Source organism: Monodelphis domestica, chromosome 6 (genome assembly GCF_027887165.1).
Source record: "Monodelphis domestica isolate mMonDom1 chromosome 6, mMonDom1.pri, whole genome shotgun sequence".
Lineage (NCBI taxonomy): Eukaryota > Metazoa > Chordata > Mammalia > Didelphimorphia > Didelphidae > Monodelphis > Monodelphis domestica.
In genome coordinates, this window is record NC_077232.1 from 291,300,271 (window position 1) to 291,372,359 (window position 72,089).

General features: G+C 36.2%; 1 protein-coding gene and 1 pseudogene across 1 annotated transcript; one reads left to right on the forward strand and one right to left on the reverse strand.

The window, feature by feature from the left end:
• The first annotated feature begins 7,919 nt into the window (after positions 1 to 7,919).
• LOC100023313 (vitamin D-binding protein-like) lies at positions 7,920 to 60,146 on the forward strand. The gene is made up of 11 exons (XM_056803350.1): positions 7,920 to 8,098; positions 8,758 to 8,890; positions 32,626 to 32,837; positions 35,904 to 36,036; positions 45,846 to 45,940; positions 48,079 to 48,208; positions 49,643 to 49,839; positions 51,919 to 52,048; positions 52,604 to 52,701; positions 56,426 to 56,478; positions 59,848 to 60,146. The coding sequence occupies exons 1-11, from the start codon at positions 7,959 to 7,961 to the stop codon at positions 59,859 to 59,861; spliced, it is 1,335 nt and encodes a 444-aa protein (XP_056659328.1). The 5' UTR covers positions 7,920 to 7,958; the 3' UTR covers positions 59,862 to 60,146.
• A 10,765-nt stretch (positions 60,147 to 70,911) lies between these two features.
• Positions 70,912 to 71,578, reverse strand: LOC100023286 (casein kinase II subunit beta-like; annotated as a pseudogene).
• Positions 71,579 to 72,089: the final 511 nt, after the last annotated feature.

Below are 72,089 nucleotides of genomic sequence, written 5' to 3' on the forward strand. Positions count from 1 at the left end.
AAGTCATTACACCTGGAGACTTCCTCAGCTGCATTGGATGGCCGTGTTGTCTTTTGTGCTCCAACATGCCCTAAGCACTCCACAGTGCTTTGCTGCGTTGCCCTCTCAGCCGTTGAGCCTTCTTATTGGTTTCTTCCGTCTGTTCGGCCGAAGCAGTCTTCACATGCTGGGTGAGCAAAGCCCTGGTTCACCAGGGGATGATGACCCAATGGCTACCCTCACAAGGTTTAGCCAGCCTGTCGAAGCCGTTGCCCGAGGTGTGGCCACTGCTGCATGCTAGCAGCTACTGGGAGCCACAAGTGAGAGCTGGGTGTCAGGTGGGGGTCAGAGGCTGGAGAGCTGCCCTAGGAGGGCACGACAAGCCCTCCATACCAGAGACACTACCCCTTCCTGAGCACCCCATACACCCCTACATCACTAATACTATCTAATCACCTATAATCAGGCATAGAAACACAAGACTAATGAAGCACCTAAAGGCCAGTGCAAGCTCACCTAGATGAACTCAAGGTATTTATTTGAATTTACCCCTTCAGAGAAGATAGGTTATTCCCCGTATTTTAAGAAAAAAAAATTTAGTATAAGAAATAGTCTTTATTCTTTCTCATGAGAAAGGGGCCATTGCCCTAATGGCAATACCCAATGTATGAATGCAAATACAAACATTTTATAGATTCCTGATACAAAACCCCCATCCACCTGTCTGAAACCTCCTGTTCTGGGGGCCAAACTTATAATCTAGGCGAGGAAGTCCACCCAATCAGAAAACAAGAAGTTACATAGCATGAGCTCATCACAAGCTTCCACCAGGGAGGAAAAAGTTTATGTAAAGATAGCCATGTGCTGAGGAATGAGTCCTCTCACTCCTAAAGGTCAGAGGAGATAAGGAGGTAGGATTCCCTAATGGTTTTCTTCCTTGAAATAAGAGACCTCCCTACTCACTGGACCTATGGCAATAATGAAATATCCTTGAGGTCTTAATTCCATATTCCTAAACAGGCTTTCATTCCCTAATAATGTCTAGGATGGGTTTCCACCCTGAGAAGAACAAATGGATTATTTTCACTCTAAACAATTCTTCCTCTTTTCTTTAAAAATGTTGTTCTTCTCACAATATTGCTGGAACATCTCTTCATAACAACCAACTACAGGTTTTCAGTATTTCTTCTAACAATCCCCATTAGGCAAGGAATTAGACAGGATATGATTAGAAGACTGTCTAATTCACAAATCATAAAGAAACCAAGCTATCCCCACCACTTTCTATTTATTGGAGATTGCCATTGCCACTCAATCAAAGATTACTCTTGATCTGGCACATAAGCTGTTTTATAAATACGTTTGCTAATCTCCTTTCCCACCTCCCATTATCATCTTTTTGTGTGCAGCAACCAGTAGCATTAAATTTTACACACATACTTCTCCCCCTGCACACATTTAAGTATTTAGAATGCCATAGTCAGAAGCTTAACCCACTACTGCCTTAACTACAAATTTGAGTCCTTCAATTTTTGGAAAACTGTGTGGAAAACTCTTTCCTCTAGTACTTTTATTCTCAGAGACAAGAATTACATTTCTACTTGTTTACAATACTGATAAAGTGCAATGTTGTTCACTTTCCCATTGGCAACCAGGAGGCTGTCCAGAGCTATGCTATGCAAAAATATATTTTCCCTTATCTGTGTCATTTAGTCAGCTTATAAATTCTAGGAGCTCTAAGTGTTTGATCAGTGATGATCTCTATTACTACTTGTAGCACAATTAATCTATTCAATAAGTATAAGGGGTCCTGTAATGCCATGCCCCATCTTTGGCCCAGGAAGAGATCCATAGAGCTTTACAATTCCCTCAGGCCATTTATCTCCCCAACCATTAGCATTCCCTGTATGAATAACTTTGATGTTTATGATTCCCTTACAACTCCTACCTCCAAATTTATAGAGGTGCTTGCAACCGCTGTCCTTCTTCCTCTATTTTTCAACTGGATTCCTTTCCTTCCATTTATCATAAATTTCTCCTGACTCTGCCTTGTGACCTAAGCCTTAACTTTCAAGATCTAAAGATTTCATTCTTCTTAGGACCACACTCTGATCTCTCTTATTAACTGGTCATTTAGTAATTATTATCTCAAAATTCTCAGCTCCTCTTTGAATAAATTCTACAAAGCAGGATATTTAAGCAAGGAATCACTAACAAAGTCCCAAGGGTGCAGAGCAAGAAAAGATTGACACTGCTGCCCCCAGCTCCCATCAGCTCCTGCCAAACCACACAAGTCAGCGACTGTCTATCTCTGTGCTGATGCCCAGACAGTCATCCTGATGTTGCAAAGTCCTTGATAGAAACAGAAGAAATTAATACAGTAGCAATTGATAACATTAATCTCCCTCATGCTTGGGAAACCTATCCCCACAGCCAACAAACCCCTTCTCAGAGATTATCTTCTAAGTCAGGGGCAGGTTTTCTTAGAAATTTGCTTTGTTCCAAGTTGTCTGTAGAAATTCTAGAGGTGTTCTTGCTAAAACCTTGGCAAAGCACACATTACTTCAGCTTCTCTATACACATAAGTAACAACACTGTACAGAGAGCTTTCTCTACCCCAGATTCTGGGGTAAATACAGAAAGCTCTGGGCCATGTTTCTAAGTTCAAGAGCCAAATGTCAGTCATAGTCAATTTTCTATAAGACTACAATTAATAAAACCCTATTTAGCTAAAACTATCACTTTGATAAATCATAATCTTCAACTATTGACCCATTTGGCTGTTTGGAAAATAGAAACTTTCATTTTACAGTTTGCATCATGTGCTGATTGTGGGACTTTGGCATAAAAGGAAACAGCAGGAAAAGATCATATCTGCCCTCACTGTTTAGGAGGACATACTTGAGGTTGGAGCCTCAAGCAATAGTTCATGCAAGAAATTCTCCATCATCAGACTCAGGTGACTTAGAAAGATCCCACCCCTAAAGACTGTCTTTCTGACCTCTCATAAGGGCATTCACCTGTAACAAGTCATATTCCTTTAAGTGCCTCTTATTTCCTTCTCTTGACAGTTATAGATTGATCCTAAGAATGTTTTCCTCAAATAGCACAGCTCACCATTTGCAGCTTATCCTCAGTAATCCAATTAACCCATATCCATAACCCCAAACAAGCTTTTTTTGTCTTGCCTACTCACTTTAATGACTTCTTATAGACTTACCAGTTCATAAATGAAATGCCTACATTTTAACTTTTTCATATAGTAAATGGCAATTCATTATATTCTTCATTCTCACTATTTTTTTTTCTCACAGACTCCCATTACTCTACAATAGATATTAACTGAAAATATTTTATCTCAAACTAGTACAGTTCATTTGCTTTTCTGAGTGTTCAGGGCCTGGGGCCCTCTTCCCCTTCCTAAAAGTTCTCCTTCTTGTATTAAGGAAAGGAGATAGTTCCAATTAAAAACAATTACAGACATAAGAGATTCTTGTGCTTTTACAGCAAATACAATCCAATGTCTAGATATTCAAATTAAAAATATAACACACCACCTTTTCTTTAAGCCAGGAAAAATGGTTAATGACTCTTGCTAGTAGTAGAACTACCTCAAATCAAATTCTATTATCTATGATGGCTTATTCCTGTTACCTGCTACATTAAGGAGGAACCTTTGCTCTCTTCCTTCAAACTGTGCCACAACTTTTAATTTCTTGCATTTAACTTTCAAATAGGATTCCATTAAAATTCCTTTTTCTTTTCTATTCTAATTCAACACTTTTACCTACTTCATTTTACCATAATTATTTAAATACTATGTACTATTATAATATTATATTATTATAATATAATTATAATAATACCATGTATTATTAATTTTTTGCTAATTAATAACCCAAAGGAATCCAGATTATACTTCTAAAAGATTGCATCATTTAAACACTATATCTTAGCACACTGCTTATCCAATTCACATCAGTTATTAATTTTATTGCACAGTACAAATCAGTAAACTAAAATAACTACTTATGATTGAGTAAAATCTATGATACAGGCAGGTTGCATGAAATCATTCTTATCTTAAAAATACATGTTTTAGTAACAATCCATAACACAGCCATATCTCATAAAGAATTTCATAGCATTCCAAACTACTGACACGTGTTCCATTTCAAATTTATAAATTTGAAACTTTTTCTTTCCCAATGTTTATAATTTGTGAGAACTTCCTAGATAGCACAAATTCTTAGTGTTTCATTACCTCTCTCTTAGAGTATTACTAAGACAGATAATAAGAGTTTTTTTAAAAGGATGATCATAAAGCAATACAAAAAACTAAATATGATTTAATCTTTCACAAGACTAAAGCAAAGTAGGACATGTTACAAAGTGTAGTTTAATGAATAAGATAGACAAATGCTGGTGTGTCAATCAGGACAAATTTAGAGGACAGTCTCTAGGTTCATGTGATATTTGCCCTGATTGTGTCAAAGTCCATAATGCCCACTTCGTAACCAATGATCAGAAAGGGGGATTTTTTTAAAGTTCACTAGCAATTCCTTTAAAATGTACTTTAAAAAATAATATGAATCAGAGAGAATTCAAATGGTGTCAAAGTATTAATCATTAAACACTGCAATTAACATGAATGTTTATTTCCTTTTGTTAAAAAGAGAAAAATACTTAATGCATTTGTCCTTGACCTTAAAACCTGTATTATTTCTTTCATCCAGCAAACTAAATCAAAGATACTTCTTTCTTAAATGGGGTCTTTGGCCAAACCTGAGAGAAAAGTTATGGCAACAATGGTTTCCAGTTTTAATCCTTATCTTCCTTTCCTAGTCTGTGTGTGTGTGTGTGTATGTGTGTGTGTGTATGTGTGTGTGTGTGTCTCTCTCTCTCTCACACACATACACACACAAATATGTACAAATCAATATATAGATACAAAAGGCTAATTGCACTCAGTCACTTTAGAACTTGACACTTAAACTAATTTGCTTCTTCACAATACTCCATCTTCCTACTAGCAGTGAATCACTGTGTCCTTTAGGAAGAAAAAAGATTATATTTAAACCAATAAAGCAAATGTATTAGTAGCTAGACAGAGAATGAATTGCTTGATTCCAAAACAAAGCCATACAACCAGTATCTATCAGAGATGAAACTATCTACTACATGCCACATCTCTTATTTATGTTATTTTTTATTTTATTTAATTAGTAAATTTAGAACGTTATTCCTTGGTTACAAGAATCATATTCTCTGCCTCTCCTCCCCCACCCCTTCTTGTAGCCTACACACAATTCCACTGGGTATTACATTTGACCTTGATCAGAACCTATTTCCATGTTGTTGGTGTTTGCACTAGGGTGATCATTTAGAGTCTACATCCCCAACCATATCCCCTTGACCCATGTATTCAAGCAGTTATTTTTCTTCTGTGTTTCTACTCCCACAGATCTTCCACTGAATGTGGATAGTGTTCTTTCTCATAAGTACTTCAGAACTGTCCTTGATTATTGCATTGCCACTGATGGAGAAGTCTATTACATTCTATTGTACCACAGTGTATCAGTCTCTGTGTACAATGTTCTCCTCGTTCTGCTCCTTTAACTCTACATCAGTTCCTGGAGCTTGTTCCAGTTCCCATGGAATTCCTCCACTTTATTATTCCTTTGAGCACAATAGTATTCCATCACCAACATATACCACAATTTGTTCAGCCATTCCCCAATTGAAGGGCATCCCCTCATTTTCCAATCTTTTGCCACCACAAAGAGCGCAGCTATGAATATTCTTGTACAAGTCTTTTTCCTTATGATCTCTTTGGGGTACAAACCCAGCAGTGCTATGGCTGGGTCAAAGGGCAGACAGTCTTTTAGCACCCTTTGAGCATAGTTCCAGATTGCCCTCCAGAATGGTTGGATCAATTCACAACTCCACCAGCAATGACTTAATGCCCCTACTTGGCCACATCCCCTCCAGCATTCATTACTTTCCATGAATGTTATTTTAAATAATTTTATTTTTATTTTAAGAGGTATTTTAAAAAGAATACATGTGTATATATTTATGTGTGCATATATGTTATATATAATATAAATGCATATTATATAATATATAAATATGTATATATTTGTATGTGTCTATGCTGGATCCCTCTGATAGAATGTAATTTCTTCTCAAATTTTGAATGCACTATGTGTTGAGAGCACATATGTAATAAATATCAATAATTTATACCTTCTCTATGATTCTTTGCTTTCAAACATTAGTAATATTGTGGCTAATGGGATCTATCTGTCCTACATTGGTGAATTTTGTTTTCCTCATGAAGGATAGGGATAGACCTATGATTTCATTACTGTGAGGAACTTTGAGAGTTCTTTATTAAAAAAGGACAGCACCTCTATGAAATTTAGCATCTTATAGAGTTGCCTAGCTTTAAATACGAATAGTTAAGTATTTGGCCATGACCATACAATCAATATCTATCAGAGATGAGATGATCTACTCCAAGCCATCTCTATTATTCATGAATGTGATCATGAAAAATTTTTTTTTTATTTTAAGAGGTTTTCTAGGAAGGAAGGAAGGAAGGAAGGAAGGAAGGAAGGAAGGAAGGAAGGAAGGAAGGAAGGAAGGAAGGAAGGAAGGAAGGAAGGAAGGAAGGAAGGAAGGAAGGAAGGAAGGAAGGAAGGAAGGAAGGAAGGAAGGAAGGAAGGAAGGAAGGAAGGAAATGTTATTAGAAATCCTTAGGTCCAAACTCCTTTTCAATGTAGTAATCCTTTCCTAAGATCCCATATATTTCACCTCTACTGGAACATCCCCAGTGTTAAAACTAATAAATAAACAAATATAAACCATTTCACTATTTCAAGAGAGCTGTTCTATTTTTGGACAACTTTAATTTTTAGAGAATTGTTTCTTACACTGATGTCAAACTTAGTTCCCTCCTCAGCAGGTAGGTGGCTAGTATAAAGAATGCTGGACCTGCCCTGAGTTCAACTCCAGTCTTAGATACTTAATATCTGTGAGATTGGGTAAGTCATTTAACCTCTGTCTTCCTCAGTTTCTTCAACTTTAAAATGGAGATATGTTAGCACCAACCTCTAAGAATTATTATAGTATCAGATGAAGTAATATTTGTAAAAAAAATGCTCAACACCTGTCATAAGTATCTGCTATTCCTTATTCTTTTTTAAGGGAATTTGAAATAAGTCTGCTTCTTCCTCTATATTATCTTCCTATAAATTCTGAATATTGATGTACAATGTTTTACCTCCTATAGAACTTGACTAAGTCCAATTCTATGTCTTATTTTGCCTCTTGGTACTTTAAGGGGGTTTGAAATTTTTTGTGACCCCTTGACTTTTGCTTTCTCAGGATGCAAGATAAAGTAGTGTTTTTATACAACACAATTTGCCATTCTTCTAGTTCATTTAGTCCCTTTCTCATGTTAGAATCTTATCCTCATGCATTTTCCAAAAAGAACCTCCCTTTGCCTTTACACTTTACAATCCAGGCAGTATTTTATGAACCTTGAGGAAATTTAGTCAAGATCTGAAAAGTAGAATAATACCTAGCACAGGTGAATAGGGCTTTGTTGTAGGGTACTGACAGTGAATGGGGGAAAGCCTTCTTCTATATCACTTATGCATGTTTCTATACTTCATGTCAAAGTCCTTCATCTGGGCTCTGTGGTCCAAACGCCCAGTGGGACCAGACTCTCTAGGGAATGGGATAGCTTCTTTCCTAGAGAAACTGCACTGATTGTCATACTGACCTCTATGACTTTCTCATCTTACCCCAATCAACTGAATTCTTTCTCAGAGAGAAAAAAATCCTATTTTTCCTAATCAGAAATCTGAATTCCATTCCAGTGGCACCTTTGAAGAGGTCAAAGCCTTAGTGAATGAAGTTGTTTCCTTGGCAGAAATCCAGAAAATTGCTACTACAAAGTGCCATTTTATATGTCTATATGTTGTACCACAATCATCAAGATGGGGATATGTACAGATTCTCTTGTTTCTGTTTTTGTAGGACGTGATTATGAAAAATCTAAAGTCTGTAAGGATTTCACCAGTTTGGGAAAAGACAACTTCCAATCATTGTACGTATATCAGGTTATACTATTTGCACGCTATACCTGCTCTAACAAGAGTTGGTTGGTCCAGTCAGGGATAGAATCCTAGGCCAATTGAATAGATTAAGTGGTCACATCCAGGAAGTAATCTAGAAACAATAGAAGACCACTGTTTTCCCCAAATTGCTATCTCCATCCTTGGCCAATATGACCTAAAATTCCCACCTTAGATTGGAGAGGCAGAACATTGTTTACAGAAGGTCAAAGGTAAAGTATCTTTGTGGGAATAGGCTCTGGCCCCAAATCAGTTACTGGTTCAAGACTTTGGGACCTGAGGCAAATACTTAGGAAAGGAAATTATATTCAGAATAGATGCCAGGAGGTGAAGGAAGAAGTTGCTATAAACAAAAAGCTTTGGGTTTAGAGTGGAGTAGGAAAAAGAGGATGAGCAAAGAAAGGGGAAAGAAGACCTAAAATGTTTTTTTTTCTAATGTAATTTGACTAAAAACAGGAAGCCATTTGAAGTAGTATCATGTTCCTCACTTAAGCCACAACGCAGGCAGTTTGGGATAAAGGTGTGAAAGATTTTTTGAAGGTTTATTTCAACATGATTTATTAATTATAGGTAAAAGAAAAATGTTTCTTAATAGTGGATAATCTGATATTTCCACATCTTTGTTCCCCAGATCACTTGTTCTATACAGCAGAAAATTTTCCAGTGGCACCTTTGAAGAGGTCAAAGCCTTAGTGAATGAAGTTGTCTCCTTGGCAGAAGAGTGTTGTGATGTGAATGCTGCCCCTGACTGCTATGATAGAAGGGTAGGTCTTGTTGACTGCATGCTACTATAAGATCTTCCATTAAGAACCAAACCATTAGAGCATGAAATGAGCAAACATGAAGGGCCTAATAGGAGATAACAAGCTTTGATCATTGTGTTTATTAAACAGACTAATATGGTCATTTATTCATTCACCATTTTATTTCTTAGCCAGGTTGCTTTGATGATTAATGATTTGTAATAGTTTGAAGTCTGGTATTGTAAGACCAGTTTCCTGTACATTTTTCATTAATTCCCTTGATATACTTGACCTTTTGTTTGTTCTTCTGGATGAATTTTGTTATTTTTTCTAGCTCTAAAAATAATTTTGGTCATTTGATAGTTATGACACTGAATAAATAAATTAATTTAGAAAGAATTGTCATTTTATTATGTTGGTTTAATTGACCCATGAGCAATTTTCCAGTTTTTAAAAATAATTTTCAATTTTTAGATTTGACTTTGTGTGAAAAGTTTTTTGTAATTATGTTCATTTAGTTCCTAGTTTCTTTGCAATTAGATAACCAAATACTTTCTATTAACTATGGTCATATTTTATATGGCATTTCTCTTTCTATTTCTTGCTGCTGGACTTTGGTTTTAATGTAGAAATGCTAATGGTTTATGTGAGTTTATTTTATATCCATAACTTTACTAAAGTTGCTAATTATCTCAACTAACTTTTTAATTGCTTTGTTAGGATTCTCCAAGTATACCATTATGTTATCTGCAAAACATGATAGTTTTGCTCCTTCATTGCCTATTCTAATCCCTTTAATGGCTTTTTCTCCTCTTATTGCTATGGCTAGCATTTCTAGTACAATGTCGAATAAGAGTAGTGATAATGAGCATCCTAACTTTACCCATGATCTTTTTGAGGAGGCTTCTAGCTTATCTGCAATAGAGATAATGATTTCTTATGGCTTTTGATAGATACTACTTATCATTTTAAGGAAAGTTCAATTTATATCTATGCTTTTTATAGTTTTAAATAGGAATAAGCCTTCTATTTAATCAAAAGCTTTTTTGCATCTATTTAGATAATCATATTTTATTGTTTTGCTACTAATATGGTCAATTATCATGATAGTTTTCCTAATATTGAACCATACTTGCATTACTGATTTAAATCCCACCTAGTCATTAAAGCTTTTTATTTTATAGGGTATTGTGAGGAAAATTGATGTTTTTTAAAAATATTAAAGCACTATGGAAATATGAATTATCCTAATGACATGTAATACTAATATATGACTTAGGGCAGTGATGACAAACCTTTTAGAGACCAAATGCAGATACTATACCACAAAACCCATTTATCACAAAGTGCCAATATAGCAATTTAACCTGAATACTGAGGTTTTAATTTAGGGGGGAAAAAACAATTCATACATGAACATGTTTTGTCTTAAAAGAAAAACACAACAGAACTTTCAATGATACAAACAACGTTTTATTGAAGGGTAAAAGTTTGAATTTGGCATACTCTTGAGCAATTAATGTGATTTTTGATGTTGTATGCAATCTGATAATTTGTATAACCTTGGCTCATATTTTGTAATTTTGAGAGGAACACATGAAGCACTCAGTTCATCTGTTAGTATGTTTCTGGTGTCAGAGTTGATAAAATATAAAGATGAAAACAACTGCTCAAAAGTATAAGATGATCCAAACAAAGTAAGGAAAGCAATCCCAAATGCATTCATTGATTTGAAATTATTTGACAAAGAATTTCACACTTTAAGGATTTCATTTTCAGAACCAACCATGCTGACTTTGTCATCCCTTCTATCTTCTCAAGTATTCCACACAAGTCATAGAACTTATTTTTTTCCTTTTTTTATTTAGAAAATTTCTCTATAGTTCATGATTCTTGTAACTAACAAGCATTTCCACTGTATATATACATGTGTCATTGTTCAAAACCTACTTCCATGTTATTCATACCTGCAGTAGAGCTAATCATATCCCCATTGAACCACATGATCTATCATATGGTTTTCTTCTGCATTTCTGCTCCCACAGTTCTCTCTCTGGATGTGGATAGTATTTGTTCTCATAAGTCCCCCTGGATTATCCTGGGTCATTGCATTGTTGCTAGTAGAAAAGACTATTACATTCAATTATGTATTAGGCTCTCTGTACAATGTTCTCCTGGTTCTGCTTCTTTCGCTCTGCATCAATTCCTGGAGGCCTTTCCAGTTCACATAGAATTCCTCTACTTCAATATTCATTTCAGTACCATAGAACTTACTTTTCCTGTTTGAATTTTCCTGAAATTCAATAGCCCCATTTCTATATTTCCTAACCAGTATAAGCAAGAAAGATCAATTTCTTCAAATTACTCTTTATTGGGAGAAGTAAGAAAAGACAGGGTTGTCTACCTCTTAAAGAACTGTAAAAATCTGTTACTAAAATTCATCTTTGCAGCTGCCACACTGCTAGAAAATTCCTTGTAGATTTCCTGGTGGTATTCCTCAATCAAAGAGCATCCCCTCATTTTTCCAATTTTTTCCACCACAAAGCTCATCTAGAAATATTTTTGTTTAAGTATTTTTCCCTATTATCTTCTTGGAGTACAAACCCAGCAGTGGTATGGCTAGATGAAAGGGCAGGTAGCCTTGTGGGCATAGTTTCAAGTTGCCTTCCACAAGGGTTGCATCAATTCATAACTCCACCAGCAATGCTCGAGTGTCCCAGTTTTGCCACATTCCTTCCAACATTTATTATTTTCCTTTTCTGTCATATTGGCCAATCTACTAGGTGTGGGGTAGTACCTCAGTGTTGTTTTGATTAGCATTTCTCTATGAGAAATTGAGAATACTTTTTCATGTGCTCCTTGATATTTTTTTTTTATTTCTTTATCTGAAAACTGCCTATTCATGTCCCTTACCTATTTATCAATTGGGGAATGGCTTGATTTTTTTGTACAATTGATTTACCACCTTAGAAATTATAATTTATCCCCATTGCACATAATACTTGTTTCTGGTCTTAAATACATACTGTTTATTGTTTTTAGTAAAGACCAAACTATTCCTATACATATTTTTCTCATTTTTTTCTTTAGAAAATTTTCCACAGTTACATTATTCAGGATTCCACAACCTCTTCATTCCCCACTACCAGAGTCAATAAGCAGTTCCACTGGGTTATAAATGCATCATTGTTCAAAACCTATTTCCATATTATTCATATTTGCAATAGAGTTATCTTTTAACAATAAAACCTTAATCATATCCATATCAAACTATGAAATCAATCATATGTATTTCTTCTACATTTCTACTCCCACAGTTCTTTCTCTGGATATGGATAGCATATTTTCTCATGAGTCCCTCAGAATTGTCCTGGATCATTGCATTGCTGCTAGTAGAAAAGTCTATTATGTTTGATTGAGTCATAATGCATCAGTCTCTGTGTATAATATTCTCCTGGTTCTTCTCTTTTCACTCTGCATTAATACCTGGAGGTCTTTCCGGTTTACGTGGAATTCCTCCAGTCCTTTATTCCTTTTAGCACAATAATATTCCATCACCATCAGATAATCAGCCATTCCCCAATTGATGGATACTTCATTTTCCATTTTTTGCCACCACAAAGGATGCATCTATAAGTATTTTTGTACAAGTCTTTTTCCTTATTGTCTCTTTGGGGTACAAAATGTAAGGATTAAAAGGGGTTATTTTTAAAAAGGTTGTACATGATTATTTAAGAGTGTGGTCACCAGGAATTTAATTAATTCCAAAGAGATTTTATTTACAATTTATTTGCAAAACATAGAAAGAGTGAAGTAATAAATCAGAGAGAGGATAAAGTAAGATATCTAGCCTAAACACTAAGTAATTTACTCCTGACCCCTGGGCAGGGAGAGTTAATTCTTAACTGATGGGGGCTCGGCCCTTGTAGTCGAGGCTCTGGGGAAACAGGGAATCTTTCTCAAGAGGATATGTCTCTCCTGAGGTTAGTCTTCTGAATACCCAGTAGTTAAGAGTCAGCTTTTCACTCACCACGTCTCAGTCTAAAGTAATAGGGTCTCAGGTCCAGTCAGCAGATCCTTCTGCCCCTCTTCACCAGCCTCAACTTGAAAGCATGATGAATTGAACTCCTTTCAGGAAGTTATCACTTCATTTTAAAGATTTTTTTGTGTGTTACTTCCTGTGTCTTCCCTCAATTTTACGTCTACCAATCACAGTTGACATTCTGTTCTAGGACTGCCCAGAAGGCAGTCAGTTGATTTTGATTAGTCACTCACTATCATGCACGTGGGTCACAGACCTCCCACTCAGTGATTAAGTGGGATGTTTGCACTTTTGGTGATTAGATCTAAAATTGGGCAGATCTCTATACTCAACTTTTAAGTAGTGTTTTCTAAAAATAGTCAGGAGTTACAATTTAATCTTCACAATCGGGGAGAGTTAATTAATTTCATTTTTATAATCAGGGGAGAGTTAAATTTAACCTTAACAAAACTAAAAATGGTATGGCTAGGTCAAAGGTAGGCATTCGTTTAAAGCCCTTTGCGCATAGTTCCAAACTCCTCTCCAGAATGATTGGACCAATTCACAACTCCACCAACAATGTATTAGTGTCCCAATTTTGCCCCATCCCCTCCAACATTTTTTACTTTATTTTGCCACCATATTGGACAGTCTGCTAGGTGTAAGGTGGTACCTCAGAGTTGTTTTAATTTCCATTCATCTAATCAGGAGGAATTTAGAACCCCTTTTCATGTACTTATTGATAATTTTGATTTCATTATGTGAAAACTGCCTATTCATGGCCCTTAAACATTTGTTGACTGGGGAATGACTTTATTCTTTGTAAATTTGACTTAGTTCCTTATATATTTCAGGAAATTAAATCTTTGTCAGAATGTTTTGTTATAAACATATTCTCCAAGTTTATTACTTTCCTTCTAATTTTAGTTGCATTGGTTTTATTTGTACAAAACCTTTTTAATTTGATATAATCAAAATTTTTCATTTTACATTTTGCAATGTTCTCTATCTCTTACTTGGTCTTAAATTCCTCCATTTCTGGGGGCAGCTGGGTAGCTCAGTGGATTGAGAGCTAGCCCTAGAGACAGGAGGTTCTAGGTTCAAATCTGGCCTCAGACACTTCCCAGCTGTGTGACCCTGGGCAAGTCACTTGACCCCCATTGCCTAGCCCTTACCACTCTTCTGCCTTGGAGCCAATACACAGTATTGACTCCAAGATGGAAGGTAAGGGTTTAAAAAAAAATTCCTCCATTTCCCACAGATCTGACAGGAATGCTATTCTATGTTCACCTAATTTATTTGTGATTTCCCTCTTTATATTTAAGTCATTTACCCATTTTGAATTTATCTTGGTATTACAAAATTTAAAAATTATATTTCTACTAATAAAAATATTATATTTTAAGAGGTTCATAAAGGATTATTAGAATTCAAGGAATAAAGAAAATACAAAAATAAGAAACCCCTTGCCTGGGGCTGATTAGCCCATTCAAAGCTTACTTACTACGTCTTGCAAAGGGAGGAGGAGAAGAGCATAGAAGAGGGCGAGGTAGGCATTATTTCTAGTTTAAATACTAATTGTGATCTCACCCAGATGGAGACTCAGGTGAGATTATAGGGAATTCTGGGAAATACCAAGGACTTCTGGGGATTGAAGTCTAGGGTTCAAATCTCCATTTTACATCCGCCCTCCCGCCCCCCCCCCCATGGTGAGCCAGCCAGGACTTCAAGGACTTGGAGAGCCAAGGGAAAGGGGCTCGAGCTCCAGGATTGAACTGGCATCTAGCCCTCTCCACAGGAAGTTCTGAGAATTCCAAAGGCCATTCTCTACCTCACTTCCTGCATTTCACATTTGCCAATGGTGGCTGAAACTTGGCTTAGGACAGCCCAGGGGGCAGTCAGTTGTTTCTGATTTGTCATTTGCTAGCACATGCCAGTGTAATGTGGGTGTATAAATCCCTGGGTGCTAGACTAAACAAGAAGGGGAAAAATCTAAAAATCACAATATACAGTATAAGATGTGATTCTAAACCTCATTTTTCTCAAACTGTTTTCCAATTTTCCCAGAAGTTTTTGTTAAATAGGAAGTTCTTGACCCAAAAGCTGGGGTCTTTGGGTTTATCAAACACTAGCTGACTGAGATCATTTTCCCCTAGTCTATTCCATTGATCCACCCTTCTGTCTCTTAACTAGTACCATATTGTTTTGATTCCCACTACTTTGTAGTACAGATTAAGATCTGGTACTGCTAGGGCCCCATCCTTTTTTTTAGTATTATTTCCCCTTGATATAGTCAAGGATAGTCAAATTTCCAGATGAACTTTGTTACAATTTTTTCTAATTCTCTAAAAAAGTGTTTTGGTAGTTTGATAGGTATTGCACTTATTAAGTGGATTAATTTGGGTAGGATAATCATTTTTATTATATTAGCTCATCCTACCAATGACCAGTTAATGTTTTTTTCCAAATCCTTAGAACTAGTTTTAATTGTATGAAAAGGATTTTGTAGTTATATTCATTTAATTCCTGTGTTTGTCTTGGCAGATAGAACCCTAAATATTTTATATTGCATAGTGTGATTTTTAATGAAATTTCTCCTCCTAACTCCTGCTGCTGAGTTTTTTTTTTTGTAAATATATAGAAATGCTGATGACTTATATGGGTTTATCTTTTATCCTGCAACTTTGCTAAAGTTATTAATTATATCCACTAGTGTTTTAGTTGATTTTCTGGAGTTCTCTAAGTATACCTTCATATGATCTGCAAAGAGTGATAGTTTAGTTTCCTCGCTGTCTATTTTAATACCCTCTATTTCTTTTTCTTCTCTAAATGCTATCACTAGCATTTATATAACAATATTAATGATAATGGGCATCCTTGCCTCACTCCTGATCTTATTGGGAAGGCTTCTAACTTGGCCCCATTGCAGATGATGCTTTCTTGTGGTTTTAAATATATATTGCTTATTATTTTGAGGAATGGCCCTTCTATTCCTATATTTTCAAGTGTTTTCAATAGGAATGGGTGTTGTATTTTGTCAAAGGATTTTTCTGTATCTATTGAGAAAATTATGTGATTTCTGTTGGTTTAATTATTGATATTTATTGATATGGTCAATTATGTGAATGTTTTTCTAATATTAAACCATCCTTGAATTCCTGGATTAATCCCACCTAATCATAGTGAAAAATCCTCATGATAACTTCCTGGAGTCTTTTTGCTAGTATTCTATTTAAGATTTTTGCATCTGTATTCATTAAGGAAATTTGTCTGTAGTTTTCTTTCTGTTTTTTTGTGTACTTGGCGATGGAATCAGTACTATGTCTGTGTCTTAAAAGGAATTTGGTAAAACTCTTTCTTGACTTATTCGGTCAAATAATTTGTATAATATTAGGATTAATTGTTCTTTAAATGCTTGATTGAATTCACTTGTGAATCCATCTCACCCCTGGGATTCTTTTTGTAGGGAGTTCCTTGATGGCTTGTTCAATTTCTTTTTTTCTGAAATGGGATTATTTATATATTCTGTTTCCTCTTTTGTTAATATAGACAATTTATATTTTTGAAAATATTCACCCATTTCACCTAGATTGTGATATTTATTGCCATAATTGGACAAAGTAGTTCTTAGTAATTACCTTAATTTCCTCTTTATTAGAGGTGATATTGCCCTTTTCAACTTTGATATTGTTAATTTGATTTTCTTATTTTTATTATATTAAGCAGTACTTTATTTTATTTGTTATTTCAAAGTGCCAGTTCCTAGTCTTATTTATTAGCTCAATCGATTTTTTACTTTTACTTTTATTAATTTCTCCTTTGGTTTTTAGGATTTCCAACTTAGTTTTATCTGGGGATTTTTAATTTGTTCTCTTTCTACTTTTTTAAGTTGCGTGCCCAATTAATTGACCTCTTTCCTCCCTAATTTGTTTATATACATATACATATACAAACACATATATATACATATACATACACACACACTCACACACACACACACACACACACACACACACACACATATATACTCAGGGATGTAAATTTTTACTTTAGTATTGTTTTGGAGGCATCTCATAGTTTTTGATAAGTTGTTTCCTCATTGTCATTCTCTTCAATGAAATCAGTAATGATTTCTTTGATTTGTTCTTTGATGCACCAGTTTTGAAGAGTTAGATTATTCAGTATCCAATTAGATTTTAATCTGCCTTTCCACAATCTCTTATTGATTAAGATTTTTATTACATTATGGTCTGAAAAAATTACATTTATTATTTCTGCTTTCCTACATTTGCTTGCAATGTTTTTATGACTTAGTACATATTCAATCTTTGTATATGTGTCATGGGCTGCTGAAAAAAACACATATATTCCTTTTATTCCTATTTGTTTTTCTCCAGATATCTATTGGCTCTAATTTTTCTAACTTTTCATTCACTTCCCTTACTTCTTTCTCATTTATTTTTTGGTTCAATTTACCTAGTTCTGATAGAGAAAGTTTGAGGTCCCTCACTAGTATGGCTTTACTATCTATTTCCTCCTTAAGCTCTTAATGTTTCTCCTTTTAAAATATGAATGCTATACCATATGGTACATATATGTTGAATATTGATATTTCTTCATTATCTATACTGCCTTTTATAAGGATGTAATTACCTTCCTTATCTCTTTTAATGAAATCTATTTTTTCTTTAGCTTTGTCTGAGATCACGATTGCTACTCCTGCCTTCTTTTCTCAGTTGCAACCCAGTAAATTCTGCTCTACCCTCTTAACTTTACCCTATATATGTTTACCTACATCAAGTGTGTTTCTTGTAGACAACATATGGTGGGGTTCTGGTTTATAATCCATTCTGCTATCTGTTTCCTTTTAATTGGTGAGTTCATCCCATTCATATTCACACTTATGATTACTGTCTGTGTATCCCCCTCCATTTTGACTTTTCCTTTGATTCTGCCTTTTCTCTTATCCCTCTTACCCTCCCTTCCAACTTTTTGCTTTTAGTCATTCTTTCCCCTTCCCCTCCCAAATATTACTCTCTTCCCAATCCCTCCACTCTTATTTATTCACTTCTTACCATAGTGTCTTTTAAATGAGTCTAACAATCTCTCCATCCCTTTTATTGCTCTCCCTAACAGCTCATCATCTAATTCATCATGATACAATTATACACGATGCAATTCTCTGCCCAATGCATCTGATTGTTCTTCCCTCTCTGAGTGAATTTCAATGAGCATACAATTTAAGCATTATCTGTTGCCAAACGCTTCTACCTTTCCCTTGTACTGGTGTTCTCCCTGACTTCCCCCATGCTCCTCTTTATGAAGTATATATTTACCCCACTTTTACTCTTTTTCCGTTACTCTTAGTATTATTCTCTTTTTTACCTCTAGTATTTTAATATATTTTTTACAATCCTATATTTTTTGTCCCTGTAACCTTCTTCTAGCTACCCAGATGATGACAATTTATTTTTTATTTTATTTGGGCAATTTCAAATATTATTCCTTTGTTACAAAAATAATATTCTATTCTTCCCTCCCCTCCTCCCATAGCCAATGGGCAATTCCACTGGGTATTACATGTGTCCTTGATCAGAACCCATTTCCATGTTGTTGGTGTTTGCATTAGGATATTCATTTAGAGTATACCTCCCCAGCCATATCCCCTCAACCCATGTAATCAAACACTTGTTTTACTTCTGTGTTTCTATTCCCACAGTTTTTCCTCTATGGGTAGTGTTCTTTCTCATAGATTCCTCTGGGTTGCTCAGGAACAGTGCATTGCTACTAATGGAGAAGTCAATTACATTTGATTTTACCACAGTGTATCAGTCTCTGTGTACAACATTCTCCTGGATCTACTCCTTTCACTCTGCATCACTTCTGGAGGTTTTTCCAGTTCCCATGGAATTACTCCAGTTTATTATTCCTCTGAGCACAATAGTATTCCATCACCAACATATACCACAATTTGTTCACCCATTCTCCAATTGAAGGGCATCCCCACATTTTCCAATTTTTAGACACCACAAAGAGTGCAGCAAGGAATATTCTTGTACATGTCTTTGTCCTTATTATCTCTTTGAGGTACTAAGCCATCAGTGCTATGGCTGGATCAAAGGGCAAACAGTCTTTTATTGCTCTTTGGGCATAGTTCCAGATTGCCCTACAGAATGGTTGGATCAATTCACAACTCCACCAGCAATGAATTAATGTCCATATGTTGCCACATCCCCTGCAGGATTCATTACTTTCTATTGCTGTCATGTTAGCCAATCTTCAAGGTATGAGGTGGTACCTCAGAGTTGTTTTGATTTGCATCTCTCTGATTATAAGAGATTTAAAATACTTTTTCATGTGCTTATTAATAGTTTTTATTTCATTGACTGAAAATTGCCTATCCGGTTCCCTTGCCAATTTATTAATTAGAGAATGGCTTGATTTTTTTTGTACAATTAATTTAGCTCTCTGTAAATTTGAGTAATTAGACCTCTGTCAGAGGTTTTTGTTATGAAGATTGTTTCCCAATTTGTTATTTCCCTTCGAGTTTTGGTTACATTGGTTTTGTTTGTACAAAACTTTTTTTTAATTTGATGTAATCAAAATCATTTATTTTATATTTTGTGACTCTTTCTAAGTATTGCTTGGTTTTAAAGTCTTTCCTTTCCCAAAGGTCTGACATGTATACTTTTCTGCATTAACCTAATTTACTTATAGTTTCCTTCTTTTTTTTAAACATTATTTTATTTGGTCATTTCCAAAAACTATTCATTGGAGACAAAGATCATTTTCTTTTCTTCCCCCCACCCTCCACTAGCCGCTTTACCTTCCATATCCCTTTTAATCAGGTCTGTTTTTGCTCTGGCTTTATCAGATATCATGATTGCCACTCCTGCCTTCTTTCTGTCAGTTGAGGCCCAGAAGGTCTTACTCCATCCTTTAATTCTCACCTTGTGGATGTCTACCCGCCTCATGTGTGTTTCTTGAAGACAACATATGGTAGGGTTTTGGATTCTAATCCATTATGCTATTCGTCTACGTTTTATGGGTGAGTTCATCCCATTCACATTCAATGTTATGATTGTCACTTGTGGACTCCCTGGCATTTTGATATCCTCCCCTAATTCTGACCTTTCTTCTTTAGCTATAACCTTTTATGCCAGTGATTTACTTTAAATTAGTCTGGCTAGTCCCTTCCCTTGATATGTTTCCTTTTCTATCCCCTCCCTTTTTGTTCCCTCCCCTTCCCCCTCTCCTTCCCTTCCTTTTTGTGTTCCCTCCCCTCCTATCCCCCCCTTTGGTTTTCCCTTCTCCCTTACCCCGTTGGATAAGATAAAATTCAGGATCCCAATGGATCTGGATGCTCTTCCCTCTCAGAGTTGATTTCACTGAGAGTAAGTTTTAAGTAAAAACTCCCTTTCTCTCTTTCTTATAGGAGAATTCTTCCCCTCCCCTTCCCATGTTTATCTTTGTGTGAGAAAGATTATTCTATTTAGTTTTTTTCTATTAGTTTTTTTTTCCTATTTCTTGGAGTATATCTTAGTACCATCAATGATTCCCCCCTCCCTTTTTCTTTTTATCCCTCCCTTTCTCCATATCTTCTTGAAGCCCCAAATTTTCCCTATGCATGATTCTTCTTACTACTCTAATGATGCATATAATTTTTGAGGGTTACACATTACATTTTCCCCACATATTAATATATATAAATTGATATAAATGTGGTCCTTATAGAAGAGAGTTTGAATAAAAGAAAAAGATAACATTTTTCTCCTTTTCCCATTCGTTCATATTTACAATTTTATGTTTCTCTTGCTCTTTGTGTTTGGATATCAAACTTTCCACACAGCTCTGGTCATTTCTTTACAAACGTTTGGAAATCTTGTATTTTGTTGAATGCCCATACTTTCCCCTGGAAATATATATTCAGTTTTGATAGATAGCTGATTCTTGGTTGAAGACCCAGCTCTCTTGCTTTTCTGAATATCATGTTCCATGCCTTACAGTCATTCAGAGTGGAAATTGCTAGGTACTGTGTGACCCTGATTGGTGTTCCTTTAGATTTAAATTGTCGTTTTCTGGCTTCTTGTAAGATTTTTTCTTTTGCTTGGAAGCTTTGGAATTTGGCAATTACATTCCTGGGAGTTGTCTTTTGGGAATTTAGTGTAGAGGGTGTTCTGTGAACTCTTTCAATGCATATTTTGTCCCCTTTTTCTAGAATCTCTGGATAGTTTTCTTTGATAATATCATGTATTATGATATCAAGATTACTGTTTATTTCTGGCTTTTCTGGTAGACCAATGATTCTCAGACTGTCTCTCCTTCCTCAGTTTTCCAGGTCTGTCACCTTGTCAGTGAGAAATTTTATATTGTCTTCTAATTCTTTAGTCTTTTGACTTTGTTTTATTAATTCTTGCTCATTTACAAGATTATTGTCTTCCAATTACCTGATTCTGACCTTTAGAGACTGGTTTTCCTTTTCAGTTTGGTCTGAGCTGTTTTTTGAGGCTTTGAGCTATTTAGAAGCATTTACATATTTTGTTTTCTCATATTGCTGAGTTCCTTTTGCATTGTTTCCAATTTTTCCTGCCAGAAGGCTTCCATCTTTTTGATAATTTCTGATTTAAATTCTTCAAGAGTTTGTAGAGAATTTCCATTTCCTTTGGAAGGTTTTGGAGCATTTGTTTGTGTTTCCTCTTCTATCTCCTCTGTATTTTGATTTTTGATCCACAAAATGTGTCCAAGGTCACCCCCTTCGTCTTGCTTTTCTTGGTGTTTGGAGATTTTTGCTCTTCTGTACTGTTTGCCATCTCTATCTGAGTGAGGAGGACTGGCTCTTAGTGTATCTGTCTGATGGTCCGAAGCTTTATCCCCAAGCAAATTGTCCATTCTCCTTAGTGGCACTGTCTTCCTAGGGAAGCCCAGGGTCTGCCTTCCCCTGCCTGCCGGCTTTTCAGGTGTTACTGCTCTCAGTTCACTCCAGTTGCTTCTCCTCTGCCTTATTTCCACACTCTGAGCCTGGAACAGCACTGTCCACAAGATACCTCAATGCCTTTGCTGGCCCTGAGGTTTTTGTCCTTTCAGAAGACCCTGCACTCTAAGGGGGGAGGGGTCCTGGCCTTCCTGAGCTCTGAGGGCTCCTGATGGGATTAGGTTCAGTTGGGTTGATCTGGATGTGCCCCAAAGCAAAAATCTCCGGTGAGACTCAGATGGAGCCCCCTGTATCTCTCTGTTTCTCTGCCATCTGTGTTGGATGCCCCCAAGACTGGCTCAGGTTGCTTTCAAGGTGAGCCTTTCAGAACAGCCAGCCCTGAGGCCCTTTTGTTGGCCCTGATGTTCTTGCTGCTGCCACAGGTTCAGTGCTCTGGGTTGGGGGGGGGGGCGGAGGGGTTCTAGGACCTTCCCTCTGCCTTCCCCTTAGACCCGAGTAATCTAGGATTCTAGCTTTCGGGGGCATACCTTTTGATCCGAGTCCAGGAGGAAGGTTCCCTGGCTCTGTCCTGTTGTTAGGTTTGAATTTCAGTCCCTTAGGAGCAGTTTGTGATCGGTAAGGAAGGGTTTTAAGAAGTCTGAACTTTGGCTGCCTCTAAGCTCCCATCTTGACCAGAAGTTCTATTTTCCTTCTTTATGTTCAAGTCATTCACACATTCTGAGTTGATCTTGATGTAATATGAGGTGTTGATCCAAACTTAATTTCTCCCACACTGTCTTCCAATTTTCCCAGCAGTTTTAATCAAATAGTGGATTTTTGTCCCCAAAGCTGGAATCTTTGTGCTTGTCATAGACTGTCTTGTTGAGGTCACTTAACCCAAGTCTATTCCACTGATCCTCCTTTCTGTCTCTTAGGCAGCACCATGTTGTTTTGATGACCACTGCTTTATAGTACAGTTTGATATCTGGTACTGCAAGACCACCTTCCTTTGCATTATTTTTCATTATTTCCCTGGATATACTTGATCCTTTGTTCTTCCAAATGAACTTTATGATGATTTTTTTTTCTAATTCAGTAAAAAAGCATTTTGGTAGTTAGGTATGGCACTAAATAAGTAAATAAGTGTGGGGAGGTTGGTTATTTTTATTATATTAGCTCATCCTACCCATGAGCAGTTAATGTTTTTTTTCAATTGTTTAAATCTAGTTTTAGTTGTATGGAAAGTGTTTTGTAGTTGTTTTCATATAATTCCTGTCTCAGCAAATTTGTCTCAGCAAATAGATTCCTAAGTATATTATATTGTCTAGGGAGATTTTAAATGGAATTTCTCTTTGTAATTCTTGCTGCTGAGATGTGTTGGAGAAATATAGAAATGCTCATGACTTTTGTGGGTTTATTTTATATCCTGCAACTTTTCTAAAGTTGTTGATTATTTTAACTAGCTTTTTAGTTGATTCTCTAGGATTCCTTAAGTAAACTATCATAGCATCTGCAAAGAGTGATGCCTTGGTCTCTACATTGCCAATTTTAATAGCTTCAATTTCTTTTTCTTCTCAAATTGCTACTTCTAGTGTTTCAAGTACAATGTTAAATAATAGGGGTGATAATGGGCATCCTTGTTTCACCTTCATCCTTGTTTTCATCCTGATCTTATTGGGAAGGAATCTAGTTTATCCCTATTTATTATTTTTAGGAAAGACCCTTCTATTTCTATACTTTCTAGTGTTTTCAATAGGAATGAGTGTTGTATTTTGTCAAAGGCTTTTTCTGCATCTATTCAGATAATCATGTGCTTTTTGTTGGTTTGCTTGTTGATATGGTCAATTATGTGGGTGGTTTTCCTAATATTGAACCATCCTTGAATTCCTAGTATAAATCCCACCTGGTCATAGTGAATAACCTTTGTTATGACTTGCTGAAGTCTTTTTTCAAGTATCCTATTTAAGATTTTTGCATCTATGTGCAATAAGGAGATTGGTCTGTAGTTTCCTTTCTCCATTTTTGACCTGCCTAGTTTTGGAATCAGTACCATATTTGTGTCATGAAAGGAATTTAGTAGAACTCCCTCTTTGCTTATAATGTCAAATTATTTGTATAGTATTGTGATTAGCTGTTCTTTGAATGTTTGATAGAATTCACTTGTTAATGCATCAGGCCCTGGGGATTTTTTCTTAGGGAATTTTTTGATGGCCTGTTGGATTTCATTTTCTGATATTGCATTATTTAAGAATTATATTTCTTCTTCTGTTAATCTAGGCAATTTATATTTTTGTAAATATTCATCCATATCACCTAGATTGATATATTTATTACCATATAATTGGGCAAAATAGTTTTTAATGGTTGCCTTAATTCCCTCTTCATTGGAGGTGAGTTCTCCCTTTTCATCTACGATATTGTTAATTTGGTTTCTTTCTTTCCCTTTTTTTATTAGATTGACCAGTACTTTGCCTATTTTGTTTGTTTTTTCAAAGTACCAGCTTCTAGTCTAATTTATTAGTTCAATAGTTCTTTCACTTTTGATTTTATTCATTTCTCCTTTAATTTTAGGACCTCTAATTTAGTTTTCTTCTGGGGATTTTTAATCCATTCTCTTTTAAGTTTTTTTCATTTGCATGTCCAAATTATTGACCACTGCCCTCCATAATTTGTTAGTATATGAACTCAAGGATATACATTATCCCCTGAGTACTGTTTTTACTGCATCCCATAGATTTTGAAAGGATGTCTCATAATTGCCATTTTCCTCAATGAAATTATTAATTGTTTCTATGACTTGTTCTCCTACTAACCAATTTTGGAGAATCATATTATTTAATTCCAATTAATTTTTTATTTGGCTGTCCATGTACCCTTACTGATCATTATTTTTATTGAGTTATGATCTGAAAATGTTGCATTTATTATATCTTATTTTCTGTATTTGTTTGCCATGTTTTTATGACCTAGTACATGGTCGTTCTTTGTGAATGTGCCATGTGCTGCTGAAAAGAAGGCATATTCCTTTTTGTCCCTATTTATTTTTCTCCATATATCCATTAACTCTAGTTTTTCTAAGATTTCATTCACATATTTTACCTCTTTCTTTCTTATTTATTTATTTTATTTGATTTACCTAAATTTGATAGTGGTAGTTCAGGCCTCCAACTTGTATAGTTTTATTATCTATTTCCTCTTTCAATTCCATGAGTTTCGTCTTTAGAAATTTGCATGCTATACCATTTGTTGCATACATGTTGATTACTGATATTTCCTCATTGTCTATACTCCCTTTTATTAGGATGTATTTACCTTCCCTATTGCTTCTAATCAAACCTATTTTTTACTTTGGCTTTGTCAGATATCATGATTGCAACTGCTGCCTTCTTTCTCTTGGTTGAAGCCCAATAGGTTTTGCTCCAACCTTTCATTCTAACCTTATGAGTATCTACCCACCTCAGGTATATTTCCTGTAGACAACATATGGTAGGATTTTGGATTCTAATCCACTCTCCTATTTGTTTTCATTTTATGAGTGAGTTTATCCCATTCACATTCAAAGTTATGACTGTCACTTGTATATTCCATAGCATTTTGTTATCCTTTCCTAGTTTTGTCCTTTCTTCTTTTGCTATATCCTTTTAAAGTAGTGGTCTACTTTTAATCAATCCCCCTAATCCCCTCCCTTAATATGCTTCCCTTTCTGGCCCCTCCCTTTTTGTTCCTCTCTTGTTTTTTTAGGGTATGTTAAGTTCCCTGCCCCCTCTCTTTCCCTCCCTTTTTGCACTCCCTCCCTTCTACTCTCCTTAATTTTCCCTTTGCACTTACCCTGTAGGATAAGATACATTTCAAGGCCCCAATAGATATGGGTGCTGTTCCCTCTCAGAATTAATTTCACTGAGAGTAAGGTTTAAGTATAACCTATTAACCCTCTCTTCCTCTCCTTCTTATAAAAATATTCTTCCCCTAAGCTTCTCATGTGTATCATTTTGTGATAAAGATTATCCTATTTATTTTATTTCTTTAAGAATCTCTTGGTGCCATCTTCAATTTCCTCCCCTCCCTTTTTCTTTTTTCACATATCATTTTATAGTCTTTAATGTCCCAATCTCTTCCCGTGAATGATTCTTCTAATTACTATAATAATGCATACAACTTTTGAGAGTTACTAATAACTTTTTCCCCATATATTAATATATATAATTTGATCTAATTGTAGTCCTTAAAGTAAAGAGTGTGAATAAAAAAAATTCCCCCTTTTCCCTCTCTTTCTTATTTACCTTTTCATGTTTCTCTTGATCTTTGTGTTTGGATATCAAACTTTCCACTTAGTTCTGGTCTTTTCTTTACAAATACATGGAAATCTTGCATTTTGTTGAATACCCATACTTTCCCCTGGAAGTATGTAGTCAGTTTTGATGGATAGGTGATTTTTGGTTGAAGACCCAATTCTCTTGCCTTTCCAAATATCATGTACAAGAACTTGAGGTCCTTTAGTGTGGAAGCTTCCAGGTCTTGTGTGATTCTGATTGGTACTTCTTGGTATCTGAATTATCTCTTTTGGGCTTCTTGTAGAATTTTCTCCTTAGCTTGAAAACTCTGAAATTTGGCAATTACATTCCTGAAAGTTGTCTTTTGGGGATTTGGTGTAGAGGGTATTCTATGAGCTCTTTCAATGTCTATTTTGCTCTCTTGTTCAAGAACATCAGGGCAGTTTTCTTGGATGATTTCTTGTAGTATGATGTCAATATTTATGTTTATTTTTGACTTTTCAGGTAGACCAATGATTCTCAAATTATCTTGTGATCTGTTTTCCTGATCTGTCATCTTGTCAGTGAGGTATTTTATGTTTTCTTCTATTATTTCAATCTTTTGACTTTGATTTATTAAGTCTTGCTGTTTTGCAAGATCATTGGTTTCCAGTTGCCAAATTCTGGTCCTTATGGTCTGGTTTCCTGTTATAATCTTTTGGTTTTCTGCTTTAATCTTTTGATTTGCTGCTATAATCTTTTGAATTTCCTGTTTGGTTTGGTCTATCCTGCTTTTCATGGCTTACAACTGTTTCTCCAATTGGGAGTTCTTGTCCTTTAAACTGTGATTTTCTCTTTGATCTATTTCCCACTTTTCTTGCCAAAGGCTTCCATCTTTTTCATAAGTTCCAATGTAAATTCTTCAAGAGCTTGTGGACAATTTCCTTTTTTTTTTTTGGAAGGTTTGGGGTTTATTTGAATTTCCTCATATATTTCTTCTGTAGCCTGGTTTTTTTCCTCCATAAAAATTTTCGAGGGTCAATGCCTTCTTTTTGTTTTTCTTGTAGAGTGTTTGTTGCTCCTGGGTATAATTTGTCATCACTGTGGAGGTGGACATTTTTCCTTCTCTTTTTAGTCAGAAATCTGAGTGAGATGGGCAGGCTTTCTGTGTATGGATTTAAGGAGCAAAGATTTTGCCTGAGGCAAGCTCTTGAATCTCTGTAGCCTCCACTATTCACTACCCTTCTCTCTACTACCTTCCCAAGAGTGCCCAAGATCAGCACTCCCCAGCCCACTGGGGTTTCAGGTGTAGCTGCTCTCAAGAATAGGTCTTTGGTGGTCTTAGTCAGCTCCCAAGGACCTAGAAGTGCCCCTTGCTCATTCTAGAGGTGCCCCTTGCTCACTCGCTGATTCTGGAGCATGCTGGCTCTGACTCTGGCTCTGTAGGTGAGGTGGGGAAGGGTAGATCAGTTCATGTTTGGCTGGGTGCTATTTCACCTGCTATAGTGTGGAAATGCCCAAATCCCACGTACCTTCAATGTGGCACCCTACTGTAGAGTCCCTTTGTTCTTATGAATTTGGTGGGGGTTTTTTGGTCTTTTGAGGTAGCCTACATTGGTGGGTGCTGAGGAGTGGAAGAGTCCCGCATCTGGACTGCCGTCATGCTTACCCAGAAGTTCCCCGACAACAACAATTTTTTAAGAATTACCATATTTTCTCATAGGAATACAAATCATTTGAACTTTTTGGGTGCCTTAATTTTTTTCCCTTTCTTAATTACCTTTTTGCAATTCTGTTGAGTTCCCTGTTTGGGTATTAAATTTCCTGTTTAAGTCAGGTCTTTTCTTTAGGAATGCTTGGAATTCTTTTATTATATTAAACGACCATACTTTCCCCAGCAAGAATATAGTCAATTTTGCTGCATAGTGTATTATTGAAAATATGTTACCCTAAAAAAGAACTACTTTTCCCAGGAGTCCACTGACTTCCTGTCATTACGTACTTCCTGTAGATAGGACAAATTATGCAGGGATGTGGAAGGCCCCAGCTCTTTACTTCCAGTACCAAGCTTGGTGGTGGTAAGGTGGGTGTTTGAACTGGCTGATCAGTCATGGGCACATGGTCTTTATTTTGTATCCTCTTTATTCCTTGATGTCTAATGTTCATTTAATAGACCTCCTAAACTATAATTTTTTTTATTATTAGAGATTAAATTTTACAGTATTTGATTCTTGGTTGTAGACCCAGTTTCCTTGCTTTCCAGAATATCAAGTTCCATGTCTTTGGTCCTTCTGTGTAAATGAAGCCAGGTCTTATGTTGTCATAACTGTGGCTCCATGATATCTGAATGGTTTCTTTTTAGCAGCTTGTAGTATCTTCTCCTTTGTCTGGAAGTTTTTGAGCTTGGACATGTCAACTGGGGATTTAATGTAGCAGGTGGTCTGTGGATTCTCTTAGTCTCTACTTTACCTTCTTGTTCAAGAATATCAGGTTGTTTTTCTTGCATAATTTCCTATAGAATGATGTACAAACTTTTTTTGTCATGATTTTCCAGTAGTACAATAATTCTTAGATTGTCTCTCCTGGGTCTTTTTAAATGTCTGTAGTTTTATCAATAAAGTGTTTCATATTTTCATCAAATTTTTCATTCTTTTGAATTTCTCTTATAGACTCTTGCTGCCTTATGAAGTCATTTGCTTCTATTTTTTGGATTCTAATTTTTAAATACTAAATTTCATCCCTGGCTTTTTGATAATTCTTTTCCTATTGATCTGTTTTTCTTTGTACATCATCTTTCACTTTCTTTGCCTCATTTTCAACCTCATCAATTCTGTTTTAAGACACTATTTTCTTGTTTTACTTCATTTATCTCTGTTTACAGATGACCTAATTTTCTTTTTTTAAGTCCTTTTCCCAATTTTCTCCAGCCTCTTGAATTATTTTTTATTTTGTTTTGAGGACTCCCAAAGCCTTTGTCCAATTTCCTGGAGTTCCTGAGTTTTTGTTTGGTGTTCCTTGGTCTTTTTCTGTTCCATTTGTTGTTTGTTGTTGTTGTTGTTGTTGTTGTTGTTCATTACCTTTTAAGTTGAATCGGCAGTAAGATCTCCAGGCTCTACCTTGTTGTTGGATTTGGTTTTCTGTCCTCCTCAAAGTGCTTTCTTTTTATTGTTATGGAAGTGTTTTCATAAAGAACTCAACTTTTGCTGTTTCTAAGCCACTATCTTAATTCATTCCCTATTGAATGTTCTAAATGAATTTTTATATTTGGAAAATATTTCAGCTGTCCACTTTCAAGGCCTCTTTCAAAAACCCAAGGTTTTCTCTTAAATGTTTTGACATCAAAAAGCATCTTTCTGCTATTCTTCCTATAACTTTTACTTGTTTCTTCAGTACAATAAAGTGTAGTGCAAAGTCCATAAAACATATGAGATTAAGACAGGTCATATTGTTGAGCTATGGATATCCCTACCCTTTTTCATTTATAAACAAGCAAGCAGGCTACAAATCTCTCCAGGTTTCATCCTCTGCTCAGCTTGAACCACCTCAAGATATGCTTGAAACTGTCAAAAATTCAGAGCACAAGCCATGATGTAATTTGACATATTTATTACATCTTTGAAGATATCATCAAATCTTTGGCTGCTTTCCCTGGCACAAAGAGCTGCTTGATATATAATACATTGGAATTGAGTGACTTGATATTTTATTTCCTTAACAAAGAACTATATGAATCCAGATATTGTCCCCACCATAGAAGGTGCCCCATCACTAATAATTGAAACCACTTTTTCTTGTTTTATGTCTTTTGACCAAATAAACCTCCATCACAGTATTGTAGCTATCTATCCATTGTGTTCTTTCAGGCAAAAACACAAGTTTCTCCAGCACTTTTCTCATGATGTTATGAATAGCATGAAATATAAGTGAAATATAAGTACTGTCAATAATAGTCATACTGTGTAGGTGGAGTTAAGATGGAGGCCTAGAAAGAGCAGAAGTTCAGACCTCTGAATACCCTTCCTTACTTATGACAAATTGAATGTTCCTAGGGGACTGAAAATCAAATTTAACAACAAGACAGAGCCAAGGAACCCTCCTGCTAGACTTAATTCAAAAGGTACACCCCCAGAAAAGCCAGAATCTGAGAACACTCGGGTTTAAGGGGAAGACAGAAGGAAGGTTCCAGGACTGACCCCCCTCCCACCTAGAGCCTCTGAGACTCCAGTGGCAGCAGGAACTTCTGGCCCAACAAAGGTGCTGGTCTGGAGGGTGTACTTTGCGGGCAGGGCTGTGCCAAGTTCAGAGTGCCCAACACAGACTGTGGGGAAGGAGCTAGAGAGGGAGTATAGACCTGGAAGCCTGGTGAGAGCTGTGGAGATCCTCCATATTTGCTCAGCCTTCCAGGTGTTGGACTCAGAGCACACCCAGCCCAACTAAGGTGAACTTAATCCCATCGAAACTCTCCAGAACTCAGAGAAGCCCAGGCTCCACACCCATCCTCATTGACTGCTGGACATTAATCCAATCAAAAGTCTCCAGAGAATAGGGAAGCTCAAACCCCCAACAACCCTCCTCCAGAGACTACACGGAGAGATCTCCTATTAAAGCTTGAAGAGGAGAGACTGACAGAAGCCCCCAAAACCAAAAAAATGAGAGGAGCAAGAGCACAGACAAATACAGGGAGTAAAGAAGGGGTGAATATGAGCAAACAACAGAAAAAGAAGAAAGAAATTACAATAGACAGCTTCTATTCAACAAACAGAACAAAGGGAGAGAGATCAGCAAATGATAAATCAGAAATCCCAGCGAATTGGATACAGGCTATGGAAGAACTAAAAACATAATTAAGAAAGGCTGAAGACAATTGGAGAAAAGAACTTAAAAACTAAGATAAGTCATCTGGAAACAGAGGCACTTGAACTAAAATGATAAAATAAGTAAGAGTGGGTGGACGGGAAGGAGGGAAATAATGTGATTGTTGTAACCAAGGAATAATGTTCTAAATTGACTAAATAAACTCATTGAAATGGAAAAAAAAATAAAACCACCCTAACCAACAGTCTCTCTAAGGTCTGAGGTTTCTCCGTCTAAGTGTGACGATCTGGTCAAGTCATGGAGATGAGAGACACTGTGTGCTCAGGCCCACATACATAGGCATCACACAGTGTTCTGCTATAGCACGGAGTTCTTTTATTATATAGGCTAGTGATTACATAGTTCTTTGGCACATAATCAAGGTTCTATATATGTCTTTCCATAGTACTTAACAACAGATGCATAGCTTAAGGAGATAGTCAATGAAACATTGTTGCTATAGATGAATAACATAGACAGGGTGATCTAGAGGTTAGTTCTCCCTGACCTAGGAGAATCTTTGTTGCTTTTGGTCAACTTTCACAATCAATCACAATTATTTAGGAGAGAAGGGTAACAAAACATTTTGTAGCTAGGTACAAGGTTAGAGGGCAATTTAGTAACAGACCAGATTTAGGGTTTTCCTCAATTTATAAGTTATATTTTTCTTGTGTTCTTTAAAGCACCTGGCAACATTGCCTAGTTTCTGTCCATAAACAGAATTTAATGGAGTGTGTCTTGAAGATGATTGATGTCCTTGGCTTGCCTGCCTTATAATGGGAGTTATGTAGCTCTGTGAAGAAGGAAAGGAGGGGGGGGGCAATAGGTAGTTATCTTTGGTCTTTAATTCTATAAATACAATCTTTTGGGGTAATAACCTAGTGGAATTAAAGAGGATTATATATGTATTGATCCCATAAGTATTTGCTCTCATATTATTTCTCCTTCATTGGGGAGAGAATAATAATCTTGATAAGTCCATTAATTAGGAAAGTTGGAGAGAAAGAAGTCACAGAAGGTGGTCAATGGGGGGACCTTGTTCTCGGGGGGCTGCCTTGCAGTTCCCTTCTCCCAAACTGTGACCTTGTCAGCCAGTTGGGGTCTGTTGACTCCCCGTAATTACATTTTTTTAAAATTAAGCCAGCTGTATCCTGGTGAGATGGCTGCTCCTTTCCAATCCCAACAGAGGAATGACCTTTGACATACTCATAGACTCAACAGGCTGCCATCTGTATATATGCTCACTCTGTATTTTGACTGACCCACCTTAATCCACCCAGGTGAGGGAGGAAACACTCCCATTGGACTCTTGGGTGGTGGGGCAGTTATGTGATCAGGTGCAAGTGGAGAGGGGAAGGGGAGTAGCCAGCTATGCCTCCCTCTGACTTTCTAGTTAGGAACTATGAATAACTCTGTGCTACAGGAATGGGCACACTGGGTCCTTGGCATGCTTGTCCACAGAGAGCTCTCTGCATGCCATCTCTGGCATATGTGCCATAGGTTTGCCATCATGGATTTAGAGTAATGAAATGTATTTACAATCCAATAAGTTTATATTACAGTACTATTTATAGATAGAAAGTACCTTAAAGATTACTTAGTCTATGCTCTTTCATTTTATTGTATTTTTTTTCTCTCAGAATTATCCAAAGATTTACTCTACTAGTCTCCAGGAAAATCAGCAATAAGGATTTTACCTTTTCTCCTATTTCTAAAACAGACTACAGAATTGTCCAGTAAGTCCTGTGAACATGACGCTCCATTCCCCAAACACCCAGATACTCATAAGTGCTGTGCCCAAGAAGGTCTGGAACGAAATCTCTGTATGACTGCTCTCGTGCACCCACCCCAATTGTTCCCAACCTACAAGGAGCCATCAAATGAAGAAATATGTGAATCCTTCAGGAAGAAACCCAGTGGTTTTAATGAAAAGTAAACTTCCTCCCAATTTATTTTATTCACATATACATGTACATACATGCATGCATGAATATATTTGTCTATATATACATATGTATGTCTTATGTAGATGTATATGTACATATAGATACAGGCATGTGTGTATTTTAGAACTATTTTGGATCCTTCTGGCAAAATAAAATTTTATAGTATAGCTTCCTATTGTTGAATAGTTAGTTTAACTTTGTATTTCTTAAATATGAAGAGCACGTGGATTTTCTTCTTTCTGATAATACAATGATAATTGATCATATTAACAAGATATTCTAGTACTACATTTGTAACTATTTTCCTCATAAAAGACAGAGATAGGGACTGAACCTTAGATTTCAATGGTATAAAGAATTCCTAAAAGAAGAAATTCCCTCTTCCAATTCAAGGAATTCTCTATAACTTAGAGAATGTTTCTGGGTCTTAGAGATGCCTAGAGCACTAAAGAGGTCAAGTGACTTGTCCAGGGTCCTACAACCAGTATATATTAGAAGTGGGACTTGAACTAAGTGAGGTCTTCTTTCCTCCAAAGCTGGATCTCTAACTAATTGGTCATACTATCTTATTCATGAAAGCCTTCTTGAAAGTTTTGCATAGACTGAGAGGAAAACTATACACCATCCCTGGAGATTTCATCCTCAACCTCATTAAGCAAAGGTCAGAACAGAATATAAAGTTCTGTAGGCAATCCTTGAATGGAAAGCCTGTGCAAACTTCAATATCTAAATATTTTAAAAATAAATTTAATTAATAATAATATCTTTTTTTTTCACTTCAGGATATCTTTTAAATAGAGTAGCTTCCATAGAGGATTTAAAACTACTTTGATTTAGATTTATTATTTTATTTGGAGTTGCAAGGATCATATCTTTTCCTAGGAAAATGGGAACAAGAATCTTTAAAAGGTAAAGGTAGATCAGATTTATTTTAGTTATGTAGGAGCTAATATTAAACAGGTTTGTTGAGGCCTTTCAATCATTATCATTTTTTAAAAGTTCAGCAAACGCTTCAGAAAATCTACTTAGCATTTTTACATTTTGTCCTTATGCTAGGGGTTCCTAGTTTTTTGATCCCTGCATCCCTTGGCTTGCAATTCCTGTTTACCCTATTCAATATTGTTATATTTAAAATTAATATATCCACCAGTTATTATTTGTCATAAGGTTTATTAATAATCACTTGGGATAGAAAAGGTAGATAATCATAGATTTAAAGTCTTTTCCTTACTTTAAGTTCAGACCACGTGTGGTTTATTCTCTAAGAATCCCTCTCCCCCTCACCTCTCTCTACCAGCCCAGTTTCTGTACCAAAAAGACCCAGGGTAGACTCTGCTCACTCACTTTTATTGACATTCATGGACATTCATGGACTCAACTCTGGTATGTGAAGAATGTTGAACAACCAGTCGGCCCTTCAGGATTGGAAGGGGATGAACTTCCCTTGACACAACTCCCCCTGTGATCCTTTGGGAGACCAGGGGATCATTTAAACATAACTATCATATCTCTAAAGATCTTCTAACTAAAATACATGCAATATTGCACTTTCTAAGAGGAAGCTGCAATAGTTAGAGATGAGAGGGAAATAAAAGAAGAAGAAACAAAAAATGATTGATAGACACATTGACAAAATGCCAATTAGGGGGCAGTCCCCTTTAGCATAAGAGTTTACATTCAGAATAAGTATGTTCAATCCCCTTTAGTTCAGTTCATTACATCCCAAAGTTCATTCTGGATTTTTTTTGATGCAGTGTGTGACTTCTGCAGGCATCTTTACTGAACCTTTTCCAAAAAGATCTGCTTTCTTGATTTGGGATATTGGCAAGTTTCTTTTCCTGAAATTTCTCCAAAAGATTTTAAATCTTGGATTTTAGGCTAATTGCACACCCCCCCCCAGGAAGGTTTTTACAAACACATGAATTACCCCGGGATACATGGTTGAGTTATGATGTGTATGAAACAATCGTCAAAAGAAAAAAAAATCCCAAATAAAAGAGCAAAAATTAAATTCTGTATAAAAATAATCCAAAGTACAAAAAGAAAAATCTCATGGGTATAAAATTCTGAGTAAAAAATAAATAAATGAACCTGTAACAGGTCCTTGAATTACTAGCAAGACCCAGTGAAAGTGATTTGGTTCCCACAAACCTGTAGGACAATTGCAGTGATATAGCACTTTACCCATTTGCAGCCAGGACTACAGAAAATTGCCAGACCATAAGAGAGAAGGGACTAATTTTCAGCAGCAAAAGGGAAAAATAATTCTGGGTTTGATTTTACCTTAACTATCAGAGATAGAGGAGCCAGAATGATAGCCAAACTGAGGTACTTGACTGAGAATAATTCACAAAGAGTATAGTACAAGGAGTCCCACATCTTAACATATGTCAAGTGCCTCGACCTTGAGTCTCACATGTTGACATAGAAGTTCAACAATCCTACCTGGATTGGTTTAGTCCTTTTTGACCTTGTACTACTTGGCACTGTATAGTGGCTCTTTTGTTCCCTTCTCCTGGAATCGTACACAATCATTAATCACAGTCCTCAACACAATATGAAACAAAATAAATTCTAGACTTTACCAAGACCCCATGTAGGTTGGTAAATAGATTTTGAAATATAATATCACTTTTTTTGTAACAACCCTGAGAGGGAGGGTTTAATTAGTTCCATTTAAGAGATGAGGCACTGAGGCACAGAGAAGTTAAATGACTTACCCATGGTCATTCAGGCTGGATCTGAACTCAGGTCTTCTTGAATCTAAGTCCAACACTCTATCCTTTGTGTGCAACCTAGCTACCTAAATAAAATAAACAAAATAAAAATATTAATATCAATAGGATAATATAGCTATTCATTAAGTATTCTTTATAAACCCTTAACAAGTATTTTTATGCCTTTGAGAGTACATGTGTTCCCAGTTAAGAATTACTTTGTGCACATAGTTCCCCACAAATTTCATGGAATATATGAAATTCTCATTTGAAATAATAAAAGAAAACTCAATCTGGTCTTTTGAAAAGCTGACCAATCATTCTGTACATTTCAGGTATTTATATGAATACTCCAGCAGTTATGGACAAGCTCCACTCCCACTGTTAGTAAGTTACACCAAGAACTATCTCTCTATGGTGAGTACCTGCTGTGCATCGTCTGACATCAAAGCTTGCTTTGCTACAGAGGTAAGTCCTTCTTTGTTTTAAAACCTCACCTTTCATCTTAGAAACAATATTGTATACTGGTTCCAAGGCAGAAGAGGGGTAAGGGCTGGGCAATGGGGGCTAAGTGACTTGCCCAGGTCACACAGCTGGGATGTGTCTGAGGCCATATTTGAACCCAGGACCTCTCATCTCTGGGTCTGGCCCTCAATCCACTGAGATACCCAGCTGCCCCCTGTAAGTCCTTCTTTGCATGTCTGTCTGCTGCAGTCCCTTAATCAGAGCTTTCATCATCTATTACATATGATTTTGGAGTTTTCTTAATTGAGCTATCACCTCTTCTCTGATTTGTTTGGAGTTGAGATTGAATCATGAACCAAAGTCTAGACCCATTGATGCTTAAAGGGTCTGGAAATATTGGGCCATTTTTGTGAAGTGTTGAAGATCTCTCAAGAGAGTTCCAAGTATCATTCTGAATATTCTACCTGCAAGAGCTCTATGCTTATTTTTAGAGCAGTGTGTTGGACTTGTATCTTGATACAAATGAGGGATTTTGTTTCCAGGGTTCCCATTGGGAAGCTAATGCAGCTGAGGTGACCCAGGAAGACAAACCAAAGAATCCAATAGCACATCTTGGAATGGTTGTTGCAAGGCTCAAATGAGAGGTGCAGTGTGGCTAGAGTATGGAACTTAGAGTCATTTAGATCCTAATTCGGTGGCCTTGACCAAGTCAAGTTAGCCTGTCAGCTTCACTTGCCTCATCTGCAAAAAGGTTGATAATGATAGCATCTCTCTCACAGGATTGTGGTGAAGATCAAAGGAGATAGCAGACAAAAGTCTTTGCAAGCTTTAAAACTTTCTATTAATATTATTCCATAAATTCAACTACTGTTCGGTAAATGATAGCTCTCATTTCTCGTCCATTACTCCCCAGATAGAGGCAGTATGGTATAATGATAACAAATGCTTATATAGCACTTTAAAATCTGCAAGGTATTTTATATTGTTGTTTGGGGGGATTTCTTGGCAGAGATGTTGAAGAGGTTTGTCATTTCCCTCTCCAACTCTTTCTACAGATGAGTAAACTGAGGCAAACAGAGTGAAGTGGCTTCCCCATGGTCATAGAGGTAGTAAGCATTTGAGCATAGATTTGAACTTAAGAAAATGAGCCTTCTGACTCCAGGTCCAGCATTCTATTCATTGTGCTGCCAAATATCCCATTTGAACCTCTAATCAATCCTATAAGAGTCTCCACATTTTATTATCCTCATTCTATAGTTGAGGAAACTGAGTGGTGAAGAATTTTGTCCATGGTCATAGACCAAATCTAATGAATTTAGGTTTTCCTTTCTCTGAATCCAATGCTCCATCCAAGCCACAAAGCTCTCTCTGGACACTAACCATGGAATCAGGAAGACCCCTCACTGTGATACCCTGGGCAAATTGCCTAACCTCTATGTACCTTGGGCCACCTTGTAAAATAAAGTCCTCTAAATGGTTATGAATATTTGAAGATATCATAGACCCTTCACATATTCCCAGTGAGTGACACATCTTGCATTTCAAGAGAAAATGTCTCCAAGACTTGCATCCTGGGGGCTTTTCTGTTCATATTTTCCAGTTTGTTTCAGGATTATTTATGTCAAGTAAGAGATGGCACAATATTAGCATTGTTGGATCTTTTAATATTCTGCCCATTTTCTATAACTTTTGACTGTCTTTTCTTCCCAGTGCTGCAGGGATTTCATGATAAGGCTTTGCCTTGAGTTCAGCACAACAAATTAATTTTAGTCTTTTCAGTCTATTAAATGTTTCCCAATTGTGTGCAAAAATGTTCAATAATATTTTTAAAATTATGATCCTCAAATTCTCTTCTCTCCTTTCCCTTCTCCCTCCTTGAAAAGGTAAACAATTTGATATCAAGTATGGATATGAAGTCATGCAAAGCATAGCAACATATTAGCCAGATTGGAAAAAGAAAATACATTAAAAAAAAGAAAAATAATGTTTGAAAATATACATTTTAATTTTTAAAAATCTATAAAGTGCCTATTATGTACCAGGCATGCACCTATACCAAATACTCACAAAATAGCACAGAAAATAACCCCTAAATATACAATTATGAGCCATCACCATCATCGCACTTGAGTTTACATTCTATTTAGGTTATTTTATTTTAGTCTGATTTAAACAATAAATGGCAATCATGCATGTTTGTATTTTATATCATATCATTTCTGGTCTGAAGAAGAATTAAGTTACTTGCACAGGGTGATACAGTTGTCATACATACTGTCATTTAAGGCATTAATATGGGTGAAGCTAGGTGACACACTGGATAGTACTCCAATCAGAAGGATCTGGGTTCAAATTTGAACTCAGATACTTCCTAATTGTGTGACCTTGGACAAATGATTTAACCCTGTTTGCCTAGTCCTTGCCCTTCTTGTCTTAGAGTTGCTACTAAGACAAAAAGTAAGTTTTTTTTTAACACTTTCATGTACCACAGTAGATAGAGAGTTGTCCTTGGAGTCAAGAAATCTTAGGTTCAAGTTCTATTCATGATCCAAGGGCAAGACTCTTCACTTCTTAAATCTCTAGGCAATTTTCTAAGACTTGATGTTGCAGAGAAGGTGCCCACTTGCATTGATGGAGGTAGTTTCTTCGTGTGGAAATTTTCTTAGGAGAAACCTTAGGTTGTCAAACACAGATTATAATGAAAGGGCCAGTATTGGCATATAAAATCAGACTGTCTCCAAAGGAAATCTCCACACCCAGTTTTGTGTAGAAAATTAAAAAGTCAGAAACATTTTCTAGAGTACTCTTGAGGAAAAATTTTAAAAATAAAAGTACTACTGAATCCATTTTCCTATTTATTGCCTGTAGACATGTAGACAATTAAATCCATGTTATCCTTGTTGGGGGGAACAAATGACTTTGCTCAGTCATCATCCCTTATCAAAGGACATTCTAAGCTAAGTACATTCGGCTTTAAATCTCTGCTGATCTGGGAATTTGCTAATTGCCCATGGAGACTGCTGTTTCTATCATTTCAAATGTGGCATTCTATTTGGTGATGGGAGCAAAGAAAAATCAACATACAAAAACCTCCTTGGAAATTTAAGATAATTCAGTATTGTTTGGATTTAAGTCTCTGGATGAATGAGGAATACTGACCCCTAAAACATGAAACTGAAACTATGGGTATTGTTTTTATTGGCCATCATATGAATGTAGTGGGAATCACCAAATTCCAAATTAAGGAGGTGAAATCCTTGGAATGCTGAGCAGGTGGCAGGAAGAAGAGAGACAAACCCACTATCATATTTCACATAAGTTGCTATATGACATAAAAAACCTATGAACTGATTGATATTTGTCACAGTTTTTACAGATGTAGCAATTCTTTAAACCTTGGTAAATATAATTTTAAACAAAGTAAAACTTATTTGGGTCTAGAACATCATCAATAAATCTAGATTGTTCTGCTGGGAGTAAATTTAAATGAAGAGTTTTACAGGAGCTCTTTTTTTTTACTTCCTGATTCATAAAACATTTGGTAGGAACATTTCTTTGTTTCTCTACCTTTAAAACAACATTCTTTATAATATATATATATATATATATATAAATATTTTTAAAATCATCCATTCAGAAACTACTAGTTACTAAAATTATTTCTGAAGACCCTTTAGAATTGCCAATTAAATTTTTAGCTCATTAAATTTTTCAAAGGTTGCACACAATTTAACCAGTTTTGTTGAAATCCATTCATCTTCATCTATGTGACAATTAACAAAGGCAACATGTGATATTCAATGGATCTAGTGACAAGGGTTTGGGCAATATTTTCATGGGCTTACAAGGATATTTTTGTTCTTCGACAAAGGTAAAGGTATAAATTAAAGATCAATATAGGCAAAACATAGCTTAAAATGATTCAGTATAACAGAAAGATATTGATTAAATTAAAACAAATAAACTTTAAAAAATGAAACCCTAAAGCAATCAGTAAACACAATAATATAAACCAATGAAAAGATGCAGACAGATCAGTGCAGTCAAAATCCTTTTCACCAATCCTAATAGACTTGTTCACTATTATAGAAGAGAATAAACTCAAAATAGTTAGCAAGAAACTTCCAGATCTCTTTTAAAGTTCTTTCCCCTCCCCCCATTTTTATTATCCATTTAGATTTTGTTCGTCAGAGGTCTGAATTTCTTCATAGAAGCACAGGGCAGAATCTCCACTCCACATGTTGAGAGCAGTTGGGACTTTTAGAACTTTGTCAAAATATTTCAGGTTAGTTTGTAGCATAAGCAGCCTAGCTTGTGGCATATTCTTGAGGAGAAGGAAATAAAGTGGGAAATCTCCAATGAAAATAAAAAGTCCCAGGAAAAGAATTAAGCAGATCCAAACTGTACTTTTTTGCTCTACCAACTCAAACTGTTTTTTCAGAGTTTTAAGCATGCTTTGCAATAGCATTTTTCCTGAAAGATGCTGAATGGGGTTTGTTTAAAGAGTAAAAAGAAAAAAGCAAAACTTTGAGGGAAAACAATAGCGTATTTGCATATGAGAGAAAAAAATACTTCTCCTTAGTGTTTTGAGTCGAGAAAGAAGGGGAAAAAACAGGCTTATTCCCCAAAACTGACTTTAAGTCTACTGATTTGGAACTGCCCTCCCTGTGAAAAACCTTTAGTTACAACCTTCTAAACTAGGAGTCCCGGATCAGTTTTTAAAAATCTGCTTGAAAATTAGAGGGTGTGGGGTTCTTTTCTCCACACTAAAAAATGGCTATGGCAGGATAGAAACACACACATGGAGTGTGGAAAGAGATTGGGGTGGAAAGATTTTTATACATCACCCTTTGTGGGAAAAAAAATGACTTGGATTGGCAGGCTCTTGTGGTGGGTCTGGTCTCAGCAAGAGGGGGCTCCAAGCTGGGTGGAGAGCGATGAGGCATGCTGGCCAAATAGATGGAAAGGAGAAAGAGCAGGTGGCAGGGTGGGGCAGGAGCGCAGGTACACCCCACCACCAGACCCTTGTGGTGGGCAGCTGGTGGGCAGTGACTGGGGAAACTTACTATCTTTACTGTAAGGCTATTGTTAACTTGGAAATATTAACTTGCATCCAGGTCCACACTTAGAAATCATGTAACTTGTGGCCGTATTTCTAGGTGGTTCTTCGGGCTGCTGACTGCCCCCACCTTTCTTGGGACAACAGACAAGCTATTGCCCATGTCCAATAGCGCTCGGGTAGCTATGGACAATGCAGCTCTGTGTACCCCACAGACGCCCAACTAACAATCCCTTAATTAAAGAGCAAGCCCCTCCCAAACACTATATGCGAGTCCTACCTCTGAGAGCCACTTCCCTGGCCTTTGCTAACCGGACTCCTGACACAAACAGGTTGTGGGGGTACCTCAAGTCTCGGGGTCCTTGTTAGCAGGAGAGCTCAGGCAGCCGGGACTTCAGATCTCGGTGGAATCTCCATTATGTCAACTAGAAAAAACGCAGAACTATTAAATAGTCAAAATCACTCTTTAATCAAGAGCTAAAGGGGTTCAGCGCTAAAGGCCTCAGCACTAATAGACCATGAAAACAGAGCTGCTCCCCAAGACTGCACAGAGTCTGTCCACATTGGTCACTGACCCCTGGGAGTGCCATGGACTCCAGGGAACAAAAGAATTTGGGGAACCTCTAAACCATTTGGGAAATGCAGGGGCAGGGAAAGATGATGGACATCACTATAGCTACAAAGAAAATGGGAGTGTTCAAACTACATAGACAGGATACAATCAAGCTTTGGAAAGGAATCATAGCTAGAGGCCAGGGTGTAAGAGAATGGCTGCTTACAATAGATACTAAAGGATGGTTCCTGCTCAGGTGTGGATCTTCTTGGGAAAGGGTCTAATACAATAGGGAGACTACCTAAAACAAAGAGGGTCCTTAGCATATGCTTATCTCACCCAACTAGGATTGCCAATCCCCTGAGGGTCCCCCACTCAATTTGAAACTGCTAATCTGGGATTCCCTTCAGGGTAGATTCCATGGGAACAGGGAACAAGTACAAGCTTTGGGGTCTCCAATCTACAAGCTAGTCCTGAAAATTGGGGTTCATCAGATCTCACTAGGTAACAAGTTTAGGATTCCTAGATTCCATGTTGACACTATCTACTCAAAAATTTTTGAGAATTAATAATTGCTTTGTGGTAAGCTAAAAATGTGAGTTTTAAAATTAATATTAAATAACTAAATATTATATTTTATAAAGTTTTATGAATAATAACTAAAACAAAAGAACAGCCTGACTTCAGCCTGGTAACAGGTCCAAGAGAGGAAAAAGGAGGAGTTACAGCCACTTAAATACAATCACACAAAATGTGAGGACACAGGAAAAGGGAATTATGGGGAAAACTAACAGACTTCTGGGGGATGAAGTCCAAAGGCTCAAAATCTCCATTTATACACTGTTTAAACTGTTCCCAACTTATGGCAGTGTCAGAGCTCCTCCTAGACTTGAAGTATTTGTTTCCACAAAAAATCACAAAACCTTCAAATCTTCCTGGGACTGGAAGAATCAGGAGGTTATTATTATACCTACTTAATAGATGAGGAAACTGAAACTGACTCTCCCAGAATTACATAGCTAGTAAGTGTCTGAAGCACTTTTTGAACCTGGGTCATTCTAATTCCAAATCCAGCACTCTGTCCACTGCATTACCTAGGTAAACCATTTGCCAAAGGAGATGCTTGTATGTAGCCCTCTCAACATAAATTGTATCCTCTTCACCAGATGTGGTAATGTTGAAAAATTTATAATTTCCACAAGGCTCTAGATTGGTCCAGGTCCTGCTCTTTAAGGAAAATTGCCTTGGCATTTAAGAATTAATCATTCCATTACTTTGGACATATTATATGTAGCATATCCAAGAAATGTTTAGAGGGAGATTATGGTTATAAGCTATGTCTGGGAGCCAAGAATAATTTTGATAATGAAAAGACTTTGAATAAATATGGAGCATGAAAAATGACCTTTGATCAATAGTCAAGGTTGAAGGTACTGAAAAAAATAAGGACAGTAGTAATAATATCAATTGGTGGAACCCTGAATGAGACTAATCATGACATAAAATCTTTTGAACTTTTCAATTTTTTTAAAGTTGCTGAATGTTTTTATTCCCTTTGCCCTAGAAATCTTTAGGCCATATTTCCCAAGGAAGCCAAGAGAGAAAAAAGTCCCCATAATTGCCAAAATATTAATTGCAGGACTTTAGTGGTAGGAAACCCCACCCCATTCTCCCCCCCCAAATAAAAGCTAGAAACAAAGTGTATGTCTATTCATTCGAGAAAAGCTGAACAAATTGTGAAATGTGTATGTATTAGAATATTGTGTCATGAGAAATAACAAACATATTTTTCACTTTTAATATTTAATATTAGCATTAAGGACTTTACTATATGTCAAACAGACACTGTGCCAAGTGATTTAAAATATTATTTCATTTAATCCTCACAACAACCTTGGGAGGTAGAAGCTATTACCATGCCTACTTTACAGATGAGGCAGACAGTGATTGAGTGATTGGCCATATTGCAACTAGAAAATGTCTGAAGTCGGATTTGAACTCAGGCCTTTCCTGATTCCATGTCCAGAGTCCTGTGCACTCTGGCACAACCTAGCTGCTTCTGGCAGTCAATTATGTTGAATTAAGAAAATCATGGGAGAATGTATATGAAATGATGAAGTGATAATGTGAGCAGTACCAGAAGAGCATTTTATACAATGAAAACAATAATGAAAAGAATAATAGAACAAAAGCAAATGCTTCATAATGACCTGTTTTTATTCTAGAGAACAGATGGTAAAATATGCCTTCTCACTTTGTTTTAGCAGCAACTTGGGGAAATTTAAGTGCAGAGTGCCACAAATTCTTTCAGAAATGGTTGCTGTGTCAGTAATACTGAATTAACATGTGTCTCTTTGTTAAAAGAGAAATGCTTTGGGGGAAACGTGTACATTTAATGCTTACCCCATTCAATTCATTTTACTTGTATCAGTCCAAAGTTCCAGATTGTCAATATATTTTTAGATCTAGACTCTGTAGTTAGTTATCACTCCCACATTTCCAGTCATCTGCAAATTTGATGAATATATCATCTTTGACTTTATCAAAGATATTGATCACATTTTTAAACTATTAATGATCAAGGACTGATCTCTCAAACTCTCTACTAAAGAGTTCCTTTCAAGTTAACATCAAATCACTAAAGTATATTCCTTAGGTATGACTATCCAACCAACCCACCTCCTTCCAACTTTTCCATCTGAACAGAGAAGGGTCTTCATCAAATTTTTTGCTAAAATCAAGGTAAACTTCATCTATGTATGCATATCAGTCTAATCAGAAGTGCGCAGATAAATATTTTCAAGCAACTCTTCCTTCAGAAAAAAAAGCACAACACTACTAGATTTACCCTGCGTTGCTAACATTTTTCTCCATCACTTATTAAAGTCTAAACAACTAACAAAACAATAAATCGAGCCTTTGCAACTCACATGGAAATTTTAACAATGGATTGAACTAGCTGCAGCACAGCCCTGAATGCTTTGATACTTTGAAGGATCTGTGACTTCCCCAAATGCAAATTGCACCCAACTGTACTTTTTAGCTTTGGTTAACTTTTAAATAGCTTGTGCGTGACACTGTATACTCAATCCCATGTCAGGTATCACACAGTATTCTGCCATGGCACAGAGGTTGGTTTATTTTATAGATTCAGTGAGTACATACTTTTCTGGCACACAATCATGTTTCAACATACATGTTTCCATAGAACTTAACAACAGACATGAAGCCTAAGGAGATAGTCAACAAAACATGTTGCTGTAACAGAGATGGAGATGAATGGCATGGATAGGGTAATCTGTAGGCTAGTCCCTCTTGATCTGAGGGATGATCAGTTAGAAGGATCATTGTTACTTTTGATCAGCTTTCACAATCAATCTCAATTACTTAGGAGATGGGTAACAAAACATTTTGTAGCTAGGTACAGGGTTAGAGGGTAATTTAAGACAGATTAAAATTGGGATTTTCCTCAATTTCCAAGTTGCATATTTCTTGTGCTTGATTTGTTATAAACATAACAAATCAGTGGAGTGTGTCATTTCAAAGAATGATTAATTTACCTGTCATGCTTTGCCTGCAATGGGTATGGAGTGCTTAAGTGTGCCTCTGCTTGAGAGAGAAGGGAATGGTAGTGGGTTTTAGGTTTTAATTCTGTGATTCTAATATTTTGGGGTAATAATCTGGGGGGATTAAAGTGAAATATATGTGTTTGATTATTTCTCCTGTATTGGGGAGAGAACAATAATTATAGAAATTCCATTATTAAGGGAAATTAGAGGAAGAAGTCCCATGAAAGGGAGTTCAGTGGTTCCCTCATCTTTCTGAAGGTTGCTCTGCAGCCTCCATTTCCCTGACTGTGACTCTGTCAGATAGCATGGGTAAGATTGCTTTCCACATTTATTTCTATTAAATTTCTGGATGTCTCTAATTTCCATCTTTCTTCCTAAAATGCACCCACTCTTTTTGTTGTACCTAGTAAATTGTAAGCTGTTTCAAAACTGGGATTTATATTGTCCTTCACCTTTCTATACCTGGTGCCTAGTTATACTACCTTAAACATCTTAGGTGCTTTATATATTTGTTGAATTGTGTTGAATCCCAAATAAACACAAAAAAGTAAATATTTTCTATTTGAAAAATTAGCTCACAAGGTTTTGGATATTTTCCACCTAACAAGACCCTTTCTCTCTATTGTTCTAGAGGTTTGAGAATAAGTTCCTAACACTACTTACCACATTGTCAGATGAAGCCTGCTCAAATTTTGCTGTCAATGGAATAGAGAAAACAAGGTTCAGGTAAAAAAAAAGAAAACATTGTTGGCATGCTTGTCTTCGATACTACATTCTTTTCTCCATTAGAAAGAGAAAACTTTGTCCTGTCATTGATGTGCAAGGGAACAGGGAGAGTAGGAAGAAGAGGTAGATAGCAGTCCAGGAAATAGTATACAAAAAAAGACAAGAGGATGCTTCTGAATATTCCTTTTCAATAATATTTTAATGCCAGAAAATCATATTCATCATGGAACTTTGAATTTATTTTGTGATAAATTCTATGCATTACAATAAGATCTAAAAGTCTCTGGTTGGGTAAATCTTACTTGGAGCCAATAAATATTTTGTCCTTCCTCTGGTCTGGAATATTTTGAGGTTTCATAATTATTTATAATCTCAATACCAATACAGATGATGAATCTACTAAAAATGTGTATACCTTCCCAGTATACTGTGTGACTCACCTGGTAAGGAGCCTCTTCCCATTACTTAGACTGGTTCTCAAAAGCTCCCTCTTGGAAATGTTGTCATCTGCCTCTGCCCACTTAGCTGGGTGAAGCTTTGTGACTTCTTCATCAATTCCCAGAGTGTCTACTCTCATTGACCTTTGTTGTTGCCCATCCCAGAGTTGTCTCTATCTCCTGCTTAAATTTCCAACAATAAATCATTCCACACCTCTACAGATATGTAGTAGAGGAGACTCAAAGCTAAAGACTGAATTATTCAGAAGTCAGGATCTAATTGTCCCTGAGTCTGTCTAGGCAGAGGATGTGGCAAGCCTTGCAAAAGCATTATGGTGATGGTGGAGAGTGTCAACACAAACCCAAGCTCTCAAATCCATTCAGTTTTAGGAACTTCACCCACTTCCCTGCAAATCCCTATCTATAATCTGGCTATTAAAGGAATTAATCTCTACCACGCCAGCTACAAGTAACTCCCCATCTCAGCCTCCTAAAAAGAGACAAAGATTATCTTCCCTTTTGAGACTTCAACAAATTTGTAGCTCAGTCAAAGCCCTTTGGACTTTTCATGGAAAAGGTTCTGGAGTGGTCTGCTATTTCCTTCTCCAGCTCATTTTTGAAGTAAGAAATCTGAGAAAAACAAGATGAAATTACTTGGCCAAAGTCAAGCAGCTAGTAAGTGTCTAAGGCAAGGTTTGAACTCAGGAAGTTGATGAGTTTTCCTGAGGCCAGGTCTGGCATTCTATCCACTGCTCTACTTAGCTCCCTCTAATGATTGTATTTGATTCTATAAAGTACAGATTCAAAAAGTTCCCTCAAAAGTATAGAAGAGAGGCTCTCAGCATAGGTTCCATGGCCTGGGGCCCATTCATATTAGTGTTTGGACTTCTCCAGCAACCTTCTCAACTCTTGGGTTGAAAAAGGCTCACATCGCAACCTGCTTCCTTATTCTGCTCTTCCTCCTCATCCTTCTCCAGAGAGCATCTGGCCCTAACTAGCATCATCTTAGTCCAATTTCTTGGGGGAAAGGACTCTTATAAATCATTGAAAGCTTAACTTTTATTAAGGATTACTTCTTTCCCTATAACAATGTACAAGAAGGATAAAGTGGACCTTAACTCCTGAGGAAGGGAGAATTCAACCTGCCACTTAAGAGTCCATATGAAAGAATAAAAACAATGCTGAGTGTATAAGTGGGTGAAAAATTAGGACTGTGGATCTAGAAAGCAGGAAGGGAGATGTCTCCTATGAGGAAACTAAAGCCAAGAGGATCACAAAGGGAGCGAGTGTCACACTGTAGAGTTCTGCTCAGGCCCTGCAACTTCATACTACTATTTTATAGCCCACACTGAAGTTCAGTAATTCAGATGAGCAGAATAGTAGTGATAGAGGGGCATTGAAATTTGCCTCTACTCTCTGTGTGATTTTCTGATGAATGAATGAGAACCCCAACATACAGTAACTAAGTGGTGAAAGACTTACTAAACCATGCTAGAAACAATTGTTTTATTATCTCTAAATATAAGTGTAAGCATATAATATGAATGTAAAATATATTTATATTTCTTAAATTATATATAAGATCATGTTTAATTGTATTTTATGTAAAATATATTTCTATATAACATTATAATAAATAGTAGCAAACAAATGAGAGTAGAGTTATTTATGATCTAACAAATTCATAATCTGGCTGTCTAGCTACATTGTCGAGTTTTCCCAAAAAGCACCAATAGCTGATTTAGAAGATATAGAACTAGTGGCTGAAAGCATGACCAACGTTCTCTCCGAGTGCTGTGATTCCATCATAGAGGACTGCATGGCTAATGGGGTAGGAGCAAATTATAGTAATTTCTTTAGTCTCCATGTGTTTGCATTTTCAACTAATATTTTGCATGTTAGCTAGAGAGCCAAGTGGTTTCAAATCCCTCCTCTGAATGTGTGACTCTGGGCAACTGATCAGCATGTGTAGACTGAGTTCCTCATCTGGGAATTCCCAAAGATGACCTAAACATCCTTATCTTTGTTTTTTGTAGTACCAAGGATTTGATGCCATCAACCAGTCTCCGAAATATATGTGTGTGTATGCTTATGCCACACTTTTGAGTTTAATATAAATAATTAACATTTTATCCATCACTTCATTAAGTTGAGACAAACAACAAAGTGATAAATCAAGCCCTGATTTATAGTAGTTTGTTGATCTCTCAAGTGTAAATGCTCATGTGGAAAATTAAATAGTCATCTCTCAGGAACCAGTTAGAGCTGGGACAAGAATACCCCCTCAGAGGGCTCTGCTTTAACAACCTTCCTTCACTGTGAATGGCAGGCTTCAACTGGTCAAGTGGCATGTTTTAACCTGAAGTCACCCTTGTACCCTGCCTGAGTACATGGAGGTCTCAGAGGTCTTTTAATAAATGTACTTTTTATTTCCAATGCTTCTTCTATTTTTCCTCATCCTACCCCCCATCCCCAGAGGTTTTACCTGCTGCAAACAGATTCATCGGGTAGGACTGAGAGTGAGGCTATGACCAAATCAGGATTCCATTGTAGATTAAAGATTCATAGAAGTAGGACCCTATATGACTGTATCTGAAGGTTAGATCAGATTCTGAATCCAATCAGACCCTTATACCTATATTTTTTTCAGAGACACCTTCTTGATCTGAAAATTGGTCTTAGGAAGCAGTATAATGGAAGGAATGAATGCTGGTTTTGGAGTAGGATTTGAACCTATATTACATAGGTTCAAATCCTACTTCTGTCACTTACCTCTATGATCTTGGGCAAGTCAACTAATCTTGCTGGTTCTTAATTTCCCCATATATAAAATAAAGGGTTGGGTCCAGATCACCTCTAGTGTAACTTCCTGCCCTTAATCTATGGTCTATTATTCTATGACCTCAGATTAATTATTCTTGTCCTACTGAAGAACAGAACTGATGGCTCACATTTCCTCAACAATGCTGCAAAAAAATGAATAATTGATAGAATCCTAGAACCCAAAGGGATCTTTGAAATCATCTCCTCCAACCTCCTTATTAGACAAAAAGGAAACAAAATTCCAGGAAAGATAACTGATTTGGTCATTCATGCAAAGTTAGGAGCAGATTTGATTAGGGCCCTTGACATCCCTTCCAGTGGTCTTTACACTAAGTAGAATAGTCAAACCACTTTCCCTCAGTGTCCTTCTTCCTCCCATTGCAGAAAAAATTCCTCCCATTGCAAGAAAAAAATTAATAAACACTTTTCATTTCTTTTATAGATTGCAGAATATACTGTAAGTGCTTGTGAGAGTTTATCTGGCAAGGAAAAAGAGTTCAAAAATTGTTGTGAAGAGAAAAACCGAATGAACATTTTCTTGTGCATTTATTCTATGCCAGCTGCCCAACCTAGCAAACTTTCAGATAATCCCAGTAATGAAAAAACATGCAACACAGAAAACACTAACAAAATAGAGAAGTAAGCAGATTTTAAACTTGTTTTCCTTTCAATATGAAAAATGAAGTAAAGAAATAATAAAGGAAGTAAGAGAGTAAGGAGGGAGGAAGGGAAAAGAAAAGAAGGGAGATAGGAAAGAAGGGAAGGAGGGAGGAAAGAAAAGGAGGGAAATAAAGAAGGAAGGAAGGGAGGGAGTGAGGGAAGGAGGGAGGGAAGGAGGGAGAAAAAGAGGGAGGAATGGAAGTATAAAGGGAGGGAAAGAAGGAGGGATGGAGGGAGGGAGAGGGAGGGAAAGAGGAATGGATAAAGGGAGGAAAGAAAGAAGGAAGGAAATATCTGTTGTTAATACCAAATAATGTTTTACACTTCTATCATGGTTTTCATTGAAGAGATTTAATTCAACTTCACAGACCATAATCATTAAGGACCTAAATAACAATTGGATTTCCAATTAGAAGGGAACTTCACATTAATCAGGTCTAACCCTCTCATTTTAACAGATAAGCAAACTGTGGCCCAGTGAGGCAAATGACGGGTTACAAGTAGCAAAGCAAAAGTTAGCTCAGGCTTCATGATCCAAGCTCCAAATCCTCTGGTTTTTTCCCCCCTATACCATGATTGTCTATTGAATAAAAAAAAAAATTATTTAAAATTCAACTAATCTACAGCCAATCTATTTGCATCAATATATTAAAATCTTCTTCTATTAGATGAAAGAGAATTAATAAAAGGAAGACATTATAATGAAAAAAAAAACCACACTTTTCTAGATCATCCCTTTTTAGCCTATTTGAAAGAAATAGTTAGGATGAGTTTACATGCACTAGAAAATAAAACTGAATATTAGTTCCTGAGAACTGTCCTTAAGACAGAATATCTGGATTTCAGGAATATCTGATAAAGTTCTTCATTGTAGATAATTTTCTTTGTGCATTTCTTTGTGGATAAGTCAATTAGGAACTGGTGAAATGATAGAAGAGGGACTGGACTTGAGCTTTTGTTGGTATAGGGATGCCAAGTGAGAGAAAGGTACAGGAGGATAAGGCAGTTCTACATGAAGACTTGATCAGTTGCTATAGTCTTCAGTCCCAAGAAAACTGAAAAAGACATTTTAGCTGCCCAGAGTAGAGAGGAGCTAGGCATCTTAGGAACAAGACTGACTTTTGAAGGCTGAACTTCTTAGACTGGGTAAAGAATCCAAGATATTTTAATTTCACCCCTAGAAAATCATTTTGCCCCATATATGTATCTATGTTTATATATGTGTGTGTATATATAGTATATGTATGAGCCAAATATAGTTGTATATATATAGCCAAATATACAAGTATAAAAATAACACACATACATATTACACATGCATAGTATACATTATATAAACATTGAGTATATCCAATCACAAGAATATGTCATTTTATACTATATGTATATTTTAGAAATGTGATATATGTCTAATAAACAGTCTATGATGCACATTATAACTGTTTGTTACATACGCATAATGCTTACATGTTTGATCTTGTGGCTTCTGCCCATGATTTCATTGGTATAGGAATCTTCTGCTGAGAGGACTCCTTCTTCCAATTAAAGTCATCCATTGTTGTGTAATTGTTGAGAGTACCCTGGGATGCAGAGAGATCACCCCACAGACAGCATGTGTCCAAGGCTGGGCTTAAACTCAGTTCTCCTTGACTTTGATTCCAATACTTCAGTCACAGCACCATGCTACTTCTTCATCTGGATATAGTAGGTCCCATTCTCTTTTTGTTTGTGTACCCACAAACCACTGAAACTTATTCATTCAAAAGACAAGATTTATGGAGAAATGGATATTGAATTAAACTAATTTTATTTTCTGCCTTTTTGACACAAACATGCTTAATTACTTGGTTGAGTGGGCAATAATAGCCCTTGCTTTGAATCATGCTTCATTGTGAATCACTCTTCAAGAATTAAAGAAGTTTTATGACACATGTGGATCTGTGTAGTGAGAAGTATCTGTATATTGAGAAGATAGGTACATAGTGTACATGCACACACACACACACACACACACACACATACACAGCATCTTTTTGCCTCCTTTTCTCTTTACTACAGATACATCTTTGAACAGAGAAGGAAACCAAACATCCCAGAAGTATTCATCACAAGAGTACACCGCTTATGTGTGGAAGCTCTGAGTCAATGCTGCAAAAATGAGAAGCCACAGGCTTGTCTGAATTCCAGGGTGATCTTCCTTGCATTTTATTGATAACTATTGGTTATAGAAAGTGTAATATAATTCACACACACAGCTTAAAAAATAATGTCAATCAGCAACCACATTAAATATCCATTAAGTGTGTGATATATTCTGGAGGTTACAAAGATTCACTGGAGATTGTTGAAGAAGAGGAGTGGCTTGGTCAGACTTATGCTTTAGGAAGATTCAGTTTGGCAACTGAATGGAGGATGGATTGCTGAGGGCAGAGACTAAAGGCAAGAGATCAATCTAAAGTCTCTATTGCAACAGAGGCAAGAGGTGATAAGGGCCTGAATTAAGCTGATGGTTACATGAGTAGAGAGAAGGGGTTACCTGAAAGACATGTCATAATGGGGACATGCTACAATTTGGCAATAGATTAGATCTGTGGGGTGAAAGTATGGAGTCAAGGATGACAGTAAGATTAAGACTTAGATGATTGCGACTCCCTTGACAATCATAGGCAAACTCAAGTTGTACAGTGTTTTAATATAAGCACTTCCTTTCTGGAAATAATATTTTCTTATCAATGAATTGCAGAAACCATTAGCAAGAAGTGAAATTATCCCATTCTTAGCCAAGGGAGAAGAACTCTGTGATGATTACTCTCAACTTACTCTTACTGAATTCAAAAAAAGGTAAAGTACATATTTCAGTTAATGCTTTGGGAGATCACTGAGATCACATTTCTTTCTAAGTAGTCTGAATTTCTTGTTCTAGTAAAGTTATGAACACAAAGGAAAGTGTTTGCCTAAAGCTGTTCTTGGGATGTGGAAATAGAATGTAATCCTTTTGAGAGCAGGGATTATTGTACTTTCTGCCCTTGTTTTCCTAGAACTCATCATGGTATCACTTAATTAATTAATACTTATTGACTGGTTTGTTGAAGGGCTTTAAGAATATTTAACTTGTGGTAAGTATCAAACAATCCACATAGAAGTAGATAACAGAGGCCTCCACAATGGGAAAACCATTTTATGTCTCAGGTATTTGATGGATTAGGGGCACTATTCACACAAATAGAGGTCTTCTACCTAAGAGCTTAGGGTATGGTAAGGATGGCAGACCATGAATCTATTTTCTTAGAACTGGACTAGCTAAATTTGAAAAGATCTATCCAAAGAACTTGACTGATAGGCGATGAATCATGGGACATACAACCACTCGTGAGTATCCATTAAGAAATGGAGAGATTTCAATCTGCACTGACAGAGGGAGTATTCATGCTCATCTATCCAAATAATATATTACTTGGTTGAAAGTCATGTTGAAGACCTATAATGCCTGTTACTGGGAAGTGGAGACTAGTTGATCTTTTGAGCTTAGGAGTTCTAAATTCCATTGAGCTAAGTCTATCAAGTGTCAGCTTTAAGGTCAGCACCAATAGAATGTGTGCTAGAGGGCAGGAGACCACCACATTCCCTAAGGTGGGGGGATGAATTAAACCAGATGAGAAACAGGGCAGAACAGAGCTTCCAAGCTTATGAGTAATAAAATTGGTATTGAGGAAAGAAAGAAAGAAAGAAAGAAAGAAAGAAAGAAAGAAAGAAAGAAAGAAAGAAAGAAAGAAAGAAAGAAAGAAAGAAAGAAAGAAAGAAAGAAAGAAAGAAAGAAAGAAAGAAAGAAAGAAAGAAAGAAAGAAAGAAAGAAAGAAAGAAAGAAAGAAAGAAAGAAAGAAAGAAAGAAAGAAAGAAAGAAAGAAAGAAAGAAAGAAAGAAAGAAAGAAAGAAAGAAAGAAACATTTCAGCTCAGTGAAAAGGTTGGCAGCAATGTGGAGGATGAAATGGAAGGTGGAGAGACTTTGAGGCAGAAAGAGCAATGGAGAGGCTGTCACAAAATCCAAGCAATAAATTATGAGACACAAACTCAAAGAGGTTGGCATAGAAAGTTAAGAAAAGGAATCAGATGTGATATCTGTTGTAAATGTGGAAATGACATGATTTAGCAACTGATTAGATGTATGGGGTCAGGGAGAGTGAGGAATAAAAAATAATTCTTTGGTTTATGGATTGCAAGCAGGGTAATGCTTTTGATGTAAATAAAGTTGGAAAGAGGGAAAGATTGAGGTGAATTGATGATGAGAGAGGATCACTCTATCAAGAGAGAGAATGGAAAATGTAGATTGGACTTAAGAAAAAAGACCTTGGGCAGAACCTTGGGGGTACCCATAGTTAGGTTTTGTGATATGGATGATGAGACAACAAAAAAGAAATGCAAATGAATGCAAGTAAGAAAACCAGTGTCACAAAAACCCAGAGAGAAGAGAGACTCCAGGAGGAGAGAGGAGTCAATGATGTCAAAGGCAACAGAACAATAAAAAAGAATGTGAATTAAGAAAAGGTCAGCAGATCAAGGGATTAATAAATTATTGGCCATTTGGGAGAGGGGCAGTCTCAGTCAAATGAGGAAGTCATAAATCAGATTGTAAAGGGTTGACAAGCAAATGAGGGGAGAGAGCCTGTGGAGGAAGCCATTGTAGGCTGTTTTATTTTTTCCCCAGGAATTTAATGGAGAAAGAGGAAATGAAAGAGGATGATAAATTACTCGTAGAGTCTAGTAAAGAGTTTCTTCTTTTTTAAAGAATTAGTGAAGCTTGAACATGTTTGAAAACAGTAAGAAAGGAATCAACAAATGGGGAGAGGTTGAAGATTTGAGGATGCTAATGATTAAGGATATGCTCTACTTGAGAAGACAGGGTATACATGTAGAGGGGCTGGGTATTATCAAAGAAAGAAATGCAAGAATGACAGGATGCCAAAAGTTTTGGAGATGAAGATAAAGGGAGAAAAAGGAGCTTACATGGAATAACCTCAACCATCTCAGTAGAGTCAAAGTCAAAGTTCTCAGATAATAGAGAAAATAAGTCAAAGTTCTTAGATGAGAGTACAAACGATCCTCAACATGTTGTTTTAATACAAAGAAGAGAATAGAAGGAAGTTCAGAAGGAGACACAGTCAGTTAACATTCATTTATCAATTGCCCCCTATGTGTCAAACATGATATTAAGTACTGGGCACTGTTGGTACAATCACGCCAAATCTATATATAATTATGATCCATGCTTTCATATAAAAAGCCTTTAAGTGATTTGCCTAAAGTCACAAAAATAGAATTGAATCCATGTCTCCACAGTTCAGGGTTCTACTCAGTACTGTGTGCTTCTCTTCTTACTTCTGTGTCTTCTAGAAAGAAATCCAGTATGGTTTAGAATTATTCTCAAGGGAATAAAGACATTTGAGGTTCTATTCAGTTCATTGCATCCTTAAGCTGTAAGAGTAGACTGACTATTCTTTTATATAGTAACATGTAGTGTAGATAGATATAATATATTTAGACATATCTATACACAACATATAGATATAGATATGCATATAGACACATTGCATCTATATAATATACATATAGTATATGTAAAGATATAGCATATCTATGTACTCAAAAGAATATATGTATAGGGGGCAGCTGGGTGGCTCAGTGGATTGAGAGCCAGGCCTAGAGACAGGAGGTCCTAGGTTCAAATCTGGCCTCAGACACTTCCCAGCTATGTGACGCTGGACAAGTCACTTGACCCCCATTTCCTAGCTCTTACCACTCTTCTGCCTTGGAACTAATACACAGTATAGACTCCAAGATGGAAGGCAAATATTTTTTATTTTTTAAAAAAAGAATATATGCATAGTATGTAATATACAGAGATCTATAGCATATCTATATACTATCTTCATTAGTCAGTGCTGCCATCTTACCTTGCTGCCATCAGAGGCTAAAATCCTCCCTGTTCTCCTCTACTGGCATCTTACTAGACGGTTTGCTTCGAGTGCTTTGTTGTCAGGCTCTCTACAACCTGACAGCATTTTGCCTTTCCAAATTTAGCTGACACTTCTCTTCTCCTCACATGCACCCTCTGAACTTGATATTCTTAATCTGGACTCCATAGACCTCAAAGGGATCTGCAGATAGATTTCAGGGTCAAAAAGGACTTTTACCACCCCTGCACACAACTGGAAAGAGAGTGAGACTGTCCCAGTGTGGTAGTTTTAAAAATGCAGCTTGTTCCATGTCCATAACCAATGGATAGAGATTATTCCCATCCATGTGGTAGAGGACTAAAAGATTTTTCCCAGAAACAGGTTCCTGCCCTCTCCCAAGAGTTGTTTCCATCCACATCCTCAAGGACCAAAGGACTTCTTCTCCCAGAATCAGGTTTCTGCCCTGTGCCACATGAGTGCCTTCATCTAAGTTGTTCTGGTCATGCACAAAAGCCACATTACATTTTATAATCCTTAACATACTGTCAATTGTTAGTATTATTGAAGAATTTAGTGCCATAGAATTTAAATATCGTGCATGCTTTACTTTCAGATTGATGCTGAAACTAAAATTCTTCTGGCCACGACTCATGTCTTTTGACTTCGGTATGTATGTAAAATGTAACATCAGAGATCAGAGGTATATTTCATTAACGGTCATAGAACTGTTCAGCTAGAAGGAACCATTAAGATCATATTCTAATCTAAACCTCAGAGAGACCCAGAAAGGTTACTCCTACAGTACACCCAGCTGGTTATTGACAGACCTGGGACTGCTTCATTCCTAGTTTTAGATGTAGAAGAAATAACATGGTTTAGAGCCGGAAGCTCTGACCTTTATTGGTCATGTCAGCTTACCATGTAGTAGTAGGGAGTTCAAAATTCTCATTCACTAACTAACTAATGTTTTTAAGGATGAGATTTAAATCCATTTGAATGGGATTACAGGAGAATATTTTTCTTCAGTCCAGGAGGCAACAGAATAGCTAGAATGTACAGGGGATTGATTGATTAATAAACTAAATCAGCTCTGATAAAGAACCACCAATTTCTTACCCCTGGAAAACATCCTAACCATATGAAAGTGATGCAAGAATAAATCACAAAAAGTCACTCATGAGCACATGCATCCACATATATATATATAAATATAAATATATGTATATATATTTATATATATATATAAAGTTCTGAAAATTAGACCTAAAACTTTCCTCATTGGATTCAAAGGATGGCCAAGGATAAATAATGTTCTTTTGGGGACTCATTTTATTCTTTTGTACAATTTGGGACTGTATTAGATTATCTTTAAGGTTTCTTTTAGTTCTAAATGCTGTATAACCTTATGCTACATATATGTATTTTTATGAGCTTTTGTTGTTTTTCAATCATTTACAGTCATGTCTAACTGTTCATGGCCCTCATTTAAAATTTTCTTGATGAAGCTACTAGAGTGGTTGGCTCTGAGATAAGCATGGTTAAGGGACGTGTCCAAGGTCACACAACTTGTAAGTGTCTGAGGCCAGATTTGAACACAAGAAGATGAGACTTCCTGACTTCAGATATATTCTATCCAATGTGCCACTTAGCTGCCTGTTTGTGAAATAACTTTTGTGAGAAAAAAAATATAATAGCTCAAATAAGTAATTTCTGAATAAACACAATAAATTAAATATTAATCAACCAACTAGAAAATACATTTAATAGAGAAAGAAAAGTAGACATTGGTTCCTTCCATACATGTTAGTTAAAATGAAAATTATTTTGATGGCATCCCTTTTCATGTTTCTAACTTATTACTTTGCCAGGAAAGTTGAGATCAAAAATGGTTCAGTCTTCTGGTAGATTAAATTGCTTCAAACTATTAAGCATTTAACCCCATTCTCCTACTCAAATACTTTGACATAATAAAACAAAAATGTTTTAAGGAATAAAAATAAGCTTATTATGAGAAATGCTGCTGAGACATAATAGAAATGCTATATTTATTATTTATGTACTATGATTAATATGATCTACATACGATGAGTTTGTATATTATCAATATTACTTATTATAATAAATTCCACATATAAATTTCAAAGCTGCCCATCTTGTTAACAATCCATTGACTTTGTTCTATTCATGTAAATATGTTCCAATGACCTCTTTTCTTTATCTTTTTTTTTTGGCTACCTTAACCTTAGCCCTTTCTCTCCCTACAACTCACCCCAAAATTGGAAAAAGAAAACAGAAAAACAAAATCATTGTAATAAATATGCATAATCAAACAAAATAAATCCCTTTATTAGCCACATTCAAACATGGATCTCTTTTCTGCATCTTCTGTCCACCACTTCTGGTGTGTTTTATCATTAATATTCTGGAATACTAGCTTATTATTGAATTAATCAAAGTTATTAAGTCTTTCAAAGTTGTATGTTTTTATAAAGTGATTATTATATAAAATAAATTCCCCAATTTTGTTCTTCCCTTTGAGAATTAGTTGATAAAAGTCTTCCTAAGATTCCCTGAAATCACTCTTCTCATCAGCTTTTTTTATGCTGCAATAAAATTTGATTATACTTACATACCATACTTTATTCTAGAATTCCCAGTTGATGGGCAGCCCCCCTCTTTCTAGTTCATTACTATATGAAAAAGGGTTGCTATTACAAGATAGAGGAACTCCCCAGTATTTCATATATTCTGCATGCAGCATCTCTCTACTTCTCTCAATATTTTGTTGACAATATATAGAAACACTAATTATTTTTGTGAATTATTTTGTATTCTGCAACTTGTCTGAAGATGTTCGGTTCATTTATTTCATGTCATTGCTGCTGTTTTTTTTCAAAAGTATCAGCAGTTGCCTTTTTTTCAAAAGCTGTTTTAGCTTATATTGAGACGATCATGAGTGTTTTTACATAAAAGCTTATTCTTACATTGTTTCCAATTTCTCTGTGCAGGAGAAAGATTTTTATACTGGAAGTAACAAAACAGAAAAAATGACTAATATGGAGATGATATCCAAGATAAAGAGATAGTAAAAGAGGGGGGGAAAGCAAACAGGAGACGTATCATAAGGCATACAAAAAGACAGGTATCTGCACTTGAAAAAAAGTGGAGAGGGGAGAGAATATAATCTGCTAAGTATATGCCAGTAATTTTGTCTTTAATTTATAAGGAAATTGCTTGACTTGAGCAAGAAAAAGTCATGCCAGATTAAGTTTATATTATCTTTAAAGTATTTTTAACATGCCTTGTTTTTACATTATAAAATTTCCTGATTACCCCCTCTCACCAAGAATTCTCCTCTAACAGTTAAGCAAATCAACAAATCACTGCCCATAACATCCTATATCTATAGTATTATCTGCACACACACCTCTTCTTCAGTGTTTTAAAAATGTATTACAAATATATTTTCTCTTTTTCCCACCCTCCACCCTATAGGGGAAAAAAGTGAAGAAAAACATAACAAATTATTTGTAATAAATATGCATAGTCAAATAAAAGAAATTCCCTCATTGGCTCTAAGATAGATAGATCGATTGATAGATCAATAGATAGATTGATAGATAGATAGATAGATAGATAGATAGATAGATAGATAATCAAACAAGAATGTTCCAAAATTTTCATGCACTATAAACATTGTAGTAATAGCAAAAAAATTTCTACCCAGCAATAGAAATGTTTCTTCTCATATTAAAGCTTAAAAGTGAATAATGAAATCCATGGATATGTTTGTGTACAGACAAGTGACAATTTATTATAAAACAATTAGGTTCCACATGGGGTCATTTCTCATCTTGGGTATACTCAGCCATGGTAAGTGACTACTGGGCTTCCATAAATTCACCATGAAGATATTCTGGTGCTGGCTTATAAATTACTGAACATCACTCAAATTTCCTGAGCAGAACTATCAATAAATGCACCCATTTATAACATTTTTTCTGACTTGGCATATCTTTCTTTTGTTTCATTAAGGAACAAAATGGTAAATGGACCCTGAAGACCAGAACTGAAAGGAATTTGCTAAGCTTTTGGAAGAAACAGCATCAATTTCCCTCCCCACTACACAGCATTCTCCCCAGAATCACAGAAATGTAATGGATGTGCAAATAAAAACAATTGATATGATTTGTATATCAAAGGAATATTATAAAAAGTGCTGTCATACCAATGACCCCCTGGTCTCTGAGAGATTATTATTTATTCTTTTGCTACAGAGACAATAACACAAAGGGTCCTGCCCTAAAAATACGGGTTTCCAGAGGGCAGAGATATTTTCATTTTTGCCCTTTTATCCTCAAAACCCATAAGGAGCTGGCACATAGCAGGTTCATAATAAAGGTTTGTTGATTAATTGATTTTAAAATCCCTTTCCTTTTCAGAATCTACAGTTTTTCTTGAAAATGAATTTTTAAAAACCCAAACATTTATTTTGCATGTATTATGTACCAACGTCTGTGCTTAGTCCCAAGTATTCAAATGGAAAACTAAAATCGTCTCTGTTCTCAAGGAGCTCACATTCTATTGAGGGAGACAACATGCCAAGAAGGGTTTAGATGCCAGAGGAATGGCAAGACTGAGTAGCAAGATCAGAAAGGTAGCAAAGTGGACAAGAATATGTTTTTGCCCACTGAAAAGATGTATATTTCTTTGATGAAGAAATGGAAGTACTCTGTCCATGAGGGCTTCATTGCTAGCCTAATGTACATAGGTTTTCACTGTTATACCTGTCACTGCTGCCTACTCCAACATCTCCAGCTGGATATAGAGAAGCATCTTTCACCACTATGACATTATCCATGGCCAAGCCTCTGCCATGATGCCAGTGGCCTGGGCATAAAATGTCCCAGCAGCTGACAAGGAAGAGAAAGAGCCCTTGTAACTCAAGCCTTGCCTGGGTCTCCGATAGCCATTGTCATAGCCATTATCCATCACTTAAGCCTGGATGACAACTGCCATTTGAAATGCCTACTAGGAGGCAGCTAAGTGGCTCAGTAGATAGAGAAAAGAGGTCCTGGGTTCAAATCTGACCTCAGACACTTCTGAGCTATGTGACCCTGGGCAAATCATCTAACCCCAACTGCCTAGCCTTTATCACTCTTCTGATTTGTTACCAATACTTAGTATTGATTCTCAGAAGGGAGGTAAGGGATTTTTTTAAAAGGGCTTAAAAAGGTTAAGCTTAAAAATTAATATGCAATAACTCCAAATAGTATATTTTATAAGATTTATTAATAAGATTTATAACATAATAATTATTATTAATAATAACCTTAAAAGCTAGAGTAAAAAGGGAGCTAACTCAGCCGTGGTTGAGATAGAAGAGAGAGAAAAGGGTGGAGTTTGCAAAGTTTAAAACAATAGGTATAGGACACTCCATGGATGAAGAGAAAAGGATTCTGAGAGATGAAGTCCAAGAATTCAAGATTTTCTAATTACATATTCCACCTCTGTGATTCTTTTAGGAGACCAGTCTCCCCAAAGAGATCATTTTAAACTTAACCAGCTCATAAACTTCAATAATTTGTGGATAAAAGGAAAAGAGAACAAAACCAGTGATTGCTAGGCACATTGAAAAAAAGGCAATCAAGGGTGTAGTCCCCTTAATAAGAGTATGCATATAAAATAAATGTATTCAACACTCCACAGTTCAAATCACCATATCCCAAAGTTCACTCTGGATCTTCTGGTACAGCATTTGGCCTCTGCAGGAATCTTCATGGTGCCTTCTCCAAAGAGTTCACTTTCTGGATTCTGGGAGATAGCAAGTTTCTTATCTAAAATTACTCTCAAAGGAATTTAAACTTTGCATTGAAGGTTAATAATACATCCCCCCACCCCAGGAGGATATTGACTAACACAGGGATCACTCAGGGATGCATGGCTAAGTTATGAGGTATATGAATCAACTGGCAAAAGAAAATTTAAAAATCCAAATAAAAGAGAAAAAAATAACTTGTGTATAAAATATAAAATATCAGAGTCTTATGTGTAAAAATTCTGAGTTAAGTAAAAATAAACCTATAACAAGTCCTTGAATCAGGACCTGATTAAAGTGATTTATTTAATTATGCACTTACTCAATCAGTAACCAAGACTATAGAAAATTTGCAACACTTTGAAAGACAGAAAAGGGGACTAGATTTCAGCAGGAAATTCAAGATAGCATTCTCTGGTCTGATTTTACCTTTTCTCTCAAGGATACTGGAGCTAGGATGGCAGCCAAAATGAGGTGCTTGGTAGAATATGGTTTGGGAAGACCTGACTCTGACATATGTCATATATGTCAAAACAGTGGCAACCTTGAACCCCCCCCAAAAAATTCAAGTCCTCTTGTCTTGGCTCAGAATTTTATCGATCCCACTGGGACCAGTTGGTCTCTTTGATCTTGTGCTTGATTGGCACCATGCAGGTTAGCTTTGTGCTTCTTTGGCACTGTGCAGTGACTCTTTTTATATTCCCTTCTCTTGAAGTCAGACAGAAACATTAAGTAAAGTCCCATAATTTTTTTAAACAATCAATAGCATTATTTCTATAGTCTAAAGGTTTTTAGGTATGCATTGCCATTAGGTTTAATGAACATTTTTAAACTTACCCTAGTGCAAAATCAGAAAATCTTAATACTGGTAACATTTGCTTCAAGTTCAAACAAGGAGAGAAAAAAATAAAACTCAAATATTGTATTGCACATACCAAGAAGAAAAATAATTTAAAAAATGTTTTAAAAATCAAAAATTTATAGCTTACAATCAGGGACACACTGTATCAACCAAGGAAAGGTAGAATACAAAAGTTTTTCATCCCAAAATGATATCTATTTCCTTTTTGACGTGGCCATGAACCACTGTGTGAGTGCAAATGATTTTCACAAAGTAATAGTTTTATAAAACAGTAGTACAGTAGATAATGCACATTCAAAGAAAGTACAAAAATTCCCAAAATTTACAATATAGACAGTAGCAAACAAAACCACTATCATATAGGATTCACCTGAGTTTCTATAAATCCACTTGCTGTGTGACATTTTATAAAATCTATGAACTGATGAATGCTTATCACAAGTTCTACAGATGTAGCAAATCTTTCAACTTTGGTAAAGATATTTTTAACAAAGTCTATTACTGCCATCATTCCAAAGTTTGGTAGTGGAGCCTAGAAAATCACAAACCTCTGTACTGCTAATAAAAACCTTTTTGGGTCTAAAACTTCACTAAGAATCTAGATAATTCTAGAGGAAGTAGATTAAACTAAAGAGTTAAAATATCATGCAGACCTTACCACTTTTCTGCCTTAGAACCCAATACCCAGTACTGATTCTAAGACAGAAGGTAAGGTTTTAAATAAATAATAATAATTATTATAAAAATATCATGCAGAAGCTACTTTGGCTTCATGCGTTATATAAAACTTTTTTGGCAGGAACTTCTATTTTGTTCTCTACCTTTAATTCAGTGTTCATATATATGTAATACAGAAACTGCTAGATATCAAAAAATCATTTCTGAAGACCCATTAAAATCAATTAAGATATTTAGCTCATTAAATTCTCCAAAGAATGCTAACCAGTTTTGATGGAGTCCATCCATCAACTATGTGACAATTAACAAAGTCAAAAAGGAACAAAAGGCAATATGTGACCTCAATGGATCAGGTGACAAATCCAACATACATAAGGAGTTATGGTTTTGCCACTGAAAAGGGTTTGTGTAAGGTGTTTATGGGCTTTCACAATGATATGTTCTTCAGTACAGTCAGAGGGGAAAGGTAAAAATAAAAATAATAGAATATATCTAATAGGCAGAACACAGTAGCTTAAAAATGATTCAGTGTAACAGAATAGTATTTCTTAGATTACTATATGAACTTAAAAATAAAATTAAATCTTAAAACAATCAGCAAATACAATAAGCATGACAGGGTACAGACAGTGAATTCAAAAATCCTTTTTCTCCAATTCCAATAGACTTCTTCACTTCACATTATGGCAGGGAAACAAACCTCAAAAAGTTAACATCAATAAACTTTCATATCTCTTTAAGGTCCCTTCCCCTCCCTAGTATTATCATCTATTTGCATTACTTTTGTCACGTTTCTGGAGTTCCTTATATATTTGCTGGGCAGTCCATTCTGCATGTTGAGTATTTAAGATTTTAAAAACTTTGTCAAAATATTCCAATTTAGTCTGTAATTTGAGGAACTTAGCTTGTCACTGCATATTCTTGAGGAGAAGTAAATAAAATGGGGAATATCCAATGAAAATAAAAACTGCCAGTAAAAGAACTAAGCAGAGTCAATCTGCATGTGTTAGTGCTACCAACTCAAACTGTTCTTTCAGAATTTCAAGCATGCTTTGAGACAGCATTATTCCTCACAAAAAAAAAAAGTTGAATGGGTTTTATTTATAGGGAAAACAAAGGGTTTCTCAGGCATTTACCCAGAGGATTACCTAGGAGAGCCATAGTATTTCTCTGAGTGAGAGGCTTATTATTTTACAACCTCACTAGTAAATGTAAAACAGAGTACAAGGTGACCAGAAGCTATCCTTCAGATGAGAACTATAGTTGATGCACAGTAAGAAGCAGAAAGAGAAGCCTGAATGCAGGCTAAAAAGAATTTTTGTCCTTGTTGCAGTGGAAAGGCTTATTAACTACTTCCTGATGAATGGCAGAGGTGACACAAAGAGTTGGTTAAGAGAGTTATAATCTGCATTGATAACTAAACAAAATTCCTAACAGATGATGAAAAAATATTTTGAAAATGCTGAAGATAACTGAACTAGCTATACATGAGATAAGACAGTGGACAGGAATACATAAGTAATAGTAATATCTAGTGATTGTAGAGCACTTTGATGTTTATAAAGCACTTCACAAATATTATCTCATTTGACCTTCACAACAACCCTATAAGGTAGGTGCTATTATTATTCATATTTTATAGATGAGGAAACTGAGGCAGACAGAGGATTAAGTGACTTGCCCAAGGTCAGACAGCTAGAATGTGTCTAAGGCAGGATTTGAATTCAGGTCCAGTACTTTATGTACTGCATTACTTTGTGGCATCCCCCATTGCCTAAGTGAGAAGTAGATTCAGTAGGGAATAGCATAATAAGGCATTAATAGACACCAACTACTTTGCAGCATTAGAAGTGTGAACTGATCATTGCATTGGAGTGCCCTAGTTCCTGGTTTGTGTACCTCCTCATACAATTACCCTGACCAGACATGTTTCCTATGTGTGCATACTCCACATCATATTCCTTTGCTGATCCTTTCTTTGCCCCAAGGACGTATTATTTTGGGGAGAATGAGCTTAAGATTTATGTGAAGTGTACTTTGTTGTAATTTTTAGCACAGTGGTACCTTGGCATTTGTCATAAATTCATTCCAGAAGCAGGTCAAGTACCAAAATGTTCAAGTACCAAATGAATTCTTCCCATGAGGAATATTGTAAGTTGAATTAACCCATTCCAGACACCCAGAAAATTCAGTTTTTATCTGGCATTATATGCATTAATGGAGTTGTATTTTACTAAATAAACATTAATAATACATCAACATAAATAAAAAAGAATAATTCAAATAAATAAAATCATTCTAACAACTTTACCCATTGTGAGAGAAGTTCATGGCCTAAGGAAATGGGGGGGCATGTTATTGTCCTATAGAGGAGTCTCTTTCCATAATATCTGAGAGCAACTGCTCTTCTAGAGTTCTTTCTCTTTCTCTTTCTCTTTTCTGTCCCTTATCATCACTGAACCGTGCTTGAGATTCACCAGGTATAAGCTTCATAAGAAATCTATCCAATGCTGTTTGTTTTTGTTTGCATTTCAAAATTCCTGTGAAGTGGACAGTAGTCTGGTCATTTAACAAATTTGCAATTCTGCTTGTATAAATTTTATCAGTGATCATTTTCAACAGAGCTTTTCACTTCCACCCATTTTGCACACTTTTCTTGGTTAATGAAGTTGGGACATCCTCCTTTTCCTCTTACTGACCTGAAGAAAACTCCCCCACCACCAGCTGTTGCTGCTCCCTTTGAAGTTTCTGTAGCTCTTTACTCCTGAGATCTTCTTTATGCTCCTGAACTAAGCTGTGATCATTTGTTTCAGCTGGGGTACACATACACAAGATTGGGACACCAGTAAGTTCTAGAAAACATGTCAAGTGCCAGATAAACATCAAATACTGTGACAATTTTTTATGGTCAAAATGCATCAAATACCAAATTTGATGAGTTCTAAGACTGTTGAGTGCCATGGTTTGACTATATCATTTCATTAAATACCTTTTTTTGCGAAATATAAGCCTTTTACAGTGGGAAAAACCAAAAAGGCTAAAAATATATGTGACGGCTGATAATATCCACCTCACTCAGGGGACTAGTTACCAGGAAGCTGTTCTGGGTTTGAGGTACTTTATAGGTCAAAACCATCTTTAAACATTAGAGCATGAGTCCTTACCAATGGACTTACTTTTAATAGATGCCTCTCTGCTAGTGGTCTTCAAGCACTGACCCAGTCTCCACCACTGTACCAAGGAAAAGCGCCTTCCTTTCAATGGAAGGATATTAGAGATGAGGAGATGGCTGAGTAATACAAACCAAGTCTCCTTTCAACATAGCAATCTCCCTAAGACATCCCATTAATAGAACTTGTTAACTTGTTCTCTGAAAAAGTTGCTCATCTAGTAAAACTGGGTTGTAGTTTTAAAAAACAAGACATATTTGACTCCTCACAGAAAGCAGTAAGGGCACAGATGATCTGCAGAATGAGCTGTTTTCTTTAAAACTGAATACACTTTCACTGATTAAGTTGTTCTTATCTAAACAATTACCACTGCCTGCTCGCAGTGACATTTCCATACATGTAGCATCATTTTCCAAAAACACCATTTAATTTCGAAATTTGAATTTTTGTTATGCCAGCCAATTTCTGTTTGGCAATCCTATTGAGAAAAGTGGACTTCTAGCTGCACAGCTGATACATAGGAGGCTTTATCATTTCTGCAGTATCCAAATGTAGATAAAGAGGGGAAAATACTATTCTGCTGAAGAGTCTTCTTCTTAAACACAACAGTGAATATCAGTAGATATGAATATGTGAGTGGGGAGACTTTTAGCAGGAATAGAGAAATAGTAAAATTTGAAGGTGCCCCAAGACATTCATGGTTCTCGAACATTGGTTTAAAAAGGTTGTCAATGACTTGTCCACTTGTCCCTACTATAAAAAAGCAACAGATATTGTTGGTGTATATTGTTAATTCAGACTAACATGAAAGAGAAGGTAGATAGTGACATCTAGAGGTGGAAATACAGCCAGTATTCCACCACATTATTCAAGGTCCCCAATCTCACTTTCTATACAGAAGAGAAATTTAGCATCCTGAAATTTCACTGGTTCTGCCAAAATCATAAATACAGATTAAAGAAGTAAAACGGAAAGTTTCTCCATGGAGATTATAGAAGAAATTGGGTTCTTCACTCCCATGACTGTTTGACCCAGCCCACTCTATTTCTGGCACAATAGTATGACTTTCAGAAAATAGTTTAGGATGGTAGTACTCTGCCCAGGTACCAAGAGATCAAAACTGAGGTCAGAAATTACCCCTTTCCTTCCCTCACAGCTTATACTGGTGATGATGGGAAACACTATTGAATTGTGGAGTTTGGGGTGAAGCTATGTGTGATTTGGGGTAACTAGGATGCCAGAGAGCCAAATCTTCCACAGTTAGTTCTAGTGGTGGAAGAGTGCTAGGGTAATTCCTAATGTTACTCCTGATAGTTACTTGACTCTTTGAGGCTATGCCTTTCTAAAATCTGAACTCTTGTCTAGAACACAATGCACTCCTTCCTCACCCTGCCTCTTGGAATCTTTACCAGCCTTTAAAACTCTACTCAGTTTCCACTTTCAAAGGAAAGTTTGTTCTAATCAACCTAATTATTAGTGGTTTTTCTCTTATTTCACTTGCCTATTCTCCTTTAGCATATTCACTGAGATGATCTGATGGGTAATGTTAGAGTCTGGAAAACCTGCGTTCAAATAATGCCTCATACTGTGTGACTCTGGGTAAATTGTTTAATATCTATATTCCTCAGTTTCTTCAAGTGTAAAGTGGCATAATAGCATCCATCTCATAGGGTTGTTGGAAGATCAAATGACATAACGTGTAAATTAAAGACCCAAAAACCTCATATAAATGTTAGTTACTATTACTCTTATTAGCTACTGTTATCTACATAATTTAGTAATTCCACTAGTGGAGATTGACCAGTCAATAAGCATTCATTAATTGCCTATAATGTGTCAGGCACTGTCTTGAAACTGTAGCTATAAATACAAAGAAATTAATAACAGGAATATTGAGGGCACAATTTTCATTTTTCTTTTGCATTCCCAACACATAACAGAGTATTTTCTAGGTAGGAAGTGCTCATCAAGGGATTATTGAACAAAGGAATTAATTAGACCAAGAAGGCTTAAAAATAAAGAAAATGACAAACAACTCCAGTATCTTTGTCAAGAATGGTAACTCTAAGAGTTGGATGAGACTGAAATGTCTGAATAACAACAAAAAAAAAGCACTTAAAATTTTTAATACCATAAAAAATTTCCAGATTAGATGTCAGTACAATTTTTTAGCATTCATTTTCTGATATTTTGCACTCTATGTGCTCTCTCTTCCCCTCCCCCTAAGAAGGCAAATAATATGATACAGATTATAAATATATTATCATAAAATAAATATTTCTATGTTCTTCATTTTGGGAAGAAGAAATGCATTGCTTTAACTACTGAAAAATTAATGAAGGAAATAAGGAATGGTATATTTCAATGTGTATACAGACTCCATCTTTTCCTTCTACTGCAGTGTATATCCTTTATTTGCCATGACTTTCTAGGAATTTTCCTGGATCCTTGCATGTTGAATATTTACAGTTGATCATCATACAATATTGTTGTTACTATATATACTATATATATAGTTTTCCTGGTTCTATTCACTTCACTTGCAACACTGCAGAAAATCTGTTCAGGTTTTATTGTGATCATCTTGTTTGTCATTTCTTATGTAGTATTTCATTAAAAGCATATATCACAATTGGTTCAGCTCTTCTCCAATTGATGAACATCCTTTTGCTTTCCAATTCTTTGCCAACAGAAAAAGAGCTGTTATTAATATATTTTACATATTCTTCTGTCCACTGTCATAAACTTTTCACCTCTCTACTTATTTCAGGTATCAGTCTCATACGCTTTTTCTTTTTTTTTTCTTCTTTTGGTCCAACATTACACCTTTGATGGAATAATATGTTTTTCTTTATTTGAAGATAATTTATTTTTGCAACTACATTGAATAAAATTTTTAATATACATTTTCCAAAATTATAAGATCTAAATTTTCTCCCTCCTTCCTTCTGGGTTATAAATATATTATCCTGTATAATTGGTCATTGTTGTAAGAGAATACTTGTATAAGCCCAAACTTCCCCAAAATGTAAATAAACTAACATGAAAGCCCTTCACCACCCTCTTCCTCCCCTCCCAATAATTTTTCACACCTCTTTATGGTATATAATTTACTCCATTCTGTCTCTCGCATTCCTTTCCTCTCAGTACAATTCTCTTTTATGCCCTTTGATTTTTTTAACATATATCATAATCAGCTTAATTCCCTTAATTCTTTCTAAATATATACCTTCTATCTGCTCTACTACTACTAATAATATTTGAGAATTGCAGATATCCCTTTTCCATGTAAAAAAACAAACATTTTTACCTTAATGAGTTTCTTAAATATTTTCTTTCTTATTTACCTCATTTGACTTCTCTTGGGTCTTATGCTTGGATTCCAAAATTTTGTTTTTGGCTAACTTATTCCTCAGGAATTCTTGGAAATCTTCTTTCTTATGGAATGTCCACTTTTTCTCCTGAAAGAATATACTCAGTTTTGGGGGATAGGTGACTGGGTTGTAAACCTAGATCTTTCACCTTCCTGAATATCATATCCCATGCCTTCTGATCCTTTAGGAATACACTAAGTTCTGTGTGATCCTGATTGTAGCTCCATGGTATTTGAATTGTTGTTCTTTTGTTTTTTGTCTTTTCTGGATACTTGCAAAATTTTCTCCTTGTCTTAGGGGCTCTTGAATTTGGCTTATATATACCTGAAAGTTGTCATTTAGGGATTTCCTTCTGGAGCTGATTTGTGGATTCTTTCCATTTCTATTTTATTTTCCTGTTTGAGAATATTTGGGCAGTTCTCTTTGATAATTTCTTGTATTATGATGTCCAAGGGTTTTTTTTTTTTTGCTTTTTTTCTTCTTCTTTTGATCATGGCTTTCAGGTTGTTCAGTAATTTTTAAATTGTCCTTCCTGGATCAATTTTCCAGGTCAGTTGTTTTTTTCAATGAGATATTTCATTTTATTTCTGTTTTTTTCAGTTTTTTAAAATTTTGTTTTATTGTTTCATGATTTCTAATGATGTCATTAGTTTCTAGTTGCTCAATTCTAATTTTAAGGACCTGATTTTCCTCCATCAGCTTTTTGGTCTTCTTTTTGAGTTCTTCCATTTCTCTTCCTCACTTTTCCTCTGCCTCTCTAAATTGGTTTTTGAAGTCCCTTTTGAACTCTTCCAGAATCTGTATCCAGGCTATATTTTTCTTTTGGACTTTGCATGTGTTTGCTTTGCTCTCACTGTCCCCTTATGTGTCTGTACCTTGCTATTTGTCTCCATAAAAATTCTTTAGAGTTAGGTGTTTTTTGTTGTTGTTGTTGTTTGCTTCTTTTTCCTGCCTTTTTTTAGATAACCTCTGTTTTCTGGGAGGTTAAGGTACCCTCTTTTTAAAAGAAAAAATTTTTGCCTTTTCCTCCACTTTATTTCATACGCCCAGCACACCATCACAATAATGACTTCTTAAGTTAAACTAAAAATCATTAGGGGTTGTGGAAAGGTATATATATATATATATATATATATATATTGGGAGGGAGGGGAACTGGTGTCACACCTGAGGTGTTGGGGGAGGGGAGAAGACATGTCAGTGGATGGTCTTGACAGGCTTCTTGAAGTTACTGGTTGCTTGCAGCTGCAGTTGATAGTCCATAGTGTAGATCTTGAAGCCATACAGCCTGGGCACAAATTGGTTGGCAGGCTGTTTGGGCCTGTACTCAGGATGCATCATGAAGAGCATGTGGGGAAAGCCAGTGCCAATGAAAGCACCATCTGTGTGGTAGTACCTAGATGACTTGGGATGTAAACATCCATGCACTTGGGGCAGTAAAGCTTCACCATTGCCTCACCTGGTATGTCTGACAGTCCAATTGCCAACATGAGTTGTTTTTCACAATATACACAGGGATAATAGCCAAAGTCTCCCTGTTGGTATTTTAGGACAACACCACAGTTTGTGGGGATGTAGTGGGCATGAATCAGTCCATATAATAATTCAGCTGCCTACTCAATCAGGTCACTCTGGTTGGGGTTGTCCTCCAACTCCTCATCAGGTTCCAGGTTGAGGATCATGTCTAGTGTCTGCCTATAGAGGGGCACCTGTTCACTGAGTCCTGTGAGGTTGAACTTGTATGGAATATAGTCTTCATCCACCTCACAGAAGAATTCATTGCCACAGAGCCCACAGAACCATGAGATCCATGATACTTTTTCTGAGCTACTCATCTTTACATCAGCAGGTTGGGGCAGGGGAGGGAGAGTGAGAAGTTGCTCCCAGGTGGCAGTAGCAGAAAAGCCACATAGGGAAGGTCATGGTCCTGACCTTGGCAACCTAAGTGGTGCTGAGGTAGGGACTAGGGTATCCTCTTAAACTGCAGTCCTTCCTTGATGTAACTCTTACCTTATTTTCTGAGATTCTGCTAGTTTTAGTTCTTTGGAGATGTTATCATGGCCTGAGGGTTGGGAGCTCTGAGGGCTTCCTCCCACTGCTAATTCAATCATTGAGATGCTGATAGCTTAAAGACTTGCCTTAGGCTTGAGCATATGCTTTTGATCTCTCTTTAAACTTGATCTGGTCAGGGGCTGCTCAAATTCTAGTCTCAAATTTAGGCACAAGTTTTTGGTCTCACTGTGTACTTGATCCAATCAGGCACACAGATGAGTGCAATGTCCTAGGGTTCCACCTTGAGCTCCTGGCAAAAAAGATCCAGGCCCCTCTCTTGGGTCAATCAACTACTACAAAATTGGATCTATTTTCTCACCACC

Coding starts and splice junctions, on each gene's coding strand:
- LOC100023313 (XM_056803350.1), top strand. CDS start 7,959: ATGTCTATATGTTGTACCACAATCATCAAGATGGGGATATGTACAGAT. Junction 45,941..48,078: donor ATAGAGAAAACAAGGTTCAG/GTAAAAAAAAAG, acceptor CTGGCTGTCTAG/CTACATTGTCGAGTTTTCCC. Junction 48,209..49,642: donor AGGACTGCATGGCTAATGGG/GTAGGAGCAAAT, acceptor TTTCTTTTATAG/ATTGCAGAATATACTGTAAG.